Source organism: Vitis riparia, chromosome 4 (assembly GCF_004353265.1).
Source record: "Vitis riparia cultivar Riparia Gloire de Montpellier isolate 1030 chromosome 4, EGFV_Vit.rip_1.0, whole genome shotgun sequence".
NCBI lineage: Eukaryota > Viridiplantae > Streptophyta > Magnoliopsida > Vitales > Vitaceae > Vitis > Vitis riparia.
In genome coordinates, this window is record NC_048434.1 from 22321135 (window position 1) to 22390397 (window position 69263).

The 69263-nt window shown below is 31.0% G+C and overlaps 4 protein-coding genes and 1 pseudogene across 6 annotated transcripts; 4 read left to right on the forward strand and 1 right to left on the reverse strand.

Moving 5' to 3' along the window:
• Window positions 1–19156: 19156 nt before the first annotated feature.
• LOC117912998 lies at window positions 19157–23209 on the forward strand (annotated as a pseudogene).
• Window positions 23210–23858: 649 nt separating this feature from the next.
• Window positions 23859–28218, forward strand: LOC117912997 (WAT1-related protein At1g68170-like). Of its 2 annotated transcripts, none has more exons than XM_034827831.1 (8): window positions 23859–23893; window positions 24619–24681; window positions 25065–25181; window positions 26124–26376; window positions 26464–26622; window positions 26917–27068; window positions 27172–27381; window positions 27760–28217. In XM_034827831.1, the coding sequence occupies exons 1-8, from the start codon at window positions 23874–23876 to the stop codon at window positions 27830–27832; spliced, it is 1047 nt and encodes a 348-aa protein (XP_034683722.1). In that variant the 5' UTR covers window positions 23859–23873; the 3' UTR covers window positions 27833–28217. The 2 variants fall into 2 exon arrangements, with proteins under 2 accessions (XP_034683722.1, XP_034683721.1); XM_034827830.1 differs by lacking the exon at window positions 23859–23893 and adding an exon at window positions 24161–24556 and having other exon boundaries at window positions 27760–28218.
• LOC117913002 lies at window positions 27882–34151 on the forward strand. The gene is made up of 2 exons (XM_034827836.1): window positions 27882–28234; window positions 33983–34151. Exons 1-2 carry the CDS (start codon window positions 27895–27897, stop codon window positions 34117–34119), a joined length of 477 nt encoding a protein of 158 aa, XP_034683727.1. The 5' UTR covers window positions 27882–27894; the 3' UTR covers window positions 34120–34151.
• Window positions 34152–34619: 468 nt separating this feature from the next.
• On the forward strand, window positions 34620–37827 carry LOC117913000 (WAT1-related protein At1g68170-like). 2 transcript variants are annotated; one of them, XM_034827833.1, is made up of 7 exons: window positions 34620–35016; window positions 35078–35140; window positions 35451–35567; window positions 36557–36809; window positions 36899–37057; window positions 37383–37534; window positions 37633–37827. In XM_034827833.1, the coding sequence occupies exons 1-7, from the start codon at window positions 34868–34870 to the stop codon at window positions 37820–37822; spliced, it is 1083 nt and encodes a 360-aa protein (XP_034683724.1). In that variant the 5' UTR covers window positions 34620–34867; the 3' UTR covers window positions 37823–37827. The 2 variants fall into 2 exon arrangements, with proteins under 2 accessions (XP_034683724.1, XP_034683725.1); XM_034827834.1 differs by having other exon boundaries at window positions 34620–35013.
• Window positions 37828–37844: 17 nt separating this feature from the next.
• Window positions 37845–40717, reverse strand: LOC117913001 (neurofilament medium polypeptide-like). Its single transcript, XM_034827835.1, has 2 exons — window positions 40382–40717; window positions 37845–38620 (listed from the first exon to the last, which is right to left on the reverse strand). Exons 1-2 carry the CDS (start codon window positions 40652–40654, stop codon window positions 38162–38164), a joined length of 732 nt encoding a protein of 243 aa, XP_034683726.1. The 5' UTR covers window positions 40655–40717; the 3' UTR covers window positions 37845–38161.
• Window positions 40718–69263: the final 28546 nt, after the last annotated feature.

Here is a 69263-nt window from a genome sequence, read left to right on the forward strand (position 1 = left end):
TACATCTTTATTTTACCTTTTTACCTTATTTATCCTAACTATCACCTTGATTTCCCTTGTTACTCCTCAACCTCCTTTGTTATTCGATCTTCTTTACCTTAATTATAATTTATAAGGATCAATAAGTCAATTTGATAATTTAGAATAAGTTTTAAGTTAACTTCATCAAAACAATCTTAATGTTTAAAACAAGAACTAAAGAATAAGTTTTAAGTTAAGAATTTAAATATAATTTATATTAAAATCAATTTAAATCGTTAAATATTAAATTTTACCAAACATTCCACTTAAATCTTTTTATCTCTAAATCTTTAAACATTTAAATTTTATATCCTTCACCAACTAAGAAATGTATACTGTTTTCTTGTGGCTCCCACAGGCAAGGATGAGTAAGGTGTACCCACTATATTCTAGCACTTTTCTTATGTGTGCTTGTGCAGCAGTACAGTGTGCAGTCTATGCCATGTCTAGGGAGAGGGATTGGTCAGAGTGGAGGCTTGGTTGGAACATTAGACTTCTCACTGTTATTTATACGGTAATTGGAGTTTTATTTTTCAAATATTTTTCTATAGATATCTTTAACATGAATAATCCAATCATGAAAAACAAGATAAATTTGATATGCTTCTTCATCAACAATATTATTTCTATACTTATGATTCATATGGTATCATCTTTCTCTATCTGGGTTGTAACCAGTATTACTCATTGTTGAATTGCAGGCAGTTGTTGGCACTGGAGTAATGGTTTCACTAATGGCCTGGGTTTCAATGGTGAGAGGCCCAATATTTGTATCTTCATTCTTTCCATTAATGCCTATAATGGTTGCAGTAGCTTCATCGCTTTTACTCGATGAGAAGCTATATTTGGGAAGGTCTGAATCATCAAAATTAACTACTCCGTTTTACCTTCAAATTTCCCTTTTAATTATATTTTGATGCTAATATTTGCATGTAACAGCGTAATAGGAGCAGTACTAATCATAATTGGACTGTATGTTGTGCTATGGGGAAAAGGCAAGGAGATGAAGAAAACGGCCCAACTTGACGGCTCGAAAAGCTTCAGGGGTTCAGGACTAGGAGACGTAGACTTAGGAACCTCATCCAGAGATGGTAATCGTCTTTCTCCGGGAGCTATTGTGCCCACCCAGATTAAGTTGGTAAAGTAACTCGTGCGACTTGTGTAACACCCCAAAATTTACTCCAGGGGCAAAATAGTAAATTAAAAGTAATTAATTAATTAATTAATTAAACTCATTAAAGGTGAAAGAGTCCTTTTACAATTAATAATCCTAGGTATAAATTAGATTTTTCTTCTTGCCTCCTCTATTCAGAAAACCCTATCAACCAAAATTACAAAATTAGAGATCGTAGGGCTCAAGGATTAGAGGTTCAATGTTTGAAGTTCAGATTTTTTCAGGTAAGATTCCAACTCTAAATTAATATATTATATTCGTTAATCAGTTCTAAACATGCTAAATATTCTTTGAAAAATTTTAATTTAGATTAGGGTTATTTTTTAATTTGTTTTAATATCAAAATATTGGAAATTATGAATATAGGTTGTTCCATTGATGAAAATAGGGAAATTCAAAATTTTTTAGATGAATAGATCTAAGTAATGAAATTTCAAAAATTAAATGAGTAAATAAATATATGATTATGTGTGGCTTAAGGAATTGGAAAATATTATAAATAAAAAATTATAAGATTTCAATATATTGCGTGATTTCTAAAAGTGTTTAATAATAATAAACAAGTTTTGAGACAGTGTGCATAGTGGCCATAAAATTAAAAAAAAAAAAAAAATTGTGTGTGTATGGAAGAATGAAGGATAATGAAATAATAATATTAATAATAATAAAGAGATATGCACGTGAAGTATGTGAGTGTGTGAATGGTATATACATATTTATATATATTACATTGGTTTGTGTGAGTGTTATGGTAGTTGTGTTTGGAAAATATGAAAGTGGTAGAATAAACTATGTATAAATAAATAAGGTGAAATACAAATTAGTTAAATTTGTAGTATTATAATTAGATTAATGATAAATATTAAGTTAATTAAGTAGCATAAAATTTAATTAGTGAAATAAATTATAGTTTAATTAAATTATGTTGTGTCCCAAAAAACAAATTTAAAATAAAATTTAAATTTTATATGAATTAGAAATTTATTAATTTTTCTAAAATAATAATAGATTAAATTATCTTTCATAATTAAAAACATTAATTTGAATACCTAAATTTTAAGGATTGTCAAACCTATAATTTTAGATAAATGGTAATGGTTATTTCTCTTATACTTTGTTAGGTGAAGAGTATATTTTCTAGAATTATTTTTCTCCAAAGTTTTTGAGGACTTCTTTTGAGGTAAAGGAAATTATTACAAATTTTGCAAAAGAAAATAATTTTATATATATGTTGTTTGCAATGTGTAATTGTTAATTTTTCTTTTAAGCATGGATCAAATATATTTTTGTATGGAAAAAAAATGTGTTATAACATTTATTTTGTTTATATCGAAATACTTGGGGATTTCCTACTTTTGTAAGATAAAATAAATAAAATAAAGAATTTGACTCTAGTTTGTTTGGCCCTTGTCAACGGGATATAATAGTTGACTTTTTACCCCTTGTCAACAGTATATAATAGTTGACCTTTACATTTTCATGGTGGGAATGTCATTGATTTGAACCCCAGCCTCTAGGAGTTTGGTTAAAGGTTACTAGTATTAGTAGTGTTTGGTTCCGTCCAGCTTAAAAGGAACATGGAACATTTGAGGCTAGCCACCTATTTGTAAAGTCTCACTTAAATGGGTACTATTTGCTATTTGATAAGCAGAGTGAAAACAATTGAAATGTATTTGATTTGAAATAGATATGAAATGATTTTTATATATATGAAAATGTTTGTTGAATTGTTTAAATGCATTAGCATGTTTAATTCAAAAGTTTTATAAATAGAGTATATGTTATATCTCTTATTTGTAAGTATCCATGAAATAGTGTTAATATTCCTTATTAGGCTTTAAGTTCATCCCCCCTTTATTGATAACTTTTCAGGTACCCTCAGTTCGGGTGAGGAGTGACGGTTAGGAGGGGAAATTAGCTTGTTAGGAATTTTGTCAAAACTCTCTTTATTTTGAGCATTGTTTAGATTTTAAAATTTATTTTCCATTACAATTATTTGAGTTTGGAGTTATTTGGACAACAACACTTGGTTTAATGTGTTAGTTTCAAAAATTGTTATATGGAGATTTTAGAATTTTTGTTCTACTACTCTCCACAGGAATTTGGTAATTGGTAATTTTCCAGTTACAATACGAATGTTTGTGTCATTTCCACTTTGAGCCTCTAGGCTTGAGGTGTGAAATGACCATCATGCCCTTGGAGTGGGTTTTGGGGTGTGATAGAGTGGTATTAGAGCACTAGGTTATGATCTTGTTGGGAACTTGTTTTAGTTTACTTTGGGGATATATGAAGTTTTAGCTTCATCTTGCATAAACTATTTCTTCCTTATAAATCCAAATTGTCTACTTGGTTTCTTAGTGACTAATTTAGTTATACCTTATGTTTTATAGGAGATCATGCCACCAAGAAGAACAACATCCCCAAAACAGTCAGGTTAATGATGGTGTACCTCCTCCACTTGAGTGTTTGCCTCCCTTGAGTGCAGAATGGCTTATAGGTATCTCGGAACTTTAGTTGGTTTGGTTGAGCATCAAGCTAGAGCTGTTGAGACTAATGGTCAGGGACAATGCTCATCTTCTAGGGGTATCTCCTTTGATGACTATAAGAAACTAAGTCCTCCTTATTTTTCTAGCACTTCAGATCCAACAGAAGCAAAGGCTTGGATTCTTAAAATGGAGAAATTCTTTGATGTCATAGCTTGCTCTAAGGAGCAAAAGGCCTCTTATGCAGCATTTATGTTAGAAAAAGAAGCAGATCATTGGTAATGTATGACCAAAAGGCTTTTGGAGAATCAAGAAACTATAACTTGGAGGTAGTTTAGGAAGGCTTTCTACAAGAAGTACTTCCCTGACAATGTTAGGCAATAAAAGGTGGGAGAGTTTGTTCGTTTGGAACAAGGGGAGATGACTATGGCCCATTATGAGGCCAAATTTACAGAGTTGTCACGTTTTGTCCCACAGTTGATTGCTACGAATGAGGAAAAAACATTAAAGTTTCAAGATGGATTAAAGCCCTACATGAAGAACAAGATATATATTCTAAAACTTGGCATCTATTCAGAGATTGTGGACAGGGCCCTTATTGTATAATGAGAAGCTTCATCAGTATAGGCAACAACCAAGGAAGAGGAATAGGAGTGATGGTGCTCATGGTAACCAAGCACAAAAAAGGTTCGTCTCTACTAGAAATCAAAATAAAAGGAAGATAACACAAAATTCAGGTGTGATTTGTCCTACTTGTGGTAAGAAGCACGGGGTAGGCCATGCTAGAGAGATTGGAGCTTTCTTTGGTTGTGGGAAGCAATGACACATGGTTCGGCATTGTCCAAAGATTAAAAAGTTTATCATTAAGAAGCCTAAGGAGAAGAATAAAGAATATAAACATAAGCTTAGGGCCCAAGGGAGGGTGTTTTCTATGACTCATCAAGATGCTTAGACTACTTTTGATGTGGTGACAGGTACTATCTGAATCCACACTTTATTTGTTAGAGCCCTAATTGATTCAGACTCAATACACTCTTTTATTTCAATATCTTTTCCTGGTTTGTTGGGTATGTCTATTGCTAGCATGGACTTTGATTTGATTGTTGCTACTACTATGGAAGTTTTTGTTATGACCAGTAAAATGCTTAGAGATTGTTTTGTGATAATTAGTTATAGGGGAATGCTCGTTGACTTAGTACTCCTTGACCTTCAGGATTTTGATGTAATTTTAGGAATGGATTGGTTAGCTTCCAATCATGCTTCTGTTGATTGTTTTGGGAAAATGGTGATATTTAGCATCCCTAGTCAACCTGAGTTCAGTTTTGTGGGGAAGCATGTGGATAGACCACTCTCTATGATCTTCACTTTACGAGCTAGTTCTTTGCTTAGGAATGGTTGTCCAGGATTTTTGGCTTATGTGGTGAGTAATGAAAGTGATTTAAAGTTGGAGGACATACCCGTTGTAAGGGATTTCCCTGATGTTTTTCCAAACGATTTGTTTGGCTTGCCACCAGAAAGGGGGGTTGAATTTACCATTGATTTGGTACCAGGAACAGCTCTTGTCTCTAAGACTCCATATAGGATGGCACCTGTGGAACTTAAAGAGTTGAAGGTTCAACTTTAGGAGTTGTTGGATAAGGGTTTTATTGGACCTAGTGTTTCACCTTGGGGAGCTCCTGTTTTATTTGTGAAAAAAAAAATGGATCAATGAGGCTTTGCATTGATTATAGAGAGTTGAATAAAGTGACTGTGAGGAATAAGTATCATTTTCCTTGAATTGACAATTTGTTTTATCAGTTTTAGGGTCCTTGTGTATTCTCTAAGATTGATCTTCGGTCTAGATAACATCAGTTGAGGGTCAGAGGTGTGGATGTACCCAAAACTACTTTTCGAACTAGGTATGGGCACTATGAGTTTTTGGTTATGTCTTTTGGTTTGACTAATGCACCTGTTGTTTTTATGGATTTAATGAATAGAGTATTCAAACCCTATTTAGATTAGTTTGTGGTGGTTTTTATAGATGATATTTTGGTGTACTCAAGGAGTGGAGAAGAGCATGAGCACCATTTGAGTATTGTATTGCAAATTCTAAGAGATGAGCAATTGTATGCTAAATTGAAAAAATGTGAGTTTTGGTTAGATAAAGTCTCTTTTCTTGGGCATGTGGTAACTAAGGATGGCATCTCAGTTGACCCTGGAAAGGTAAATGCTATAGCAAATTGGAAGATACCTAGTATTGTGACTGAAATCCGAAGTTTCTTAGGACTTGTTGGCTACTATAAACGATTTATTGAGGGGTTCTCTAAAATCGCCCTACATTTGACTAAGTTCACATAGAAAGGGGTTAAGTTTGAGTGGTCTGATGACTATGAACATAGCTTTCAAGAGTTAAAGAATATATTAGTGGCAGCTCTTATTTTGACTATCCCTTCAAGTTCAGGAGGATTTGTAGTGTATAATGATGCCTCTCATCAGGGTTTGGGTTGTGTCCTTATGCAACATAGAAAAGTTGTGGCTTATGCTTCTAGACAGTTGAAGTCTTATGAGCGAAATTACCCCACTCATGATTTGGAGTTAGATGTAGTGATTTTTGCACTTAAGATTTGGAGACATTTTCTTTTTGGTGAAACTTATGAAATATTCACTGATCATAAGAGCTTGAAGTATTTGTTTTCCTAAAAGGAATTGAACATGAGACAGAGAAGATGGATAGAACTACTCAAGGACTATGATTGTATTATTCAGTATCATCTAGGGAAAGTGAATGTTGTAGCTAATGCCTTAAGCAGGAAATCAGTTGGTTCCCTAGCAGCTATTAAAGGTTGTCAAAGGCGATTAATAGAGGATTTGAGGAGTTTACATGTCCATATTAGAGTTTTGAACTCAGGAGCACTTGTGGCGAATTTCATAGTGCAACCAGACTTAGTTAAGAGAATTAAGGCCCTACAAAAGAACGATTTGAATTTAGTGCAACTTATGGATAAGGTTAAAAAAGACAGTAAGTCTGACTTTGTTTTATCAGATGATGGAATTTTGAGGTTTTGGACTAAACTTTGTGTCCCAAATGATAGAGACTTAAGGAGGAAGCTTTTGGAGGAAGCTCATTGTTCTAAGCTTACGATCCACCTAGGAAGGACAAAGATGTACAAAGATTTGAGACATAATTATTGGTGGTCAGGTATGAAGCGAGATATTACGCAATTTGTGGCTTAGTGTTTGGTGTGTCAACAAGTGAAACCTGAGCATCAACGACCAATAGGGTCTTTGCAACCACTTTCTATTCCCGAGTGGAAGTGAGAACATATTACTATAGATTTTGTGACAGGGTTACCAAGGACCTTAAGGGGCAATAATATGATTTGGGTGATTGTTGATCGATTGACAAAGTCTACTCACTTCTTGCCTATGAAATTCAACTTCTCTATGGACCGTCTAGCTTCTTTATATATCACGGAGATTGTGAGAATGCATGGTGTACCTGTTTCTATAGTATCTAATAGAGATCCTCGTTTTACTTCCAGATTTTGGCATGGTCTACAGAAAGCTTTGGGTACTAAGTTGAGTTTTAGTACTGCTTTCCATCCTCAGACTAATGGTCAATCAAAAAGAGTAATTCAAGTTTTGGAAGATTTGTTGAGAGCTTGCACTTTAGACTTAAAAGGTAATTGGGATGATTACTTACTTTTAGTAGAGTTTGCTTATAATAATAGCTTTCAAGCTAGCATTTGGATGACACCTTTTGAGGGGCTATATGGTAGGAAATGTCGATCTCCTGTTTGTTGGGATGATGTTGGAGAAAGGAAACTTTTGGAGCCTGAACTTATATAGTTGACAGTTGAAAAAAGTTGCCTTAATTAAAGAAATATTAAAGGCAACTCAAAGTAGATAGAAAAGTTATGCTGACAATCGTAGGTAGGATTTGGAGTTTGAGGTAGCTAATCATATTTTCTTAAAAGTATCACCTATGAAATCTGTGATGAGATTTGGGAGAAATGGAAAGCTCAGTCCTCAATTTATGCGTCCATTCGAAATATTAGAAATAGTAGGCACTTTGGCATATAAAGTGGTCTTGCCCCCAAGCTTGTCTAAGATTCATAATGTATTCCATGTTTTAAATTTGAGAAATATGTTTTTGACCCCTCTCATATTGTGGAGTTGGAGCCTATTCAGATTTCTGAAGACTTGACTTATGAAGAAGTACCAATTTAGATTGTGGATGTGATGGACAAGGTACTACATCACGTTGTTGTCAAGTTAGTAAAGATCCAATGGAGCAATCATAGTATTCAAGAAGCTACTTAGGAATTAGAAGAGGAGATGAGAGAAAAGCACCCACATCTTTTTCAAGACCCAGGATAGTCAAGTTTAGAGGACTAAACTTTTGTTAAAGATGAGAGGATGTAACACTCCAAAATTTACTATAGGGGCAAAATAGTAAATTACAAGTAATTAATTAATTAATTAAACTCATTAAGGGTGAAAGTGTCCTTTTACAATTAATAATCCTATGTATAAATTAGATTTTTCCTCTTGCCTCCTCTATTCAGAAAACCCTATCAACCAAAATTAGAGAATTGGATATTGTAGGGTTCAAGGGTTAGAGGTTCAGAGTTTGAAATTCAGATTTTTCAAGGTAAGATTCTAATCCTAAATTAATATATTATATTCGTTAGTCAATTCTGAACATGCTAAATATTCTTTGAAAAAATTTTAATTTAGATTAGGGTTAGTTTTTTTAAAAAAATTCGTTTTAACATCAAAATATTGGAAATTTAAGATTATGGGTTGATTCATTGTTGGAAATTGGGAAATCTTAAATTTTTAGATGAAAAAAAATATTCTTTGGAAGATTTCAATTTAGGCTAGGGTTAATCTATTTAATTTTTTTTAGGTCAAAATATTGAAATTATGAATATAGGTTGTTCCATTGATGAAAATAGGGAAATTCAAAATTTCTTAAACGAATAGATCTAAGTAATGAAATTTCAAAAATTAAATGAGTAAATAGATATATGATTATATGTGGCTTAAGGGATTGGAAAATATTAGGAAGAAAAAATTATAAGATTTCAATGTATTGAGTGATTTCTAAAAGTGTATAATAATAATAAACAGGTTTTGAGACAGCGTGCATAGTGGCCATCAAAATTTTTTTTTTTTTAAAAAAAAGTTGTTTGCATGTGGAAGAATGAAGGATGATGAAATAATAATATTAATAATAATAAAGAGGCATGCACATGGAGTGTGTGAGTGGGGGGATGGTATATACATATTTATATATATTACATTGGTTTGTGTGAATGTTATGGTAGTTGTGTTTGGAAAATATGAAAGTAGTGGAATAAACTATGTATAAATAAATAAGGTGAAGTACAAATTAGTTAAATTTATAGTATTATAATTAGATTAATGATAAATATTAAGTTAATAAGTAGCATAAAATTTAATTAGTGAATAAATTGTAGTTTAATTAAATTATGTTGTGTCCCAAGAAACATATTTAAAATAAAATTTAAATTTTATATGAATTAGGAATTTATTAATTTTTCTAAAATAGGAATAGATTAAATTATCTTTCATAATTAAAAACATTAATTTGAATACCTAAAATTTAAGGATTGTCAAACCTATAATTTTAGATAAATAGTAATGGTTATTTCTCTTATACTTTGTTAGGTGAAGAGTAGATTTTCTAGAATTATTTTTCTCCAAAGTTTTTAAGAACTTCTTTTGAGGTAAGGGAAATTAATACAGATTTTGCAAAAGAAAATAATTACATATATGTTGTTTGCAATGTGTAATTGTTAATTTTTCTTTTAAGCATGGATCAAATATATTTTTGTATGGAAAAAAAATGTGTTATAACATTTATTTTGTTTATATCAAAATACTTGGGGATTTTCTGCTTTTGTAAGTTGAAATAATAAAATAAAGAATTTGACTCTGGTTTATTTGGCCTTTGTCAACAGGATATTATATTTGACTTTTTGGCCCTTGTCAACGGGATATAATAGTTGACCTTCACATTTTCATTGTGGGAAATGTAATTTATTTGAACCCCAGCGTCTAGGGGTTTGGTTAGAGGTTACTAGTACTAGTAATGTTTGGTTCCGCCCACCTTAAAAAGAACATTTGAGGCTAGCCACCCATTTGTAAAGTCCCACTTAAATGGGCACTATTTGCTATTTGATAACTAGAGTGAAAACAATTGAAATGTATTTGATTTGAAATTGATATGAAATGATTCTTATATATATGAAAATGTTTGTTGAATTGTTTAAATGCATTAGTATGTTTAATTTAAAAGTTTTATAAATAGAGTATATGTTATATTTCCTATTTGTAAGTATAATTAAAAATATTTGATCCATGAAACTATGTTAATATTCCTTATTGGGCTTTGAGCTCTTCCTCCCTTTGTTGATAATTTTTCAGGTACCCTCAGTTCAAGTGAGGAATGACGGTTAGGAGGGGAAATTGGCTTGTTATGACTTTTTTCAAAACCCTCTTTATTTTGAGCATTGTTTAGATGTTAAAATTTATTTTCCATTAAAATTATTCGAGTTTAGAGTTATTTGGACAATAGAACTTGGTTTGATGTGTTAGTTTCAAAAATTGTTATGTGGAGATTTTAGAACTTTTGTTCTACTATTCTAAACAAGAATTTGGTAATTGGTAATTTTCTAGTTACAATACGAATGTTTATGTCATTTCCACTTTGAGTCTTTGGCCTTGAGGTGTGAAATGACTATCATGCCCTTAGAGTGGGTTTTGGGGCATGACACCTTGCATCTTCACATACTGATAGTCAGTTATATCTTCAATATATACATAATAGGCATTCTAAGCAAAAACTTAAAGAGAAATTTATTTTCCAAGAAGATATTATTATTATTAGATATATTGTTGGATTTTTAATTATAGGCTTATGGGACAAATTTTTATTGTATCTTACAAATATTGTACAATAATTCAGTTTCTTGTGCCAAAATTTTTTTTCATATTTTTACACTATCAAATTTCTAAGAGAGAATCATGCATTATTATAACGGCCTACACCCAACCGTGTGGATATTATCCACTTTGGGCCCAAAGGGACCCTCATAGCTTAAAAACATGTCAACATAATTAAAAAGAGTTCATACTTATATAGTGTCAAAAAATTTCTCCCATGTCCGATGTAAGATATTACAAACACCCCCCATGCCGACACAACATCCTCATTGTTTTCTAAAGGATTGCAAAGTCAAATAGACAAACCCCCCCCCCCCCCCCCCTCCCCCCCCCCCCTATGGGGACAAACAAACCCCCACACTAGGGTTGGGGATCGGCTCTAATAACATTTCTGTAACGACTCACACCCAACCATGTAGATATTGTCCTCTCTGTGCCCAAAAGGACCCTAACAACTTTAAAATGCATCTATAGGGTTAAGAAAAGCTTCTACATATATAGCACCAGGAACTTTCTCTTCTATTTGATATGGGACATCATAAACACTCCTCCATGCAGACACAACATCATCATTGTGTCACATGGGATTGCAGGGTCAAACAGTAAAACACCTCCTACTGAACCAAACAAACTCCCCATATCGGGGTTAGGGATCGACTCTAATATTATTTCTATAACAATCCACACCCAATGTTGTAGATATTGTCTACTCTAGGCCCAAAGGGGTCCTCACGGCTTTAAAACATATCTATATAATTAAGAAGAGCCCATACAAATGTGATGTCCCATATCGGATAGGGGAGAAAGTTCTCAGTGCTATATATGTATGAGCTCCTCTTAACCATGTAGACATGTTTTAAAGCCATAAGGGCCCTTTTGGGCCGAAAGTGGACAATATCATATGGGAACAAAAAGATCATGGGTTCCTAGCAAGCAACATCATATAGCTCCATTTCTAGCTCTAGATCACATAAGGCGCATGCATCTGTCCCTAAGGTTCTCTAGATCTATCATAGTGGAAACACATGACATCAAAAACCATGATAGAATAAAGATCAAGAAATAGAAAGGTCAAACCTACAATATTTTGGATGTTCGCAAATCGAATCCAATCAAAAGAAAGAGATGTAGGTGTTGCAGAATTCATCTACCTAATGATTTTCCACATGATCTCTCCCTTTATAGATCCTGACACAAGAGAATGGTGGTTTCTCTCTATTTTTCTAAGGTCCCTTTCTCTAAAACTTTAGAAAACTAAACAGGAAGAACGAAACCCTAACCCCTAAGAGGGGGTTTATATAAGCTTCCTTGTGAGCTTAAGTGACTCGAGCCCAAATTAGACTTGGGTCACCTAATCCAACCCACTTGGGTCCTAATAATTAATTAACTCTAATAGAATCCAATTAATTAATTAGCCCACTCCAAAAACTTAATTCATAAAATCCAGCACAACTTTTTATTTACCAAAACTCTTTTATGCATACTTATAAATTACATACCTAAAAATATCCTGAAAACATGTGCTACCATGAACTAACAACTTGAGTGAAGACCATTGTGACCCATAGAAAAATACCGGCTCCCTTAAAATTGAATTCTAAAGTTGATTCAACACTCTACTAAAGAGAGTCAATTGCACAGTATCTTATGAAATTACAATGAGACAAAGTTTAAGTCTTTGACTTACTATTCATTGTATACAAAGTCCCCATAAACTGGTGTTCATAATCTAATAATCTAATGTCATCAACCTATTAATATCACCTCTTTAATCCTTGAGTTATAAATCCATATATTATGTGATCAACTGAAATACTTTAACTCCAAGGAACATATGTCAAATTCTACTAAATGAATTGCTACGACCACATATTTCATGATCATATGTCCTTTGGATCACCGAAGAAGACATATCTCAATCCCATGAGATATCATGGTGCCTCTATTAAGAATATCTGTTACCACTAGTCTCCATCAGCAATGACCCAATCTATATGGATATATGACCATATTAAGGTCTTACCCATAGGTTAAAAGCCTCTTATTGATTTCAGCACATGTTCAATATCTTATCAAGGTTGAGAGTTTATATAAAATAGTAACCTAGTAAAGTGTGACAACATGATAGTTTTATATCATGATTCATTGTAGGTCTTGTTCAATCTATAATCATACACACTTGTGCACTCACCATGGAAAACATATCTCAATAGCCAAAATAAGTCATCTCTTTAATTAGAATGTAGTACACTACAAACTCTACTAGATTACTCAAATCTATAAACTGACTACGAATAACTTATCATCTTGTAGAGAACTCATAACTTATATCTTATGCTCAACTCCTAATGCACCCAAGTCATGTACAATGCAAGTGATATAGGTTGAATGCTCAAATCAATATCAATGTATAAAAGGGATAAAAAGGTGATCATAAAGTCTAACTTTGTTACATGTTTTTAGGGGCTCAATCCCAACAAAGTGAAGCACATGTATTTGAGATTAACACTTAGAGATAACCTCTAAGGATGCAAATATGGGGCATTTCATCCCCCCCCCCCCCCCCCCCCCCATTCCCACCATGATTGCTACCCTCTTAAGCCATGTGAGAAGGATTAGAAATTGGTGATGTGGGTCTAACTAAATAGCCTTGACCATCCTAGCCCAATTTACCATGCACAGCTTTGGTATTAATCCCAACAACCAATTCCAAACAAATGACTAAATAAAAAAATAATAATAAACAAAATCGAAGAAGGATTGAAGAAAGATTGAAGAAAGAATTTTCTATTATATCCATCTTTTATTCTTTGATTCTCTTCACTTCACCTACATTCCAAGATCCATTCCCTAAGGTTTGACACCGGACTTACCAAGTTCTTAAAGCTACAACCGCATCCTACACTTAGGGAATTGTCAATTCTTTATACACATTTGGATGTGGTCAAGTTTTTAGCGTCATTGCTAGGGAAAGCATATCCAAAAAAGTCCAGCAAATTTTGTGGGAGTTTATTAGGTTGTGATCATCGTCATAACTTGGCAAATTTTTTCTCTCTTATTTCTTTTATTTCATTTATTTGCATTATTCTTGTTTATTTTTATTTCTTTATTTAGTCATTTGTTTGGAACTAGTTATTGGAGGTGTTGTCAAAGTTGTTCATGGTAAATTGGACTAAGAATAGTCAAGGTCGTTTAGTTAGACCCACATCACCCATTCCTAATCCTACCAACATGACTGAAAAGGTAGGAATCATGATGACATTGAGGAGAATGAAATACCTCATATTCATGGCATTAGGCTATGTTTGGTTGGCAAGATAGAATATGATAGGATATACATACATATATATATATATATTAGGAAACGATAGGATATATATCTTAGGACATTATATTCCAAGAAATGCATATCTTAGGATATAATTTCCATAGGATATGATATATCTTCTTGGATATTAAATCCAATGAACATAATATCCTAAAGTAGCATATTCAATGGAATATGTTATGTTATACTTATATTTGGCTTGTAGAATGAATGAAATAAATAAGCAAATAAATAAATAAATATATTATTTTCAATGTTTAAAATAAAAATTATATTGTATTCCAATATTTTTAATTTAAAAAATATATGAAATTTCTTTTACATTTAATGATATTCATGATTAAAATATTTGAATTTTATAAATAACAAAAATTTAGCCTTAGAGACCATCTCCAATCACTCATGGCAAGTGCCCCTTTCATGCATAATTATTTCTTATAATGCTCAATCATTCCATGTTAGGCTAGCTATAGTTTAGCTACAACCTCAATTGTTGGGGATGGATGGAGAAAATCCTTTATCTCTTCCCGAACAACTCTATCCCCTCCATGACTAAAGAACTTATCACCAATTTTTTCAATTGCTTCCCACACGAGAACCAAAATGTAGGATTATCTAAAGATGTCGAACATTTTTTACTTGTTGCTCTATTTAAAATGTTTTTTTGACAATTACAAATATTAGAAGTATACAACCGATATCATGGGATTATAGCCCATCACATTTGGAAGTATGTATTACATTCTTAACTGTTTTACCCAAATATTGTCATATGTTTGGTTACTCGTCAGGGCATGTTTGATATGCGGGAATGAGGAGTGGGAATGAGTATCTCATTCTTTTCCCTCTTCATTATCATGTTTAGGTAACTTAAATGACAATAAGAATGGAATCAAAAGTGATTTCGATGGACACTTATAAGTAGGATTTCAATTCATTTTAAGTACGAGGTATTTTGATTTTTTAGTGCAAGGTATTTTTAAAAATACTTTTTAAATATTAAAAAACTAAAGACTTTTTAAAATAAGTTGCTTTTAAAAATAATTTTTTATTTTTATTTTGTAAAAAACATGTAAATTTAATTTATATAACTAAGTTTAATTCACGTTATATTAAAAATTAAAAACATTTTTTTAATTAGAAATAAATTAAAAATAAATAGTTTTAATAAAATAGGGCAATTAATAATATAATAAAATCATTTTTTTTTAATTATGAAACTTATTAATATATTCAATACAAAGTCTCGTTTGATTTAAAATTCATTTTCTCTAATGAAGAAAAATCAAAAGAACAGTTCTCTATTCTACTTTGTTTTGAAAAATTGTTTCTAAAGAGTAATACTAATAACTAAATAGTGGTATAATTTTTTTTTAAGAAAAATAATTTTTAAATCACATATCCAAATAGGTTTTCATTATTTAGCAAAAACAAAAAAAACTCTCAAGGATTTTTTTCAATAAAAGTAAAAAATTATTTTGTATAATATAATATTCTTTAAAAATAAAAATAAAAATTATTTTAAACCATATGTGCAAATATTGTTGACAATTTATTTCTTTTTTCATTTTTACTTAACATTGAAATATAAACAAATTATCATTTCACTTATATGCATACAAACATAAGAATTGAAATCACTAAGTTTATTAATATTCAAGAAAAAATAAGAATAGAAATAAAATATTCATTCTCATTTTTCATTCCCATACCTAACACTCTCTTAAAGTGAAAAGAAAAGCAATCCACTATCTCCTAAGTTCTTGGAGACCTTGAAAGAGGATATTTTTACTACTTACAACATAAATTTATTTTTAAACATTAAATAACATATACTATAATTTTATTAAAAATTTTACTGAATTCATATACCATTATAAGATATATAAGAAAAGACTACTTTTCTCTCAAAATCCAAATATATATATATATATATATAAAATTCATTTTCCTTTTCAATCATTTTCCCCAACTCAAAGAAAACACTAAAAGAAAGAATTCAAGTTCTAAATCCCATTAGACCATGGATAATCACCGTGTTAAAAAGGTTGAATAGTGATGATAAAAGTGACCCTAGCCACTTGGTGTATGTGAAAGAGGTTCTTTTTTTTATCAATCCTCAACCCCTCTCATGCAAGTATTTGTGGCACTCCTTGGTTCCATCACCATCAATGAGAAGTTGCATCCTGAAGCTCCCCCTTCCCTTCAATCTGCTTATTTCTTTCATACAAATTGATTTAAACAACTAATTTAGATTATAAATTTCTATATAAATAACATGTTCTCAACCATATAGATATTGTTTGTCTAAAAGGTCCAGTTTAGATATTATTTGCTCTAAGTTCAAAAGAACTCTCACATGTATTATTTGAAATCAAAAAGATCAAATAGCTAGTGTGGTAGCTCGATCGTCTCCATAGGGACTACTTATGAAGACCATTTTTCTTTCATTAGTCAATTGAATTTCAAATGAGAACTACTCTTTATATGCTATCTCAAAGTAATAAAATCTCAGATCTAGAGAAGTAAGGTTGAAATCATTACAAAGAAATGCACTCTATCTCCATCCTTGGATGCGTACGAATGATTCTCCATATATCAGCTAAAGTTAGCCTTGCATAGCACAATCTTCGCAAGTGAAAACCATGTTTGGAAGCCAAGAAAATCTTATAGAAAAGTGTCTCCAGAGAGAAAATTACTAAATTAATCCTAAACTAATAAAACCATATGACTAACTCCCTCCTTTAAAACTAAACTAACAAGTCATTTAATGCTAAAAACATGCATCTCACTTTCCACCCATTTTGGCTTCAATAAACCATGCAAGTTACATACAAATCATTGCGTACAAAGTAGAAAATTTAACTATTTTGTGTTCTTAAAAATATTTTTTTAATATTTTAAAATTTTGAGGAAGTTAAAATCTTTTAGTGCCTTAAATTTTAGAAAATGTTTTCAAATACATACTTAATATACCTATTTTTTGTATATAAATTCATATACTTTGTCTAGAAGTTTTTATTTTGAAAAATAGAAAAATAGAAAATATATTCAAGAACATAATTAATAAATTTGTACTAACATGGTATTTGTATTTGCGTGTAACAGTATTGTATGAGGGATGCTGATAATAATTGGATTGTATGCCATGTTGTGGGGAAAATGGGTGGAGATGAAGAGATTCGAGAGAGTAAACCTTCCAAACTCTTCGAAAGAGAGGCAGAAACAATTAATGTGAGCACAGCCCCAGCTAAAGATGATGCCAGTGATGTATCTACCACGGCTACCACCCACCATAGATAGTGATGGCCATTGCCTAGCAGCTTATGATTTTATGCCAAATCCGTAAAATATAAAATGAAAGTTCCGATTAATTAAAGATCTTAAAATTAAGGATATTTGATAAATCAACTTAATCATTTAAAGTCAGGAAGTGTTTGGTAAAACTTAAATTTATTAACTAATGCCTTAAATTGACTTTAAGTACTTAAATTATACTTAAATTATTAACTTAAAACTTATTACTTAATTCTTACTTTAAGTATTAAAATTATATGATAAAATTAACTTAAAACTTATTTTAAATCATCAAATTACCATTTTTATCCTCATAAATGATAATTAGGGCAAATGAAATTTAGTAACAGTGAAAGTTATGGAATAGTAAAAAAGATTGTGAAGGTAATTAAGACAAATGGTAGTTAAAAAAAAAAACAAGATAAAAATATGAACTTAAGAATAAGTTAATTGTTTTTACTTATTACTTAAAGCTGTTATTTTACTTTTAATCAATTAAATAATTTTATCATATTTAATTTACTTAATAATTTAAATTAAGTTATTAAATTACTTTAAGTTATTAATTTGATTTATCAAACACTCACTAATGTAATAACTTAATGACTTAATTTATATCAATCTCAAATTATTTTTGTAAATATGGTTTTAACTTAAGTAATAATAAATTAACTATTTTGACTTAATACTAAAAATCTTTCTAACTTTAAATTATGATATTAAGTTATTTTAACAAATATATTTAATCTATTCAATAACTTAAATTAATTTATTAATTCAATTTAAGTCATTAAGTTAACTTAACTATATACAATAATATGTTTTCGATATCTACATTTCCATATGAGGGATAGTATTAGCATTCTAGTTAACTATCTGATTATCTACCTCTCAGCATAGATTGCAACCCCATTTCACATTCATCAATTCGGAAGATGGTAAGCTTCAGAATCTGTATTTTAACATTTGACCTCCATGAAAAGCCATAGATAGTAAGTACTAAAACATTTAGGAAGTATTAATTTGTGCATAAAATAAAATATAATGAAAAAGATTTCTATTCGACGGTAATAAAATATAATGAAAAATATTTCTATTCAATGGTGATAAAATATTAGGTTATTTGATTAAACGGATCATAGGAAATGAAATCTAATCCTTCATCTTTTTTTTACCTGACAAAAATGTCTTTATTATTTTCTTATAAAAATAACTCTTTATTTTAAAATATATTATAAATTCTTGAAATAGTTAAGGACATTTATATTAAAAATTAGTTATTTTTCAGGTAAAAACATGATAAGGTATAAAAATTTTAATATGATGAAAATTTCATCATTTTTAATCGATTATTTCTATTATTTCTAAAATATTCGCACAAAAAATCATGAAAAAAAAATGCTTTTTGAAAAGTTGCATAGATTTTCGTAATTTCATCTCTTTAAAAAGAAACAATCACGTTTTTATATTTGGATAGATCGTAAGCTTACCATGGATGGATGTAAAGTGAATTTAAAGATTTAGAGGAATTCATGGTAGTATCATAATCGGATCAATTATGAATGGCTTTTGAGATGTGGACCATCCACATAAAGTCTGTTTGACGTTCCGCCTTTTCATCTCACGTTGAAAAGGAGCGTAATATTAAAATAAAAAATAAATAAATAATCCCACAAATACAAATCCTCTACGTCTGTAAGACCGTCACAACCTACCACAAAAAATTGAATGAGGGGCAGGTAACAAAGGAAAGGAAACACTGGAGGTCCAAAACATAGAAGTACGCCTTTGATGAAGCTGGACAGGAGTCCTCAATCCTTAATAGGGCTCCCTACTAAAGGAGAAACGCATCCCGTAAGCTCCTGCCCTTCTCTCTGGACAGATTATCATAGACCCTTTTTTTTTTCTTTGGGATTCTAATATCAACTTGATTCTTGGTTATGGGTGGGAAGCTCTGCAACATTGTTGATGGGGCGAAACCAGCCATAGTAATGGTGGCTGTGCAACTAGTCTCTGGAGGAGTTAATATTTTATACAAGTTGGCTATCAACGATGGAATGAACACCAGGGTTCTTGTAGCCTATAGATTCATCTTTGCCACAGCTTTTATATCTCCTCTTGCTTTCATCTTGGAAAGGTGATAATCTTCTTCTTCTTCTTCATTTTTTGGTTCTGAGCATCTCCTTTTGACAGGAAGAGCAGTCCAAGATTGATATGGATGATAGCTCTACAAGGGTTTCTATGCGGATTATTTGGGTATGAAAATTAAACGAAAATAATCACTTTACATACATTGGTTCATGTGATCTTCATAGATGCTCGCTTTTTCTACCATTTCTGAACTTGTTGCAGAAGCCAAAGCTTTGCATGAAGTAGACGGTGAAGGGTGACAGAAGATATGATACCAATATATGGGTTTCCATTTAATGCTCCTTCTCTTTATGGTCACATGAGGCTTCGTGTGACTCCTTGTGCTTTTTTCTGTTGGACCCTGCAAAAAGCTGTCAACGTCTTTAATTTCTCATCTTCCCATTTTGACACGCACTTTCATTCATGTCAACTCCTTTCTGAGAAGCATTTTGGTATGAATCATGAATCATTCAAGAGGGATGATCGTAATTTTGGCATTTTATGAGATTATTTATTGATGTTGAAATTGTGTTTCAGAGGAGCATTGGGTCAGAATTTGTACCTCGAAAGTTTGGCTCTAACATCTCCGACTTTTTCAGCAGCCATGGTTAACCTCATTCCGGCTATTACCTTCATCTTCGCCATTTCTTTAGGGTAAGATGACCGTATCCATCAATATTTTCCAATCATTTATTATTATTATAAATTTTTTTTATAAAGGTGGGAAAATTCATTTGAACTTATCACGTGAATATAGAAAGATAGTAGGCAAACCTAATTTTTGGTGAAGATTGGTTTGGACTTATCTTATGAACGTGAAGTTAGCATGAAATTTTGGTTTGAGCGAAATGCTTTAGCCCTCTTACTATGTGTGCCTAGGAAGTAAAGTTGGAAATATACTAAACATCCTACCTTTCAATCTTAAAAAAAAAAAAAAAAAAAAAAAAAACCCCTAATAATTTAAAGAATAAAATCTTTAGATAATTCTTAAAAAGAAACCCCTTTAAAGAATAAAATCTTTAGATAATTCTTTAAAAATAAAAATAAAAACAAAAAAATACAAAATTTAAAAGTCTATTTAATTTTCAAAATAATTTCATTTATTTTTCATCTTTTATATAAAAATTAAATAATTTAAAATTTTGTAAGATTGCAACTAATTTTAATTATATTTTCTAGATAAATCAAATATAAAGAAATTGTTTTGGGAAAAGTGGGTTTTCATTCACTAATTTAAAAAAAAATGGAAAAAAAAAAAAGATTTGTTTGATTTATTAATATCAATATATATAAACCCTCAAATTATTTAAATTAATATTATCTTCATCTATTTAAATTAAATTAGTATTATCCTCATTAAATAGATGAAGATAATACTAATTTAAAAAATTTAAGGTTCTTTTTTCCATATATTTTCATATTAGTGAATTTAAAAATTTTAAAATTAAATTAAATTTTCAAAAAACTTAAAACTAAAAATATAAAAATAAAATATTAATTTTTACTTCACTAAATCACATTAATAAAAAATATAAATATCAAGAAATGGCTAGAAATACAATGAAAGTCAAATATTTTCTTTTTTTCTTTTTAAGTTTTTGGTTTTAATTGTATTTAATTTTTATTTTTTTATTTTAATTGTATTAATAAAGTTGAACATAAATCATATTTACTTAATTTTAGTCTTAGATTGTTAATTTCATGGCATATTTTCTAAGATGATAATTTGACTATTTTAAAAGTCAGAATATTTTATGTATTGATGAATAAAATTTCTACTATCTCGTTTAAAGACTGGTATTAAAAGTTAATGATTTTAAAATTTATTTAAAAGTATTAAAGTATTAAAAAGATTTTATCATCTTGATTTTAAATTTTTTTTTAAGAATATAAAATAAATCCACGTAAAAGTGTTTTTATTTTTTATATTAAAATTATTCTTATGTTATGTTTTAAAATATTAAAAATAAAAAAAAAATAATAATAAAAGAAGAAGAACGTACAAAACTTCTTGTTTCCATGGTCATTAATTTTGACTTGTGTCTCTTAGCATACCATTTATGTTTATGCGAACTAAATCCTGAGCCTTGCATGAATAATGAATAGGTTGGAGAAGTTGGCGATTCGAACGTGGGCAGGGAAGGCTAAGGTGGCTGGCACCCTATTGGGCATAGGGGGAGCCATGGTCCTCACCTTCTACAAAGGACCACAGATCAACATTTGGTCAACCAAAGTTCACCTGTTAAAGCACAAAGACCAACACGTGGCAGCATCACACCGGATGATGGATAATCATGTGTTGGGCTCATTACTGGCTGTAGCAAGTTGTTTCTCCTATGCAATCTGGTTGATAATCCAGGTGATCCTGACTCCATATTTTCTCCAATGCACCCAAAGTACCCTCATATAAATTCATTGATCCTATGTCACCCCTTGAATGTGAACAGGCGAAGATGGGAGAGAGGTAACTGCTCTAATGTGTGCTGCTGCAACGGTCCAAGCAATTGTGTATGCCACGTGTATGGAAAGAAATTGGTCCACGTGGAAGCTCGGATGGAACATCAGACTTCTCACTGTTGCCTACACGGTAATGTGTATCAAATAATATTTCTTTTTTATCATTTTTTAATTAATTTATTTTTACAAAATTCTGTAAATTAACATTTCCTTCATAGAAGAGATCCGAAAATCTACTTGAATTAATTCATATTGTTGTTCTCTCAAAATCCAAGTCCATTTAGTGCATAATAGGTCCAATATTTGATTGGGTTGTTTCTGAATTGGGCCAGACCCCAAGCCCAATTTCTGAGGTTTTTTCCCAATGTAGAGAGTATTAACCCAAATGGGCATTCCACCTAATTCTTTGTCTTTTTCAATGGTTTGCCCAAACTCAAACAAAATGCCAAAAGAAAGAATTCAAGGGGTGCATAGTGGTGATGCAGGGATTTTTGGCGTCTGGATTTATGGTGACTCTAATCACCTGGTGTATACGCAAGAGGGGTCCTCTTTTTGTATCAATCTTCAACCCTCTCATGCTGGTATTTGTGGCCATCCTTGGTTCCTTAATCCTCGATGAGAAGTTGCATCTCGGAAGGTCCCCTCTCCGCTCTCCCTTCTATCTATAATTGCTTCATTCATATGAAGTTAATAACATGGCATCTGTATTTGTATTTGTATTTGCGTGTAGCAGTATAATAGGAGGGGTGTTGATAGTAATTGGGTTATACGCCATGTTGTGGGCAAAAGGGGTGGAGATGAAGAGCATGGCCAGACTCTCACATTCCAAAAACTCCAAAGAGGCAGAAATAATAAATGTGGGCACAGCCCCAACTGAAGATGACGATGTATCAGCTGCAGCTACCGCCAACCCCAGACAGTGATAAGTATCGAGTATGATCAGCATTACATTTGATTAACTGATTCATTCATTCGTTAATGGTCTCGTGGTGAATATCAAAATCAATATGTCGAAGAGTCTTATATGTTTACATGAACCCAATAAATATAGAACAAACTCAAATCTGACAGAGAAATGATATTTAACAAGCAAGAGAAACAACTCCCACCTCAAGTCTTCTTTTGTTAAACAATAAAAAATAAAAATAAAAAATATAGGAAAAGGAGGCAAACGTGCTTCTTCTTGACTGAGTAATCAACCTTAGAAGCCTTCATCTATCACACTTTGGCATTCCTAACTGAGCTTTATTTTCCTTCTTCTGTTTTCTTCTCCTCAGTTGTTTTGGGTTGTTCCACCTCTGCTGCCGCTGCTTCAATGTCTTATCTTTTTTTCACTGGATGAGACAGGGGCTTCTTCCTCTGGGGTTTCTGACTTCTCAACTTCTGGGAGTTTCTGTTCAGTAAATGAGACCGGGGATTCTTCCACTGGGGTTTTGGAATTTTCAACTTCTGGGAGTTTCTGTTCGGTAGATGAGACCGGGGGTTCTTCCACTGGGGTTTTGGATTTTTCAACTTCTGGGAGTTTCTGTTCGGTAGATGAGACCGGGGGTTCTTCCACTGGGATTTTGGATTTTTCTACTTCTGGGAGTGTCTGTTCAGTAGATGAGACCAGGGCTTCCTCAACAGGAGTTTCAGATTTTTCCACTTCTGGGAGTTTCTTTTCACATTCCTCAGTGGCCTTTTCAATAAGTGACCCTAGTTCTTGTTTTGTTACCTCAGATGCTGCCTTATCTTCTTCTTTATTTGAATCCTCCCCATCTTCATTCTGTGCACAAAGCAGTTCAAAATTCAAACACAAGAACAGAACAGAATGCCATTGAGAGATTGACAAAAAGACATCAATCATTCTACAATTCTTCATCATTAAATCAGTTGTACCAGATTGAACAATTCTCATGATCAGACTAATGAAATCTTACTCAATTATGTTCATAAACCAATATTTGACTAACCTTGATTCTACAGATACGGCCAAATGCATTAATCTGAGCCCAAGAATTGGAAGCTCCGTTTTCATTATAATCACACAATGCTCAACAAAGACAAAAGGTAAAATTCTAAACATGGAATCCTAATTTTTAATTTTTGATTGTGATGTATTTGAATTTTGAAAATTTATAATAAATTCATTTTTTAATGTTTTTAATGTTATTTATTTTCATTTATGTATTCTTTTAAGGGTGTCCAAAGGTTTAATGTATAATGCCAAATTCATCAATTAGGGAATGTTTGGTATGGTAGTGGATGCTTTTAAGGATGTTCATTACTACACTCTTGAACCACCTTAAGACCGTCACAACCTACCACAAAAAAATTTAATGAAGGCAGGTAACAAAGGAAAGGAAATACTGGAGGCCCAAAACATGGAAGCACGCCTGTGATGAAGGCTAAATCATCGACAGGGCTCCCTATAAAGGAGAAACGCATCCCGGAAGCTCCTGCCCTTTTCTCTGGATAGATTATTATAGACCCTTTTTTTTTCATTGAGGTTCTAATATCCACTTGATTCTTGGTTATGGGTGGGAAGCTCTGCAACATTGTTGATGGGGCGAAACCAGCCATAGTAATGGTGGTTGCGCAACTAGGCTTTGGAGGAGTTAATATTTTTTACAAGCTGGCTGTCAACGATGGCATGAACGTCAGGGTTCTTATAGCCTATAGATTCATCTTTGCCACAACTTTTATATGTCCTCTTGCTTTCATCTTGGAAAGGTGGTAATCTTCATCTTCTTCTTCTTCTTCATTTTTTGGTTCTGAACATCTCCTTTTGACAGGAAGAGCAGTCCAAGATTGACATGGATGATAGCTCTACAAGGGTTTCTATGCGGATTATTTGGGTATGAAAATTAAACGAAAATAATCACTTTATATTCATTGGTTCATGTGATCTTCATAGATGCTAGCTTTTTCTACCATTTCTGAACTTGTTGCAGTAGCGAAAGCTTTGCATGAAGAAGATGATAAATGCTGACATAAAGATATGATACCAATAACTGGTTTCAATTTAATGCTCCTTCTCTTAATGGTTATATAAGTCAAAGACTCTGCGTGACTCCTACCTTTTTCTGTTGGACCCTGAAAAAATTGTCAATAATTTCCTTCATGCCAACTCCTTTGTGAGAAGCATTTTGGTACGAATGATGAATCATTTCATTCAGAGGGATGATCATAATTTTGGCATTTTATGAGACTAATTATTAATGTTGAAATTGTGTTTCAGAGGAGCATTGGGTCAGAATTTGTACCTCGAAAGTTTGGCTCTAACATCTCCGACTTTTTCAGCGGCCATGGCTAACCTCATTCCGGCTGTTACGTTCATCTTCGCCCTTTTTTTAGGGTACGATAACCATATCAATCTTTATTTTCTAATAATTTATTATTATTATTATAAAATTTTTAATAGAGGTGGGAAAATTCATTTGAACTTATCACGTGAGTATAAAACTGATAGTAGGCAAACCTAATTTTTGGTAAAGATTAGTTCGGACTTATCTTGTGAATAGGAAGTATGGCATGAAAAGTTAGTTTGGAGCCAAGTCCTTTAGCCCTCTTTCAATCTTAAGAAGAAAAAACTCTTTAGATAATTCTTTTAAAATAAAATAAAATAAAATAAAATAAAACTACAAAATTTAAAAGTCTATTTAATTTTCAAAATAATTTTATTTATTTTTCATCTTTTATATAAAAATTAAATAATTTAAAATTTTATAAGGTTGCCATTCATTTTAATTATATTTTCATGATAAATTAAATATAAAAAATTATTTTCATTTAACTTTTTTTTAACATTTTCTTAAGATCAAATATAACCTTAATAAAATAGAACATAACTTATGTTTACTTAATTTTAGTCTTTGATATTTTATTTCATGACATATATTCTAAGATGATAATTTAACTATTTTAAAAATCAGAATATTTTATATAGATATATGGATAAACTCTCTACTTTCTCGATTAAAGACTTCTATTAAAAAGGTAATGATTTTAAATTTTATTTTAAAATATTCAAGTATTTAAAAAAACTTATCATCTTGATTTTAAAATTTTTAAAGAATATAAGGTAAATCCACGTAATAGAGTTTTTATTTTTTATATTAAAATTATAATTATTTTCTGTTTTAAATTTAAAAAATTGTAAAATAAAAATAAAAATAAAAAAGAGAGAAAAGTTACAACTTGTTGTTTCCATGGTCATGAATTTTGACTTGTGTGTACATTAACATAACATTTATGTTTATGTGAACTAAATCCCGAGCCTTGAATGAATAATGAACAGGTTGGAGAGGTTGGAGATTCGAACGTGGGCAGGGAAGGCTAAGGTGACTGGCACCCTATTGGGCATAGGTGGAGCCATGGTCCTCACCTTCTACAAAGGACCACAGATCAACATATGGTCAACCAAAGTTAACCTTTTAAAGCACAAAGACCAACACGTAGCAGCATCACACGGGGAGTTGGATAATCATGTGTTGGGCTCAATACTGGCCGTAGCCAGTTGTTTCTCGTATGCAATCTGGTTGATAATCCAGGTGATTCTGACTCCATATTTTTCTCCAATGCACCCAAAGTACCCTCATAAATTTATTAATCCTATCTCACCCCTAGAATGCGAACAGGCGAAGATGGGAGAGAGGTACCCATTTGACTACTCTTGCACTGCTCTAATGTGTGCTTCTGCAACGGTCCAAGCAATTGTGTATGCCATGTGTAAGGAAAAAAATTGGTCCGCGTGGAAGCTCGGATGGAACATCAGACTTCTCACTGTTGCCTACACGGTAATGTGTATCAAATAATATTTCTTTCTCTCAATTTTTTTATTAATTTATTTTTACAAAATTCAGTAAAGAATAGATCCGAAAGCTACTTGAATTAATTCATATTGTTCTTCTCTCAAAATCCAAGTCCACTTAGTGAATAATAGGACCTATATTTGAGTGGGGCGTTTCTGAATTGGGCCAGATCCAAAGCCCAATTTCTCGGGCTTTTTCCCGATGTAGAGAGTATCAACTCAAAACAAAATACCAAAAAGAAAGAAGAAAGAATTCAAGGGGTGCATAGTGGTGATGCAGGGATTTTTGGCGTCTGGATTTATGGTGGTCCTAGTCAGCTGGTGTGTACGCAAGAGGGGTCCTCTTTTTGTATCGATCTTCAACCCTCTCATGCTGGTATTTGTAGCCATCCTTGGTTCCTTAATCCTCGATGAGAAGTTGTATCTCGGAAGGTCCCCTCTCCGCTCTCCCTTCTATCTATAATTGCTTCATTCATATGAAGTTTAGTAATATGGCATCTGTATTTGTATTTGTATTTGTATTTGCGTGTAGCAGTATAATAGGAGGGGTGCTGATAGTAATTGGGTTATACGCCATGTTGTGGGCAAAAGGGGCGGAGATGAAGAGCATGGCCACACTCTCACATTCCAAAAGCTCCAAAGAGGCAGAAATAATAAATGTGGGCACAGCCCCAACTGAACATGATGAGGATGCTATTGCTAGTGATGTATCAGCTGCAGCTACCACCAACCCTAGACAGCAATAGTATGAGTATGATCAGCATTACAATCATATTATATTTGATTAATTGATTCATTCATTCGTTAATAGTCTCGTAGTGAATATCAAAATACACAAAAATAATCTATCGGCACAATATGTCTAAGAGTCTTATATGTTTACATGAACCCAATAAATATAGAACAAACTCAAATCGGACAGAGAAATGATATTTAACAAGCAAGAGAAACAACTCCCACCTCAAGTCTTCTTTTGTTAAACAATAAAAAATAAAAAAATATAGGAAAAGGAGGCAAATGTGCTTCTTCTTGACTGAGTAATCAACCTTAGAAGCCTTCATCTATTACACTTTGGCATTCCTAACTGAGCTTCAGTTTTCTTCTGTTGTTTTCTTCTCCTCAGTTGTTTTGGGTTGTTCCACCTCTGCTGCTGCTGCTGCTGCTGCTTCAATATCTATCTTTTCTTCACTGGATGAGACAGGGGCTTCTTCCACTGGGGTTTCTGACTTCTCAACTTCTGGGAGTTTCTGTTCGGTAGATGAGACTGGGTTTCTTCCAATTCTCCTCAGTTGTTTTGGGTTGTTCCACCTCTGCTGCTGCTGCTTCAATATCTATCTTTTCTTCACTGGATGAGACAGGGGTTTCTTCCACTGGGGCTTCTGACTTCTCAACTTCTGGGAGTTTCTGTTCGGTAGATGAGACTGGGGTTTCTTCCACTGGGATTTTGGATTTTTCCACTTCTGGGAGTGTCTGTTCGGTAGATGAGACCAGGGCTTCCTCAACAGCAGTTTCAGATTTTTCAACTTTGAGTTTCTTTTCACATTCCTTAGTGGGCTTTTTGACTCTTGTTCTTGTTTTGTTACCTCAGATGCTGCCTTATCTTCTGTTAACAATTAAAATCTTTTTACAGTTTATACTTTAAGTAAACATTAAATAAGTATGTAAATAAAATAAATGAAATTACAGAACTTACTTTAATTCTATGAATCCGAGCCCAGTGACAACACTGTTTCCTTAAGACAATTTTATTCCATCTCGGGTGCTCAAGGTAGTGAATAAATGTCTCCCAAGATAGAACGGATTTTCAGTTCTACAGAAGCAGCACTTCAATCTGTAGAACACCACGAACACAACTTGTGTTTTGTACTCGAACTGACAAAGGATGCAAAGAAGAGAGAGAGAAATATTCAGGAATTAATTTATATATATTTTTTAATGCCGGGGTAGAAAGTCTATTTATAGTCTTCCTGGTGTCTGTTTAGAATAGGTATAAACCTATTCGGAATAGACACGTACATGTTTGGAATAGTCATGAACCTGTTCGGTTTATACCAAGTTTCCTCAAATATACCATTTCAAGTGGGTGACTTTGGAGCCAATTTTCTCATTCAATACTTATTTCCAACAATCCCCCACATGAATGTAAAATTGGCTTTACAACATGCAAAATGAATATGCAGACACTAGTTCGAGTACATATGAAAAGTTACTGCTTCAGACTAAGTGACCATTGGTCTTGAACTTGCCCTAGTGAAGACTATCGGATTTACTTGGCCAGTCAATAGACGTTGTCTTTGAATTGCCAGCCGTTGGTGTAAACCAAGACAATAGAATCACGCAGTACCATTTCTAACACAGTTGGTTCTCACGTTTGTGTTCATTTTGGCCTTGAACACCTCTTGGTTCCGTGAGTATGTTAGAGAATTTAGCCTTTCATAATTCTCATAGAAGTGGCCCCCTTCTTACTCACGTAGGTGATTTCTATTAAGAATATCCTGCAATATCCCACTTATGACACAATTTCATAAGCTATAGAAATCATTAAAAGCGTATCTTATCCTGATTCTCGCGGCAGATATGCACTGTCTCATCATAGGAATGGTTTGGAGTAAGTATCTCCGCAGTGCGTTCTGAGTTCTACATAGTTCGGTTTGCCCTTTGAACCTAGATCTTGGGATCTCCAGTCAGCTAGGTTGGGTTGCCACTATGATGACCCTTGGTTTATTTCATAGGCTTTAGACCCATTCCCTTTGATGAACTTTCTACTTGCTCTCTAGTTAAACCTTTTGTAAGCGGATCCGCAATATTATCTTTTGACCTTACGTAGTCAATAGAGATAATTCCATTTGAGAGCAATTGTCTAACGGTATTATGTCGACGTCGTATGTGACGTGACTTACCGTTATAGTTATGACTCTGTGCTCTTCCAATTGCTGATTGGCTATCACAATGGATGCAAATAGCAGGCACAGGTTTTGACCAATTTGGAATATCCTCTAAGAAATTTCGTAGCCATTCGGCTTCTTCTCCAGCTTTATCTATTGCAATGAATTCTGATTCCATTGTAGATCGAGCTATACAAGTTTGTTTTGAGGATTTCCAAGACACTGCTGCACCTCCAAGTGTAAACACATATCCACTTGTGGATTTTGAGTCTTTTGAGTCAGATATCCAATTAGCATCGCTGTATCCTTCAAGTACAGCTAGATATCTTGTGAAATGTAGTCCATAATTTTGGGTATATTTAAGGTATCACAAAACTCGTATTATTGATTTCCAATGATTTTCTCCGGGATTACTCGTAAATCGACTTAGCTTACTAACAAAGTATGCTATATCAGGTCGAGTGCAGTTCATCACATACATTAGACTGCCAATTATACGAGAATATTCTAATTGAGATTTTCCTATGCCAGTATTCTTAAAAAGATGAAGATTTACATCCATAGGTGTCTTCTTTGGTCTTATATCGTACTTCTTGAATTTCTCAAGTATTTTCTCAATGTAATGAGATTGAGAAAGTATAAGACCATCATGAGTTTTTGAGACCTTAATTCCCAAAATTATATCTGCCACACCTAGATCTTTCATATCAAATCTACTGGATAGCATTTGTTTAGTCATTTTTATCATATTGGTATCACTACCAATAATTAACATGTCATCAACATATAGACATACAATGACATATCCTTTTTGAGTGTTTTTGACATAAACGCATTTATCACATTCATTAATTTTGAATCCATTTGATATCATTGCATTGTCAAATTTCTCATGCCATTGTTTAGGTGCTTGCTTTAATCCATATAAGGATTTAACAAGCTTACACACTTTCCTCTCTTGTCCAGGAGCTATAAACCCTTCAGGTTGATTCATATATATTTCTTCATCTAATTCACTGTTCAAAAATGTCGTTTTAACATCCATTTGATGTATTTCAAAATTGTTTATTGCTGCTATAGCAATTAACATACGAATAGAAGTTATTCGGCTAACTGGTGAATAAGTGTCAAAATAATCCAATCCTTCCCTTTGCTTGTACCCTTTGGCAACAAGTCTTGCTTTGTATTTATCAATTGAACCATTTGCCTTCATTTTCCTTTTGAAAATCCACTTACATCCCAATGTTTTGGTACCTGGTGGAAGATCCACTAGTTCCCAAGTATGGTTTTGCAGAATAGATTCAATTTCACTATTAATTGCTTCTTTCCAATATGAAGCTTCAGGGGAGGACATAGCTTCTTTGAACGTTTGAGGATCATTTTCTAACAAATATGTTAGAAAATCTGGGCCAAACGAAGTTGACTTTCTTGCCCTTTTTCCACGTCTAGGTTCTTCGTCAACTTGTTTTTCTTTTGATTCTTGATTTACTTCTAATTGATTATGAGTCCTCTTTTGTGTACTTGTTTCAGATGGCTTGTTATATGGAAAAATAGTTTCAAAGAATGCAGCATTCCTTGATTCTATAATTATATTAACATGCACATCAGGAATCTCGGACTTATAAACAAGAAAACGATATGCACTACTATTATTAGCATAACCAATGAATATACAATCAATGGTTTTAGGTCCTATTTTAACCTTTTTAGGTTTAGGAACCTCCACCTTTGCCAAACACCCCCACACTTTTAGATATTTATAGCAAGGCTTGTGACCTTTCCATAATTCATAAGGTGTTTTAAGTGTTTTCTTATGAGGCATTTTGTTAAGAATATAATTGGCGGAAAGCAAAGCTTCCCCCCACAAATTATGGGGTAAACCAGAACTTAACAACATAGCATTCATCATTTCTTTCAATGTTCTATTTTTGCGTTCAGCAATCCCATTAGATTGAGGAGAATATGGAGCGGTAGTTTGGTGAATGATTCCATGTTCTAAACAGAACTCCTCGAAAGGGGATTCATATTCACCACCTCTATCGCTTCTTATTGCCTTAATCTTTTTGCTAAGTTGATTCTCAACTTCATTTTTATAATGTTTAAACATTTCAATTGCCTCATCTTTGCTTTTAAGCAAATATACATAACAGTATCTAGTGCAATCATCGATAAAAGTAATAAAATACTTTTTCCCACCTCTCGTTTGCACAAACTTTAAATCACAAATATCACTGTGAATTAAGTCTAGAGGTTCAGTACTTCTTTCAACTGAATGAAAAGGTACTTTTGTTAATTTAGATTCTACACAAGTTTCACATTTATGATTAGGATCAATATTAAATTTAGGTAGATAATCTAAGTGAATTAATCTACGTAGAGTATCATAATTAACATGTCCTAATCTACCATGCCAAATATTAGAAGACTCAAGCAAGTAAGCAGAAGAATCAATCTTATTATTATTAATAGACTTAGGAACAACAGTCATTACATTCATCTTAAAGAGCCCATCACTAAGATAGCCCTTTCCTACAAACATCTCATTCTTTGTAAGTACAAACTTATCAGACACAAACACTAATTTGAAACCATTTTTGCTAAGCAAAGATCCAGAAACCAAGTTCTTGCGAATGTCTGGCACATGAAGCACATCATTTAAAGTGAGTTCTTTGCCAGAAGTCATTTTCAGAATCACCTTCCCACGGCCTTCAACTTTGGAACTAGAAGAGTTACCCATAAATAATTCTTCATTTTGCTCCACGGGTTTGTAAGTTGAAAACATCCACTTGTTGGAACATATGTGACGAGTAGCCCCAGTGTCCACCCACCATTCCTTGGTGTTTCCTACAATATTGCATTCGGATACAACAGCGGAAAGATTCATCTCGGAGACATCATTTGAAAGTTTATCAAATTCTGTCACATTAGCTTGAGGTTTCTTTTCCTTCTTTGGCTTACGGCAATCATTAGACTTGTGACCAGTTTTGCCACAATTATAACATTTGCCTTTGAATTTCTTCGCCGCATTTGATCCTTGATTCTGATTTTGATCACCATGCTTTCGTTTCTTGTTAGTTTTTGGTCCTTGTTCAATAACATTGGCTTTAGCCTCCATTGAATAATTTCCCTTCTTTTCAGATTTTCGGTTGTCCTCCTCAATCCTTAACCTCACAATTAATTCTTCAAGATTCATCTCTTTGCGTTTGTGCTTGAGATAATTCTTGAAGTCCTTCCATAGTGGTGGTAATTTTTCAATCACAGCAGCCACTTGAAATGAGTCACTAAGACTCATTCCTTCAGAATGGATTTCATGAAGAATTACTTGCAGTTCTTGAACTTGACTTATAACTGTTTTGGAATCGATCATTTTGAAATCAAGAAATTTGCCGACTATGAATTTCTTCATGCCATCCTCGGTTTTGTATTTCTTGTCAAGTGAATCCCATAGTTCCTTTGTTGTCTTGAGTGAACAATACACATTGTAAAGTGTGTTGTCTAAGCCATTAAGCACATAATTTCTGCATAAGAAATCAGAATGCTTCCATGCATCCACGGCAGCAACCTTTTCCTTGTTGGTTTCTCCTTCTGCAAGTATGGGACATTCTTCATGAAGGAACCTTGCCAAGTTCAATGTGGTGAGGTAGAAGAGCATCTTTTGTTGCCAACGTTTGAACTCATTCCCATTGAATTTCTCTGGTTTTCTCCATGAGTCAAATTCATTATAGGAATATTGCTTGAAGATGCCATTTGATTTCTGTTACAAAAACAGAAATGCAGAAAATTCAGAATACAAAATTCTGATTTAAAAAAAAATAATAGATGAATAGAATATTTAAGTTTCCAAATGTAGAAACACAATCTGATTTGAAACTTAAGAATATAATATTTACTGAAGTATAAACATTAAAAAGGTTAAAATAAAATAAAATTGTCTTAAGATTGTTAACAATTAAAATCTTTTTACAGTTTATACTTTAAGTAAACATTAAATAAGTATGTAAATAAAATAAATGAAATTACAGAACTTACTTTAATTCTATGAATCCGAGCCCAGTGACAACACTGTTTCCTTAAGACAATTTTATTCCCTCTCGGGTGCTCAAGGTAGTGAATAAATGTCTCCCAAGATAGAACGGATTTTCAGTTCTACAAAAGCAGCACTTCAATCTGTAGAACACCACGAACACAACTTGTGTTTTGTACTCGAACTGACAAAGGATGCAAAGAAGAGAGAGAGAAATATTCAGGAATTAATTCTATATATTTTTTAATGCCGGGGTAGAAAGTCTATTTATAGTCTTCCTGGTGTCTGTTTAGAATAGGTATAAACCTATTCGGAATAGACACGTACATGTTTGGAATAGTCATGAACCTGTTCGGTTTATACCAAGTTTCCTCAAATATACCATTTCAAGTGGGTGACTTTGGAGTCAATTTTCTCATTCAATACTTATTTCCAACATCTTCTTCTTTATTTGAATCCTCCCCATCTTCATTCTGTGCACAAAGCAGTTCAAAATTCAAACACAAGAACAGAACAGAGTGCCATTGAGAGATTGAAAAAAGACATCAATCATTCTACAATTCTTCATCATTAAATCAATTGTACCAGATTGAATAATTCTCATGATCAGACTAATGAAATCTTACTCAATTATGTTCATAAACCAATATTTGACTAACCTCGATTCTACAGATACGGCCAAATGCCATAAGCTGAGCCCAAGAATTGGAAGCTCCGTTTTCATTATAACCACACAATGCTCAACAAAGACAAAAGGTAAAAATATAAAGTTCAACAACCATCAGCAACCAATGTGAGAATCTCACTGAGAGAACCCATTGATGAAACCAGTTAAAACATTATGACCAGATGGTTCCAACAAGCAGTACAGAGAATCTACTGTCCCCTTATGTATCATAATCGGATCAATTATGAATGGCTTTTGAGACGTGGACCATCCACATAAAATCTGTTTGACGTCCTTTTCATCTTACGTTGAAAAGGAGCTTAATATTAAAATAAAAAATCTCACAAATACAAATCCTCTACGTCTGTAAGATTTAAATTTCACAAAAATGTAACGAAGGCAGGTAACAAAGGAAAGGAAATACTGGAGGTCCAAAACATTGAAGCACGCCTGTGATGAAACTGGACAGGAGTCCTCAATCCTTGATAGGGCTCCCTATAAAGGAGAAACGCATCCCGGAAGCTCCTGCCCTTCTCTCTGGATAGATTGTTATAGACCCTTTTTTTTTTCATTGAGATTCTAATATCGACTTGATTCTTGGTTTTTGGGTGGGAAGCTCTGCAACATTGTTGATGGGGCGAAACCAGCCATAGTAATGGTGGTTGCGCAACTAGCCTCTGGAGGAGTTCAAATTTTCTACAAGCTGGCTATCAACGATGGCATGAACACCAGGGTTCTTATAGCCTATAGATACATCTTTGCCACAGCTTTTATATCTTCTCTTGCTTTCATCTTGGAAAGGTGGTAATCTTCATCTTTTTCTTCTTCTTCTTCATTTTTGGTTCCGAACATCTCCTTTTGACAGGAAGAGCCGTCCAAGATTGACATGGATGATAGCTCTACAAGGGTTTCTATGCGGATTATTTGGGTATGAAAATTAAACGAAAATAATCACTTTGTATACATTGGTTCATGTGATCTTCATAGATGCTAGCTTTTTCTACCATTTCTGAACTTGTTGCAGTAGCGAAAGCTTTGCATGAAGAAGATGATAAATGCTGACATAAGATATGATACCAATAAATGGTTTCCATTTAATGCTCCTTCTCTTAATGGTTTCATTCATGTCAACTCCTCTGTGAGAAGCATTTTGGAATGAATGATGAATCATTTCAGAGGGATGATCATAATTTTGGCATTTTATGAGATTAATTATAAATGTTGAAATTGTGTTTCAGAGGAGCATTGGGTCAGAATTTGTACGTCGAAAGCATGGTTCTAACATCTCCGACTTTTTCAGCGGCCATGGCTAACCTCATTCCGGCTGTTACGTTCATCTTCGCCATTTTTTTAGGGTACAATAACCATATGGATCTTTATTTTCTAATCATTTATTATTATTATTATTATTATTAATTATTATTATTATTATTATTATTATAAATTTTTTAATAGAGATGGGAAAATTCATTTGAACTTATCACATGAGTATAGAACGATATTAGGCAAACCTAATTTCTGTTGAAGATTAGTTTGGACATATCTTGTGAATGGAAAGTATAGCATGAAATGTTAGTTTGGAGTCGAATCCTTTAGCCCTCGTACCAGGTATGGCTGGGAAGCAAAGTTGGAAATATACTAAACATCCCTGATTTCAATCTTAAGAAGAAACAACTCTTTAGATAATTGTTTTAAAAAAAAATATAAAGAATAAAAATAAAATAAAACTACAAATTTTAAAAGTCCATTTGATTTTCAAAATAATTTCATTTATTTTTCATCTTTTATATAAAAATTAAATAATTTAAAATTTTATAAGGTTTCCATTAATTTTAATTATATTTTCATGATAAATCAAATATAAAAAATTATTTTCATTTAACCTTTTTTTAATATTTTCTTAAAATCAAATATAACCTTAATAAAATAGAACATAACTCATGTTTACTTAATTTTAGTCTTTGATATTTTATTTCATGACATATATTCTAAGATAATAAATGAATAAACTCTCTACTTTCTCAATTAAAGACTTCTATTAAAAAGGTAATGATTTTAAATTTTATTTTAAAATATTAAAGTATTTAAAAAAACTTATCATCTTGATTTTAAAATTTTTTAAGAATATAAGGTAAATCCAGGTATTAGAGTTTTCATTTTTTATATTAAAATTATTATTATTTTCTGTTTTAAAATTTTAAAAATTAAAAAAAAAATAAAAGAGAGAGAGAGAAAAGTTACAACTTCTTGTTTCCATGGTCATGAATTTTGACTTGTGTGTACATTAATATAACATTTATGTATACGTGAACTAAATCCCGAGCCTTGAATGAATAATGAATAGGTTGGAGAAGTTGGCGATCCGAACGTGGGCAGGGAAGGCTAAGGTGACTGGCACCCTATTGGGCATAGGTGGAGCCATGGTCCTCACCTTCTACAGAGGACCACAGATCAACATATGGTCAACCAAAGTTCACCTATTAAAGCACAAAGATCAACACGTGGCAGCATCACACCGGGGGATGGATAATCGTGTGTTGGGCTCATTACTGGCTGTAGCAAGTTGTTTCTCCTATGCAACCTGGTATATAATCCAGGTGATTCTGACTCCATATTTTTCTCCAATGCACCCAAAGTACCCTCATATAAATTTATTAATCCTATCTCACCCCTTGAATGTGAATAGGCGAAGATGGGAGAGAGGTACCCATTTGACTACTCTAGCACTGCTCTAATGTGTGCTTCTGCATCGGTCCAAACAGTTGTGTATGCCATGTGTAAGGAAACAAATTGGTCCGCGTGGAAGCTCGGATGGAACATCAGACTTCTCACTGTTGCCTACACGGTAATGTGTATCAAATAATATTTCTCTCTCAATTTTTTTATTAATTTATTTTTACAAAATTCAGTAAATTAATTAATTCATATTGTTCTTCTCTCAAAATCCCAGTCCACTTAGTGAATAATAGGACCTATATTTGAGTGGGCCGTTTCTGAATTGGGCCAGATCCAAAGCCCAATTTCTCAGGCTTTTTCCCGATGTAGAGAGTATTAACCCAAATGGGCATTCCTCGTGACTCTTTTTCTTTTCCAACGGTTTGCCCAAAAACTCAAAACAAAATGCCAAAAGAAAGAAGAAAGAATTCAAGGGGTGCATAGTGGTGATGCAGGGATATTTGTCGTCTGGATTTATGGTGGTCCTTACCAACTGGTGTGTACGCAAGAGGGGTCCCCTTTTTGTATCGGTCTTCAACCCTCTCTTGCTGGTATTTGTAGCCATCCTTGATTCCTTACTCCTCGATGAGAAGTTGCATCTCGGAAGGTCCCCTCTCCGCTCTCCCTTCTATCTATAATTTGCTTCATTCATATGAAGTTTAGTAATATGGCATCTGTATTTGTATTTGTATTTGCGTGTAGCAGTATAATAGGAGGGGTGCTGATAGTAATTGGGTTATACGCCATGTTGTGGGCAAAAAGGGAGGAGATGAAGAGCAAGGCCAGACTCTCACATTCCAAAAGGTCCAAAGAGGCAGAAATAATAAATGTGGGCACAGCCCCAGCTGAAGATGACGATGTATCAGCTGCAGCTACCGCCAACCCCAGACAGTGATAAGTATCGAGTATGATCAGCATTACATTTGATTAACTGATTCATTCATTCGTTAATGGTCTCGGGGTGAATATCAAAATACACAAAAACAATCTATCGGCACAATATGTCGAAGAGTCTTATATGTTTACATGAACCCAATAAATATAGAACAAACTCAAATCTGACAGAGAAATGATATTTTAACAAGCAAGAGAAACAACTCCCACCTCAAGTCTTCTTTGTTAAACAATAAAAAATAAAAAAATATAGGAAAAGGGGGCAAATGTGCTTCTTCTTGACTGAGTAATCAACCTTAGAAGCCTTCATCTATCACACTTTGGCATTTCTAACTGAACTTCATTTTTCTTCTTCTGTTTTCTTCTCCTCGGTTGTTTTGGGTTGTTCCACCTCTGCTGCTGCTGCTGCTACTTCAATGTCTTTCTTTTTTTCACTGGATGAGACAGGGGCTTCTTCCACTGGGGTTTCTGACTTCTCAACTTCTGGGAGTTTCTGTTCAGTAAATGAGACCGGGGGTTCTTCCACTGGGGTTTTGGATTTTTCAACTTCTGGGAGTTTCTGTTCGGTAGATGAGACCGGGGGTTCTTCCACTGGGATTTTGGATTTTTCTACTTCTGGGAATGTCTGTTCAGTAGATGAGACCAGGGCTTCCTCAACAGCAGTTTCAGATTTTTCAACTTCAGGCAGTTTCTTTTCACATTCCTCAGTGGCCTTTTCAATAAGTGACTCTTGTTCTTGTTTTGTTACCTCAGATGCTGCCTTATCTTCTTCTTTATTTGAATCATCCCCCTCTTCATTCTGTGCACAAAGCAGTTCAAAATTCAAACACAAGAACAGAACAGAGTGCCATTGAGAGATTGAAAAAAAGACATCAATCATTCTACAATTCTTCATCATTAAATCAGTTGTACCTGATTGACCAATCCTCATGATCAGACTAATGAAATCTAACTCAATTATGTTCATAAACCAATATTTGACTAATCTCGACTCTGCAGATACAGCCAAATGCCATAATCTGAGCCCAAGAATTGGAAGCTCCCTTTTCATCATAAGCAAACAACACTCAACAAAGACAAAAGGTAAAAATCTAAAGTTCAACAACCATCAGCATCCAATGTGAGAATCTCACTGAGGGAATCAATTGATGAAACCAGTTAAAACATTATGACCAGATGGTTCCAACAAGCAGTACAGAGAATCCACTGGGGAAATTTTGGTCCCCTTATGTACCTAACTGATCAATCCAAGTAATACATGGTACCTACCAACCGGACATGTCCCGCTACTGTCTATACAACAGTCATTGTCTAAACAATCGAACCTCTAGATTTCTAGATTTAACTTCCAGGACCATCCCTCCAAGAGGTAAGGAGGTTAACCATACGCAGTCATTTTCACACAATCATAAAGAAAATTCATTTCTATCATAACCCGGTTTATCATCCATGCTATCATTTGAACCAATGTTTTTTTCATCAAATATAATACATAAATATTCTTAATTTTACAAACTATTACGCATCATATACCGGAAAATGAAGTTGAATGTAGCAATCATTTCATTTTAAATTTTAACATGTACAATTTTTTAAACACACTTGAGTTGGCCTACAACACATGCGCACTCTCCAATAATTCTGATAGAATTAATAATAAACCCAATTGTACAAACTCTCTGTACAATGTCCCTACCAATTCTACTTTTGTTGAAAACTATAGAGAATCCAATATAAAGATTAGTGATGCCGACCCGCCATGAACAAACATAAAACCATGGACCCCCTTACATAATGCTTATCAGAAATTAACATTTTTAAATATGTTTCGTTATAAATAATTTAATCAAAAAAATTTACATCACTAAATTCAAACATCGAATTCTTTGATTGGGAGGAAATATAAATGGGGAAGAAATTAACCTTTTTTGTGGGAAAAAATTGCTATAATATACTAGTGATTGTCTTTAATTACCCAAACTAACAAACTTCTAATCTTAGAAATTTTCTAAAAATGCCAATCAAACCGTTAGATTCTATGATTTAGATTTTGGAAGGAAAATGAATGAGATGTTCAGTTTGAAACTTTTGTCTATTTCAGTAAAAAAAAACTGAAACAGCCATTTTTTAGGGGTTAATGATTATAATAAATCACCCATTATAATTTAATTTAACAAATTAACTGCTTTGATCTGAAAATCTTTGAAAACACATATACAGAAATTTCAGAATTTAAAATCTTGACCTGGAGGAAAATCAACCAGTTCTTTAGGTTGAAAATTTTACCAATCAATTAGATTCTGGAAGATATTCTCGAAAATTTTGAAAAAACAAACAAATTCCTCTGGTTCGTTCAGTTTATATAAGTATGGAACAAATAAAAGTTATATTTTGAGTCTAGTTTTTATGACCAAAACAGGAAGCAACACAAAGCTCAAAAATTTCACCTCCTTTCCTTTTTCCTTCACTTTCTCGGTAACCAAGCGGAAGAAAGTGAATCAGAATTCAATCAACAAACAGAGAACAAAGAAAAAAGGGGGAAGGAAAGAAATTTCTTTACCTCCTTGAACAAGAGACTGAGAGATCGGCGCTTGGAGCCTTGGTCGTCAACCTTGTCATCGTCATGAATCTCTCTGTCCTTATCACCTTCCCTTTCTTTCACTTCACCTTCCTGGACCACCACCTTCTTCTCTTCTTCAACAACTTCGACAACCTCCTTCTTCGTCTCGGAGACCACCCCGGCCTCCTCCTTCGCCGGAGGCGCAGGTTCCGGAGCGGGAAGATCGCCGGCGTCGGCCTTCACGCCCTTGAGCTTTGTCGCACACCCACCCATCTTCCAATACGCGCTCTCTCTCTCTCCCCCTCCTAAAGGTTTAAACGTTTTAGTGAGAGACAGAGAGAGGAATAGGGTTTATATATAGAGAGAGGACTTAGCGGAGAAATACATAGGACGCGAGCTAAGGCGGTAAGAATTACAGGAAGACAGACAGGAAAGTATACAAAATTAGTATGAGACAGTGAGTCACAGGCTGTGAATTTCGATGACTGTTATTATTTTTAATTATTCTTTATTTTTTGTTTGGACAGCGAAGCATCGGAACCGTATGAGTTGGCATTTTAATGTAGGGTCTTCATTTTCTCTCGTTTTCTCCCCTTCCTTAACTTCAATTACCAAAACATTCTATTTTTGTTATATAATTTTACATTAAATTAGGAATATTTATACACACATTTAATATGACAGATAAGAAATTCCTGTATAAGAAAATGACATCATCATATCATATTTATATGACATGACATGGAATGATTAAATATTTTTTTCTAATTTAAAGAAAAATATCATGTGATAAAATTAATATTCACACATTTACCTTCTTTACATTCCTTAAGCCAAGGCTTTATTATAAAACAGATGTAGAGAATATTAACTTTTTAAAAGTTTGACATACTATATATATTAATGGGCTTTTGAAAAAGTAATTTGATGTATTTATTGGGATATAAAGCATTTTCAAATTTAAAATTAAAAAAAAAAAATCCGATTTGGGAATTGAAAAAGTAGAAAGTTTGGATGGATGAAGATACTGGAGACTAAACTAAAAAAGAGACGACACACATCCCACTAAGAATGGGGGAGAGAATCTTGGGAATGAAGCGGAATCTAAGAAGAGTTGTCTGGTGAGATCATCCCAGAGCACTCTGGAGTGTCGTGCCTCCCATTTCTCTCTTTTATGCCCTCAAGGCTCAAACCTATTCTCCCTTTGAATTTTATTTTTTTTTAAATAAATTTATGGGTTTTTTAATGGTAAGTCATAGAAACATCCCTGGAATTATAGACAAGAAAAGGACCCACTTAGGTTTGTGAGCTCCCTTGGTGCCTTGGAAGTGATGCCATGAATATTTTTTTAGATGCTCTTTGTAGTTGTTGTCACGTCCAGACTATATTTTATGACATACAAAAATTTACCCAATTGCTCCATTGAATACATCGATACACTAAATATTCTTGGCTTCGCCTAACATGTGTGTCATTACTCATTACAAAGAACCATTCCGGTTCACTCAAGCCTCGAATGGGGTCCCATGTCCTCAAATGGTCACCCATCATTTCAATTAAATAAAGAAAATAAGACCATAATTAAGTTGGCCAAAAGCATTGCCATTAGAAGGCAAAACTCTCCTTAGAAGGGCCCCAGATGGCCTAGGGCACACCACCATCCATTTTGTGGTATGGACTCCCAAGAAAAGCACACTTTCAATCGGGTGGGGGGGTGGGGGACCCTCTATGGGAAACAACAAATTCTTTACTAAAAGAAATGATCGAAACAAAAGCCAACAATGACAGAAATAGAAGAACTATGGTTCCTCGAAAATACTTAAGTAGTCTTCCTTATCACGCAAAAGTAGATGACACCAAAGTCTAGATAAGGTTGGCTTTTAGAACAAATGGAGAAATAAGAGAAAACCAGAAGACTTGGAAGAATTCAGATCTAGAAATTGGTCTTAGCAAAACAAATAAGTTGTTTTTCCCTCTTTGTGTACTAATATGAGCATCCAAATCAAATAAATCAACATGATGAAAACCCTTTAATATGGAGGGAAAAATCACAAACTGCAGTCCACTCAAATCTTCCACTGATAAAATTAATGACGCACTATTAGTTCTTCTCTAGCAACAAAAATTAGAGGCTATCATGGTGGATTTCAATAAATATCATTAAACTCAAAAGTTTGGGTCTCGCCAAAATATAAGCAATAGAAGAGAGGAAACAATGATCCAAACCAATAGAAACATAATTTAAACTATCACCAATAACTTATTGAAATTTCAAGATCGGAGTAAGATTCACCATTGGCTCTTACGTTCTTCATCTAGAAAAAAAAAAACCCATAAAACCTTGCTTTCTTTCCCCTTCTCTCTATCTTTTTCTCTCAAATAGCATAGTAAGGGACCACATCTAACAATCTCCTCCTCTTGACTCACGTGGAAGAAGGCTTCCCTATACCCACAACCTCTCTACAAACAAGAAGCTTTTCTTTAGGCAAAGCCTTGGTTATCATATTCAAAGGCGTTATCATTAGTACGGACTTTCTCAAGTTGTAGCAATTGCATCTCCAATACATCTCAAATCCAATAATATCTCATGTCTATATGCTTTAACCACAAGTGGAAAGTAGAGTGGTTGATTGCACTATGGTGATCATGCTATAAAACAATTTTTTCTTTCTTTTGATTCAATTCTTGTAGCAATATCTTCATCCATAAGACTTCTTTGGAAGCCTTAGTAATAATGATAAAGTAACAAATTCTATAGTTTTGATTGACAATAAACTACTCCGCCTATAAAAATAATTAACCCTGATGTGGACTTCTTATAACCAATGTCACCAACCATGTCTACATCTTTGAAGCCATCTAACACAAACTTATTATTTCCAAAGCATAATTGTACTCTAGAAATGCCTTTGAGATAATTGAGAACTCATTTCACTAGTATCCAATGTTCTTTTCTTAAATTAGAGAGGAACTAGCTCACAACCCCAATTGAATAAGCTATATCTTGCCTTATATATACCATATATAATATACATCAAACTACCAATTATAGATACATAAGTTGCTTTCTTCATTCTTCATTTTCTTTCTCATTTGTAAGACATTGCTTAGAATTAAGCTTAAAATGGCTTGCCAACGAGATACAATTGGTTTTGTCTTGCTTATGTTGAATTTGTTTAAAGCCTTTTCAATGTCATGTACATAAAGTAGAAGAATAACAAAATCCTCATCAAAAAATTATTTTGCAAACATGGAATGGTCAAAAGTCTTACTTTACCCATTAGCTTCCATAAAGGAGTTAAACTTTTTTGTACCACTGCATAGGTGTCTACTTATGCCCATATAAATTTTTTCCCAACCTACAAATTGTATGGAAAATTAGATTGCTTTGTTCTTGGCCTTGGATCATAGAGGATACACACAATCTATTCCTAGGGCTCTCTAGATGTAAGCACAATAGAAAACATGGATATAAAAACCATAATAACATAGATCTAGAGATGATAGAGGTCATAACTAACATTTAGACGTTCCTAGATCAATTCCAATCAAATAAAGTAACTATGATGGCATCGTAAATTTCATAGACCTAATGATCTTTTGCCTAATCACTCATTTCACGGATCTTGGAACAAAATAATGGTTTTCTTCTCTTTATAAGGGAGGTTATGGTTTTCTCTCTGGAGTTTGGAAGACAATACCTAAAAAAGTGAAACCTTCAACCCTTAAGGGGCTTTAGAGAGGCTTTTTGTGGGCTTAAGTAACTTGAGCCCAACTTGAACTTAGGTCATTTAATCTAACTCACTCGGGTCCAGTTAATTAGTTAGCCTTATTGAGCTCTAATTAATTAATTAGTTCAATCCAAAAATATCATTTATAAGATCCAATGTAACATTGTGTTTTTATCGAAACATCACACTTATGAATTACAAACCCATAATTCCCTCAAATAAATGTGCTACCATAAATTAGGAACTTGAATAAGGACCACTAGGACCCATAAGAAAATATTAACTCCCTCATAATCCAATTTTAAGGTGGATTTAACAATTCAGTACTATAGAGAGTCAACTACATTCAATATCCTATTATATTAAAATAAGACAAAACTCGAGTTTGTGACCTACTATCCACTACATGCAAACCCTCCATGAGCTAGTGTTTATAATCTAACAAGGTAGGTATTATCATCTTCTCAAGACTAACTCTTCAATCATTAAGTTACAAATCCTCCTATTATATGATCAACTAACATACTTTATCTCCCAAAGAACATATGTCAAATTCCATTTAATGAATTAATATGACCATAGTTTTCCTAATCGCATGTCCTTAAGACCACCTATGATATATGTTGTCTCAATCTCATGAGATATCGTGATGTCTCTAACAAGAATACATGTTATCATCAGCCCCCATCAATAGTGACCCTTGTAAAGAATACTAGATTACTTTGTTTTCTATCTTAAAATCAAGTTAGGTCCATGCAAAACTCCCTAAACTTATCTAAATTTTATGTGCAGCGGAAAACATGCATTCAAAAACAATTCTAAGATTTAAATAATAAGATTAAAATGCTTACTAATGATTTGGATGTTCTCAAATCTTTTCCTTGCAATGAAGAACGAATTTGATGTTATTGGAAATCTCGTGCACCAACAATCTTTTGCTCGATAACTCTTCCTTAATGCTAGGCACTCAAATGGTGGGAGTTTGGGGGATGGAGGCTAGGGTTATCTCTTTCTCTCTATGGAATGTAGAGAATGAAATAAGCTTGAAACCTTAATCTGTAAGAGGGTATTTATAAAGTTCATATTGGGTTTAAGTGACTTGAGTCTACCATAGGCGTGATCACTTAATCTAACCTAAAAAGTGTCCTAAGTAATTAATTAACCCAACAAGGTTGTCTAATTAATAAATTAGTTGAATCAAAAAATAATGTTCACTAACCCCTATGCAATCTTATAAAATTCACACCATGCTATCAAGGTATATGAATTTGAACAAAGACCATCGAGACCCATAAAATAGTATTTCTTCTATTTTCCTTATTCAACATGTTTTCTTTCACCATTTTCAAAGTGAATATACTATTTAGAATAGAATTAATAAGAAAAACAACAAAAGTATCCCAACTATTAAGCAACAAACCAATCAAATATAAAGTATAAATCTCATCATCCATTTTCATTTCCATTACAACTAACTAGTTTAATATACCTTGAAAAACATTTAAGTGCTCAACAACAATAGTTTCATCCTTATATCTCATATACATAAGCTTTCTAAAAAGAAAAGCTTTGTTCTATGCATTTTCCTTTTCACTCAACTCATGCAAAGTATTTCATACCTTATAAGCATTACTTTCATTTGCAATATATTGATGCACATCATTGTCAATCCATTTTCTAATCTTTCCAAATGCCTTTCTATTTAGTTTTTCTCAATCTTTATCAAACAATTTCTTTGGTTTGCTACTATCATCCAAAAAAGCATGTTCATAACCAAAACAACAAACCAAATATTTCATTCACAACTTCCATATTGGATAATTTATAGCCATGATCTTGGTGTTATCGTTGTTATCTATATTCTTTATTCAATATCACTTATTAGGAAAAAAACCAAAATGCCTAAAACAATTTAGATACAAAAATAGAATCCAATGAAATAGATAATTTTTTTTTTCTCTCTCTCTTTGTGCAATCAAAGGGGCATGCAAACTAAGTAATATTAAGCAAATAAAATAGGGAAAATGAACCAAAGTAATTCACAAAGATTATGACACCAATTTTATGTAGAAACCCCTCTAATATGAAAGGAAGAACCATAAGGTGTATTTTACTCAACTCTCCCACTAACAAAATTAATAGGTTACAACTAGCTCTTCTCTAGCGTACAATTAAACTAGAAATCATTAGCCAACTACTTACCCAAAGGTGGATTTCAACAAATACCATCAAACTCAAAAGTTTAAGTCTTGCCAAAATACAACAATAAGAGGAATGAAACAATAATCCAAATAGGTAAAAACGTAGCTTAGACCATTATCAACAACATATTGAAATTTTTGGTGGATTGAAATAAGATTCATCATTGGATCTTACATTTTTCACATGAGAAAACCCACAAAACCACCATTTTCTTTCCTTTTTTTTTTTCTCTCTATCTTTTTCTCTTAAGAACAACATAATTGTAATATCACACATCAAACAGGGAAAAAAGTTTTTAGTGCTATATATATAGAGACTCCTCTTAATTTTGCAAATATATTTAAAGTTGTAAGAGTCCATTAAGCTTATAATTAACAATATCTACATGATTGGGAGTAGGTTGTTATGAATGGTATCAAAGTTGATCTTTGATCCTAGTGTGGGAGCTATTTATTTAACCCTATAAAGGGTTTTTATCAGTTTGACCTTACAATCTCATCGGACATAACGAGGACGTTATGGTTGCATAGGAGAGAGAGAAAGAAAGAGAGATGAAGGGGGATTGTGATATCCCACATCAAATAGGAAAAAAGTTTCTAGCGTTATATATGTAGGAATTCCTCTTAACCTTATAAATACGTTTTAAAGTATAAAAAAAAAAAAAAAAAAAACTTCATTGGGTTTAAAGTAAACAATATCTACATGATTGGGAACAAGCCGTTACAACAACTTTTTTTTTCAAGTTGGTCCTACCACCTCCATGTGGGAAGGGACCACATTCAACACAATTACAACTAATCAATGTCTGAGACAATAAATAAATAAAATAACAACCAGAGATCACATTCTTTATTAAGTTTGTTAAAAATTGCAAGTCAAACTCAAACAACATGCCATCTCTCTCAACAAAAGAAGTAATGGAAGCCTAAGCCAAACATTAAAGAAGCTTGTGTATAAAAAGAATTTGTTAGGAGCAATGCTCCTTCATTTTAGATTTACCTACTCATAATCAACAAAGGGAAAGCTAATTAATACAAGGACACCATATTATATCCTAAAGTCCTCTTTAGACCATGCATTCTTTAGCATATGAGGACCCATTTATCCATCTCAAAGTAAAAATTAGCACCCACGTGATGATGACCAAATCATCAAATCAAAAAATTGTCTAGACTCTATAAAATTGTTAACAACAAGCTAAGGCTTGAGACGCTAGTTAACAAATATAGGCAAACCATGATCAAACATGTGTTGTCATCAAGAATCATTTTAAGATGGTCTACTTTAGTTCGAACACTACATCACCGTATAATTTATATCATTATTGCAAGTCATACCCAAATAACATGTTATCTCCCTTAACAAAGGAAGTAGGAAAAGCTTGAGCCAAACATTAAAAAGCATTTGTACAAAAACAATTTGCTAGGATCAAAGCTCCATCCTTTTATATTAAACTCCTCATATTCAAAACTCCATATTTTATCCTAAAGTCCTCTTTAGACCATGCATTCTTTGATGTATAAGGACCCATTTAGCCATCCCAAAGCAAAAATTGGCAACTACAACATGATCACCAAATCATCAAATCAAGAAATTATCTAGACTTCATAAAACTATTTAATGAGAAGCTGAGGTCTAAGATATTAGTTTTATGAAAATTAGGCAAACAATGATCAGACATGAGTTGTCATCAAGAACCATTATATGATAGTACTTTGGCTTCAAATCGAACAATGCTTCATCATATAATTTATATCATTATTGGAAGGAAATCAAACCCAAATAACATGTTATCTCCTTTAACAAAGAAAATAAAAAGAAGCCTGAGTCAAATATTAAAAAGCCTTTTTATAAAAACAATTTGTTAGGATCAAAGCTCCTTCTTTTTGGATTAAACTCCTGATGTTCAACAAAAGGAAGGTTAATTAATCCAAGGGCACCATATTTTGTCCTAAAGCCCCCTTTAGACTACATTCTTTGATGTACAAGGACCCATCTACCATTCCCAAGAGCACAAATTGGCACCTACACCATAATGACCTAATCATTGAATCAAGAAATTGTCTAGACTCCATAAAACTATTAATGAGAAGCTAAGGTGTAAGGAGATAGTTACATAAAAACTAGGTGAACCTTGGTCAAACATGCGTTATTATCAATAATCACTTGAAGGCACTCTAGCTTCAAATTGAATACTACATCACCACATAATCAATATCATTTCAACTAAATAAAGAAGATAAAATAAGAAGATAAAATTATCATTAAGTCTACTAAAACCATTGCCTCTAGAAGATACAAGCCTATTTTGGTAATAGTTTCAAAAATGGTTCTCAAAAAATTACTTTTGAAAACAATTTTTAAAGTTTTCAATTGGTTTTAGGATCAAAATTCTATTCAAAAACTCAAATATGAAAATAGTTTTCTCAACTTGTTCACTATGAAGGTATAATGTATCTATACACAATGCAAAAGTTTTAAACTATTCCCTATATTTTCAATTATTACTTAGAATATTCTATTAAAAATAACTAAAAATATTTAAGATTTCTTCTAAAAAAATAATTTATATTTAGTATAAATTTTCAAAAAAAATTGTTCTCTATGGAAAGTTTGTCAAAAGTGTTTTCTAATTTAAAATTTTTATTTTAAAAAATAAAAAATTATTTACCAAAAACACCTAAGACTCCATTGGAGGACTAAGATGATTGCGGAGACTTTGTTCGACCTTGGACCACCATCAATTCAAGTGACATGCACGAGGCCAATTCTATAATGCAACTTCAACATCAATTATCAATTTCAAGGGCCTACAGTATACTGTGGAAAGGTTTATAATTGTTAGTCAAACTCCTCGAGAAAAACACCTCTTTTTCTTGGAAAAAAAAAAGGGAAAGAGGAAAAAACAAAAACCAAACAACAGAAAGAGAGGCCTTCGCTTCCTACAAATCATAAAATCAAAGATAAAAAAATTTAAAGAAAAGGTCACGCATAAGGTCTTCAGCCTCTTTCAAACACAAATCCTTCTGTCACAACATAAAGAAAGTAAGAAAAGGAAGGAAAAATAAAACAAAAAAATCCACAAACAATAACAAATATGAAAAAGAAAAAAAAAACACTCAGTGAATTCAAAAATCAAGCTTTGATTGAGCGCATAAAGAATGACTTGAAGGATTTGAAAGGGAAAATAAATAATAAATTTTACATGTTATAGAGTGACATCCAGATAAATTTTTCACTAGAGATAGTGAAATGAAGTGTCTCCCCTCCAATACAAGGGAGACTAGGGTAAGAGGACAAATGGCGAATTATCAAATCAATGGTTAAAGGAATCTCGTCCTTCTATATATCCACAAAATGCCACTTTCATGAAGACAAGTCTTGGTTTAATTTTTTTCTTTCCTATTGAAAAAGAAAACATAGTTTATCATCTCATCTTCAATATCACCATTAAAGAAATTGCGGAAAGGTCTAGTTATAGTATTAAAATGTTCTTTTTCAATGCCCATCATAAAAGACACGTACATATTTTTAAGTCTCATCATCTGTAATCTCATCATCTGTAACTTAGTCGATATATATTTCTCACCACATATATTGAACGGTTAGAATTCCTTATTCTGTTGGAACCAATACGTTATCATAGCATTTTCCGAAAGTTTCTGTGAAAAGTTGCAGAGTCATCCTCTCCAACAGCATCACTGTGGGTGGTACTGATAATCTCATCATTCACAAAGCGTCCCTCATTGCACCAAATCTTTTCACCAGGAAGTAGTAGCACTACACATTACTTTGGACTGGAATTTCACCACTCAGAGTCACAGTTTTGTCATTCGTGTTGAGATATTATTTTCCAGGAAAATTATGTTTTGAAGCTCCATTTAAGAATTTTTCATATTTCCCATTGATTTTGAAAATAATTCCTTCCATCTGTCAACAAAGACTTACCTATTGTATCAAAAGTAATTTTCACACCCACTTTATAAACCTTTTTTTTTTTTTTTAATCTTTTATAAAAGGTTTCTCAAATTGCCACATTCTTAAGTACATATTTAAATTATATTATTTGGTAAAAATGAACATTAACATTTTAAAACTTTAACTATGAATTATAATATTTTAAAATCTCATATAAATTTTACTTTGATTTAAGATAAATAGTAAATGATAAGAAATAAATACAAAATAAATGGATAATAATTTTAAATGAATAATTAATGTAATGATAAAAATTTTACAAATGGTGACATTGATAATAAAAACACTAATGATGTTTTTTTTTTAAAGGGATAACAAAATTTAACTAGAAATTATAAAATATGGATATTAATATTTTGATAATAATTTTTTTTAAATAAATAATAATATTTAATAGAAATTATAATACGAATATTAATATTTTAATAAAGGTATAAATTTGTATATGTTAAAAAAAATAACTATATTTTATAAAATAGTAATCATTAATAACATTTTATTTAAAATAAATTATAAAATTGAGAATAATTCATAATAATCCAACCCATCAAGTTTTATTTAATTTGGTACTCAAAAAATTTGGACATTTATCTATACTACTTATAAAAGTACGAGTTGTTTTTTACTTTTTTATTTTTTGAAATACCTTTATCAATACTAATAATCAACTTAAATAATAATTTAATCTTTTCAAAATAATTTAATCTTTTATTTTTGTTACGGTTTTAATTATTTGACATAAGGCAAACCATTCTTAAAATTACCATCATAAACCTAGAGATAATTCAAAATTTAATATTTTTCATACTCATAATCAACTTAAATGAGAATTTAATCTTTTCATTTTCTTAGGGTTAACATAAGTCATTCTTGAAATTGGTCTCACAAACCTAAAGGTAATGAAAATTTTGAGAATTTAATCTTTTCATTTTCTCAAGGTTAACATAAATTATTCCTGAAATTAACATCACAAACCTAAAAGGTAAAGGAAAATTTTATCTTTTCATTTGCCTCTAATTTCTATTTCATCAACTATTTTAATAGGAATTTAATTTAAGATTTTAATTACTTGACACAATGGAAATCTATATGTTCATAACTTTATTTTGATTATATATTCAAATTCAATCCTAAAAACTGCTCTCAAGAAACTATATAAAAAAAAGTTAATATTTATGGGAAACCTCTCAAACTAGGCATTCATCTACTTGACAAAGTGCCCCATGAACCACCAATATGATGTTTATTAGTTTCAACCATTGATTACAATTTATTTATGATATGTATGTAGAAAATTTTAGTTATAGTAGGAGATCATTGCATAGTGTTTTTCGATTTTGGATTTAGAATTCAGATGAAAGACAATTAAGGTTTATTTGAAACTTTCTCATAAATCAGGGTTTGTTTTCCTTAATAACAAATTTGTAGTATTTTAAATCATATTGGAGTGTATTTTAAGAAAATAAATAAAACGTATTTAATACTTATATTTTTTTTTTCTTATCCTAACCTATCTTTCATTTTTTTTTCAATGAAATAAATTATTTTTTAAAAAAAATATTACATGAAACTTTTTACTTTTTATAATCGTAATAATGATTTCCATTCATTTTGAGATATTTATTTTTTTTTAAATTTTATATTAAATTAAATAATAGTGGATTAATAACAACACTTATATTATAGATAATTATTGAATAAAAAGTTTCATTACTCATTTACCAAAATGAAGAAAATTTTTCTATTGAGATTTTAATTCGTTTGATTTTTTTAAATATTTTTAGAATAAAAACTTATTTTTCCTTTATATATTTTTCGTTTGATTGAATAAATTGATATACCATGTATTTTTCTTTGAGATGAAATTATTTTATTTAATTTGCTGATATGAAATTATTTAATCTAATCTGGTTCTATTTTCTATATTTGCAGACAAAAAATAATAATAAGTTGTACAAAATATATAATGGTTTTTAAAAACGAATTAAAAATATAATTTTTAACAACATAATATAAGTCAATGATTTTTTCATATGAATTTTTAAATTTAACATAAATTTTTTTTTTCTTTAAAAGAAAGTTTATTGAAAACCAATCATTAATTTTTTATTTACTTTTCACTTTTTTCATTCCAAAAATGTCTTAAAAGTTATAAATTTCATTCTCTTTAAAATTACACTATTAATATAATCAATGCTATAAAAATTTATCATTAAAAGTTTGAAAACTTTTCAAATTTCTTGTGACCATTTCATTTTTCAACTTTAAAATTTGAAATTTTTTCTCTTTTTTTTTTCATTCTCTATTCTTTTCAAATATTTCTCTTCAAATCTTTTAGGTATGCTATCCATTTTTTTTTTTTTTAAGATTTTTCTTCTTTTTTTTTAATCCACAAATTTCTTGCTCAAATTAAGTCATTTTTGTTTTAATTTTTATTTAAAAACTTTGATATAAAAGAAAAAAAAAAGTATTTAAACTATATATAAAATAATTAACTCAAAAAAATTTACAAATTTAGTGTAAAAGAAATAAATGATGTGTTTAAATTAAGATTGGTAAATGTTATGACCAAGGACCAAGGTGGCATTTTTTTTTTTTAATATTAGAAAATTGGTTAAAAAATAATTTTATTAGGTCAAAAAGTATGATCTTATTTATATCTAATCCCATTTATTTATTTTTTAATTTGGTTTCATGTTTAATTCAATTATTTGATTGCAAATCTCTACTTGATTTCTGTATATAAGTCTTGAAATAATAAATTCACATACTAATTTTTTTGTTGGACTTTTTTCATATTCCCTCACATACTTGCACGTGTACACTTACTAGTAATTGTAAAAAGAGGATATATGGTCTAATTGTATGAAGAAGAGAATTGACATAATTATTATCATTCTAGACTTGTTTTGGGGAAATAGTTATGACATTAATATATATATATATAAAAACTATTAGTATTGGTGAATGAGAAAATTCAAGAAAATTAGAAGACCCATTAAGGGAGTTGTAGGTTTTTTGTCAATAGTCAAAGTATTACAATACAAACTTAAATGGGTAGTATCATGGTTTTAAAAATTGAATTGGACAGGCTGATCCAACTGGTCACCGTTCCGGTTTTGTTCGATCATTTGAACTGCCCAGGGGTTGAACCAACCTCAAACCGAATGAACTAGCGGTCGAACCGATGAACTGGTCGAATCGATCAGTTTTTCTTAAATCAAACGGTTCACAATTTTTATTTGTTTTGATGCATCTAGCATCAAAATAACGTCGTTTTGGTATGTATATAAACCCTTTTTTTAACCTTTCCCTCTCTCCCAGCAACCCTAGTCCTTCCCCCTGTTTGCTCTCTCTCCACCCAGCACACCATGTCGGGGTTGTTGTCATCGTCGGAGTTGCTACCTCTCACGTTGGCGAGGACCCACTACATTCCAAATCTAAAATCTCCAACTTTGGAATCTTGCAATTTTTCTTTTTAATATTTAATATTTTATAATTTTATTCCATATTGAATTATTGAATTAGAATCTCAATATTCATTGAAATTTCATTTAAATAATTGAATCATTTGTTTAGATTTTATATATTTGTTTACTTTATTAGTTTATTTTATTTTATTTTATTTTATTTTATTTTGATTTCTAAAATATCTTATTTGAGTTTAAATAAATTAATAAAATCATTAAAGCATTAGAAAATAAAATAAATTTTTGGAATGAATCAATAAATCAAACATTGAGTTCCCGTTTTTAAATAATTTTAAATCAATTTAAAATTTCTGATTTTTAAATATTAAATAAATTTTTTATTTCAAAGTAAATTTCTGAAAGAAATTTCTATAATAAATTTCAGGCTTGATTCTTTAAATTAATATGGTGGTTGATGATATGTTTTTTTTATTGATGAACAATGATTAAAATTGTTATTTTTGTTTACAATTTGATAGAAAATTTAGGTAGAATTTATTGTTTTTATTTTTAATTTTTTATAATTTTAACAATATATAACATATATGTCTATGATGTTACCAGTTTGATCACGATTCAACTATCGGTCTGACCAATGAATCATAAACTAGTAACTTTTCCGATTCAATTATCGGTCTAACTATGAAAACATTGAGTAGTACATACTTCAATAGAAAGTAGTACATATGTGCATCGACTCATACACAAATTCTAAAAAATTTAACTTGTCTATCTTGAATTTTCCCATGAGGCAAAACGCAAAATTTGAAGGCTTGATGCCTTGGATTTATTAATGGATTTAGTAAATTTTTAAAATGTTTTAGAATTCAAAAATTAAGGCGTCATTCGGATATATTTTTTATTTTTTATTTTTTATTTTTTATTTTTTAAAATAGAAGCTCTTATCCAAAAAGTAAAAAATTTGTCATATATTTTTAAAAACTCTTTTCAAATTTTCAAAAATGTGAAAACCTTTTAATTCCTTAAATTTTAAAAAGTGTTTTCAAGTATGCTGCATATCTACATAAATTTTGCATAAAAATTCTAATATTTTATGTAAGACTTTCTATTTCAAATAAAAAATAAGAACTGTGTATAAGCATGCACTAAATTTCTTAAATTAAAATTGGTATAGAATAATTATGTTGGATTCTTCTTTACCCGTAATTATATTTTTTTGGAGTTCTCTCTAGATAAACTAAATGCATTGGTTTTTCCTTTATACACAATTAAATTTGTGAACAAATCCAGCACTTTAAGTCTCTCTTAATTTGGAGTTTGTGCACTTAATGAAAAAAATTAAAAATTATAGTTGTGAGGAAAAGGAAAAACAATATAGTTAATCTAAACAAATTTTGGTCCGAAAAGTTTTAATACTAATCTAGTCTACTTTTGAGTTTCAAACTATTTTTAAAAATTACCAGGCTTACTATTGAATCCATTACATGAGGTTTTGTCTAAGTTCATTCGTCTAATAAAAAATTTGAAGATTTAAGTAAAATTCATTTTATATGTAGGTACATGTAAGTGCATATAAGTATGACGGCCTATCCTTTGTTCATGCATGTTCTATCCCTTGTTCAAGTATATACTACCCATATTTAGATATATACTACTTCGATCATCTTTAGATATTCAATTTACAAATTCTTGTTTAGGACAAGATATCTATCATTAAAGTTCCTTAAAAAAGGGGATGAAGAAATTGATAAGGTGAATCTAGAGTTTCTCGATTGGGAATAAGAGGATCAACTTCTAATTTTGTGGCTTCTTTCATCATTGTTGGATAGCAGCCACACTCGCATGGTAAATTGCAAAACTTCAGCTAGAAATGGCAAACTTTGGAGGTATACTTTTTTAATCAAATTAAGGTTAAAGTCTCTCAATTTAAGATTCAATTCCAAAATACTAACAAGGCAATGAATGATTATCTATTGAAAATTCAAACACCTGTTGATCTTTTAGGGTTGCATTTGTGGATTTAATCTTTGAAGGTCTACTATTGAGTATGATACATTTGTCACTACAATTAATTCACACACAAATAGTTATTTAGTAGATGAGATTGAATTGCTTTTGCTTACTCTAGAAACATATATAAAGAAGCACTCTAAAATTCTGTCTACTCAACACATCTCCTATTCATAGATCTATGTCTGCCTTTATACAATTAGATGCAAAATTATTTATTTTTGAAATATAAATTAAAGTAGTGAATCTTTTAACGAGGTTTTGGTTAATACAATAATAACTACTTACTTATGTTATGATACAATCAAATATCTGTAACTAATTCCTTTCTCCCTCTTCTTTTTGTTTCTTTTTTAGAATTTTATAAGAGAGGAGGAATAAGAGAAAGAATAAAAGTGAATTAAATTTTGATGAAACTCAAGTTCAAGTGCCAATGGGGCAATGTCCAGCCTAAACTCTCAACAAGGGAAAAAGAAATTTCTTAATTTTTAATTCCCTAATTTTCATCAAAATTTTAACCTTAGTAATTGAAACTACAATCCCAACTTCTCTCAGAATTTTTTTAGTCAAGGCAACATTGATGGTGGAAATTTTTGGAACAAAAGTGGTTTTAGGTCTTTTGGCCAAAGTAGAGGCAAAAACAACTTCTTTGATTAACAAGGTCGTTGGAACTCAAACAACCCTCAATGCTAACTGTGTGGGAGGTTTAGCCATTTGATTATGATCAGTCTTTTCAAGGATTTATAGGGAACTCTTAGGAACAATAGCAACAATAAGGATCTCGGATGATTGCCATGATTGCAATGCCTAAAATAATTAGTTATACCAATTGGTATCTTGATTCTAGATAATTTAATCACATTATGATAAATGCTACAAATCTTATTACAAAAGATGATTATTTTAGGCTAGATCATGTGCATGTTGGAAATGGTATGGATCTTATTATTAAACATATTAGTCAAATCTAGTTTTTTCTCTCCTTTTTTTCTAAAAATACCATCTTTTAAATATTTGCTTCATGTTCCTGAAATAACAAACAATTCACTCAATGTCAGGTTTCCAAAATTGTGCTATTAGAAGTGAGACTTGAGAATGGTCTCTATGTCTTTGACCAATCCGAGCTAGATCTCTTCAAACAAGGGTAGTCTTGTTCTTCTATTTCTACTGCTCTCTCATGTAAATGCATTTGCTACTTCTGATTCTAAGATGTCCAAACCAATAGCTTGTAGTTCTAGTGCTTTTGCTCATTTCTCTTCTTCCTTATATGAATTGCATCATAATCGGCTAGTCCATCCCTCAAAAATAATTGTAAAAGTTGTTCTCTGCAAATGTAATATACCTAATATCAATAAAGTTCAACCTTCCATTTGTCCCACTTGTTGTCTTGGTAAAACCTGTAAATTATCTTTTTCTACATCAAATGCAAAATATGCTACTTCCTTACAATTAGTACATTCTAATCTTTGAGGACCCTCTCCAATGCAATCTTTAAGTGGTTTATAAATACTACATCAGATTCGTCGATACATTTTCTCATTTCACATGAATCTATCTATTAAGAATAATTTGGATGTTATTCAACCTTTGTTAACTTAAAAACTCAAATAGAACTTCAACTTTATTATAAAATCAAGGCCATTCAAACCAATAGGGTGGTGAGAATAGGGCTTTTATTTATTTTCTTGTGAGAAACAGATAGTTCATAGAACTTCCTATCCTCATACTCATGAGTAGAACAGTGTGGTTGAAAGGAAGCATTGTCACATTTTTTAAAATGGTCTCACTCTTCTAGTTAAATCATCTATACCTTTGAAATTTTGAGATGGGGCTTATATATCAGATTATTTTTTTTATCTAGTTAATAGGTTTCCTACACTAGTTATATATGCACAATAAATCTCCTTTGGAGTTGTTATTCAACACTAAACTTGATTACTCCATCTTTGAATCTTCGACTATGTTCGTCATCCAACTATTAGGCCTTACAAAAGACACACATTAGCTTTTCACTAGGACTAGTGAAAAGTTGCTATGATAGAAGAATTCTTAGCCTTAATGAGGAATGGAACCTAGTATCCTATACCTTTACCAATTAGGGAGAAATTAAATCAATTAAAAATGGGTATTTAAAATAAAAGAATACTTTGATGGCACCATCAACAAGTACAAGGCTTGTAATTAAAACTTTTCAATATTTCACTATTGCTATACTCGAGATTTCTTCATATGTGAACAAGGTCTATTAATTTACGTAAAACCCATTAAAAGCACATTGACAAACTATGAAGAGAATTTAAAGGTACTTAAGAGACTCTCTTGATTACAGACTTCATCTTAGAAAATTTGCATCTTTGGATTTGGTAAGCTTTTGTGATGCAAATTGGGCCACAAACCTAAATGATAGAAGATCTACCTTAGGGATTGTGTTTACTTAAGTTCTAATGAGGTGTCTTGGTATTCTAAGAAACAACGTACAATTTTAAGGTCCTCTATAAAAGTTGAATGTAGAAATTTGACAAACATTGGGGCTAAAATAGCATTATTGTTCTCATTGTTAAGAGAATTAAATGGAGATATTCACAAAACTCTAGTTGTTTGGTATGACAACTTGAGTACAATCATGTTGGCAGCCAATCTAGATCTTCATGCCAAAACAAAGCATATTAAATTGGATTTGTATTTGGTAAGAGAAAAGGTTTTGCATAAAAGAATTAAAATCCTCCATTTACCTTCATTACATCAAACTACTTATGTGGTCACAAAGCCTATTTCAAACTCTCGGTTTCCACTATTTAGGTTCAAACTCAAAAGTAGAACTCCTCACTCTAAGTTTGAGAGGGGCTCTTGAAGAAAATCATTAGCTATAAGCTTAATATATTCTTATTAGTTGTTTCAGATATTGGTTTGAGTTGTAATTTTGTTAGAAGTTGGTTTTGTAGTAATAGTTATTTAAGGCCTTGATGTAACTCATTTTGATTACCTATGAAATCGAATTACTCATAATATTCTTTTTTTCAAGATCTCTATAAGTTAAGACTATTTAATACATAAAATTGCCCCTAAGTTAATGGGGTTATGAATCCTATTCTTTGTAGGCTTGAGTCACTCCCAATTGTCATCTTCTCAACAAGTTTTTAGTTTTCCAAGTACAAGAACAACACATGAATCCTAGTAAAAGGAGCAACCACCATAATTTAAGAAATGGTTATTTAATCTAGCTCATTACATGATTTCTATCAACCTTATAATCCAATTTTTAATGGTTTTTTTTTTTAATGGAAGGATGATGATGTGTCCAATTCCAAACGTATTACATTAATAAAAAAAATGTTAATAATCAAAAACTAAATTAGTAACTTCAGTTTTCATTAATTTGAGCCAATAAAATAACCAAATATTTAAATTGATTTTTTCATTTTCATATATTTGATGAATTTTATAAGCACTAAGCACGAAGTAAGTGTGGCCCACCTTTCAACTAAAATTATAAATTTGATCTTTTTTTATTACATATGATAATAGGACGGATTTTTGTTGAGATTTTGATCTTTCTTCTATAGGAATACTAATAAGACAAATTTTTTTAATACCCGTTTCCTCTCATTCCTAATAGGACAAATTTAGAAAAAACCTACGGGTATGTTTGGTTTCTGTTTTTAAAAACTATTCTTCGTTCTTGAAAACAAAAAATACAAAAAACTTGTTTGGGAAAGGGGGCATATTTTTGTTTTTTGTATTTTCCGTATTCTCAAAAACCACTGTTTTTAAAACAATAAAAAGATATTTTCATTGTTTTTTTACTGTTCAAAGAATATATTGTTTTTCATGTTTTCTCTTCCTTCTTTTTGTGTTTTCCTAGTTGTTTTTAATGTTTCCATAAATGTGAGCTCCACCCAACCACCGCACCCCCATCCGCAAGCCCTTTCTTCTTCCTTAAATTATTAAAATTAAAACATACTTACACATAGTTACAAAGTCATCCTTTGTTTAAGAAAATTATAACCGGTGTATAATTTTCAAAATATAATAATTTTTTTAATTTAAATAAATTGTGCATATAGAAATTATTTATATATTTATAATATCAATTTAATGGAAGAAAACACTTTATTAATTAAAAAAAAATAACTTTCAAACATATCTTTTGTTTTACTTATTTTTAAAAACTCTTTTATTAACTTAAATAAACTTTTTTTCTTGTTTTTTATAACAAAAGCTGTTGTCTAGAATTCAATTCTCAAACATAATTTTTTTTTTTTAAAACACAAAAAACTGTTCTTAAAAGTTGTTCTTAAAAACTGTTTTCCATAACAGTTTTTAAAAACAACAACCAAACATGTTATAAATGTTTTAAGGGTTAAATCTAAGAATTCTTTTTCTAACCCAAATCGGATTAAGGGAATTTCACATAATGGTTTCTTATCCGATTAGGTATACAAATAAATAAATAAATAAATAAATATATATATATATATATATATATATATATATATATATATATATATATATATATATATATATATATATATATATATATATTCATATTTTTATTTTTTTAACACATAAATTTTTTTTAAAAAAAGTTACTTATCACAAAAATAAGATATAAAATATAAAAATTTATGATATTTACATTTATTTTTAATGTAATAAGAAAAATTAAACTAAACGAATGGGGTGGGGTGGGTTAGAAGATTGTTTGTTACACCCAATTTAAATTTTTTATTGGAAAAAAAAAAGAATTAATTTAAGTAATAGAGGTGGGGCTGGGATTGGTAAGCGGACTTTTGTCACCCCTACTATTCATGAATTAAATCCCTGACCTAAAATTGGGGTGAAAACTTGCCCGCTAATATCCTTTTTAAAAAAGCAAAAGGTATTTAAGAAAGTTTGAACTCTAATTCGTTCTTTTATTTATTTTTTCTTCCTTTCTCCGAGTTGATTTGAGTGGTTTGTTTTGGGTCTTTGCCAAGATGGATAAGTTTGGGTATGATGTGAGTGCACAATCTTCATAGTCAGATTTGGTTTCAATAATTCAGGAGAGTTTTCTAGCAAATGGCCTTTTATAAATGTTGTTTTGTTTCATACTAGAATTTTGACCCAAAATTGGAAGAAAATCCAGCCAAGTTGTAAGATTAGGTAAGAGGATGGATAAAAATTTTGGAGAAAAAACAAAGGGCCTTCATAAAATTTGACAAATTCAGATGAGCAAAGAATTTTCAAATGATAAAATGAAAGAAAAACATTGAAACCCATCATTACCACCTAGAGAACAATGCAATAGACAAACTATGATAAAGGTTATGAGTATGAAGTGGAAATTAATGTTACTTAAAATTATTCTTTATTTTTACTTAAAATGTAATTTCCAAGCATAGAGTTTCAACCATATGATAATAGAAAAGTTTTGTTTCAAATAGCAATTAATTTTTTTGTTTAATAGTAGAAAAAGTAAAAGTAGATATAATTATTATTGTGTTGTGACTGAATTTTATATTTGATTATAGTATTTTAAAAATTATTTTATTAAAAATAATAGTAAGTTTGACAATTTAAAAAAATAATTCAATAAAAATATATTTTCTAACCTAAGTCTTACTACTTCTCCAAAATTTAATTAATAATAATTTTCGCATGGAAAAATATACATCTTTAACAAAGTATAAGGTTAAAATTAAGAGCTATTACTTAATACTTTTAAACATTACATTTAATGGAATTTTGCTTTGTGATAATAATTGAAGCTTTAATGTAAACATGTTACTTTATGAATATAAAAATAAAATAATTAACACATAAAAATATATAAGTTTTTAACTTGATTCAATCAAATATCCATATATTTACAGATAAGAAAAAATCATTTCACTTCTTATAAAAGAGAAATCATATATAACTACTAGGTTTTCACAATATCTCATATTTTCTCGGTTTTTATATTTACATTTTAAACCACAGAGTTTTCTCACTTTATTAGGTGTCTCATTTTTCGTCACATTTATATTCACCTCATATAGTTTTTACAAGTTCATCTTCACCTCATAACCTTTCTCATTATAACCTAAAATATCTATTGTTATATTTTTATTTCATAAAAAAGAATATCGCAAATAACATGTGAATATTTTATACAATATTCCTTCCAAGATGGAATCTATACCAAGAGGAATTTTACACTTTTCAACACTTTTGTTATTTGAAGTGTTGTCCCAAAGGAAGTCCTACCCCCTTTGTTAGAGCCCTTGGAGATGGTTTACATTAATATATAATAAAAAATGGCATTATAATAGGGAGTCTTAGTAAAGCCCAATCTAACTTTATAATGATTTGCCTTATATGTTGTGATTTGATAAAGATGCAATTTAATCCTTTGTAAAGTAGTATAAAGATGGTTAGATAATTCAAAAACTACTTTAATTTGTATTTTTTGAAAGGGGTCAATGACATGGTGTTAGAACTAAAAATATTCAAAATAAAATAAAATAAAATAATTTTTAAAAAATGATGTTTATTTCTAAATCATGCTCGTATGTTTTATAATCCTTTGCCTTTTATATTGTTTGTGTAGGTACCGATGACTTTGAAATTTTATTTATTGAAAATTATCAAATAAAATGGTTGGAGCTATATAGAGACGACTTTAACATTGTTCATCTTTAAACATTCCTAATAAAACCGTGGCAAAGCTTCATGAAGTTCGTATACTGTCCGAACACCGATGGCTAATATTTCGATCTTCATTATCATAAGACTTCATAAGTTATGTTAAAAGTTTTACCCTATAGTTAGTCATCTTCTCTTAGAAGTTACAAATATATATAAAAAAATATGAATTATTATGATATAGAAGTCAAATCAAATATCAATTTGAATTCACAAGCCCAATAGGTTTTTTTTTATAAAAATAATTTAAGTAATTTCAATGCATCGAGTGAATGATATTAATACACTTATAACGCGTTAATACTGATACCAATGGGCTATAAAACGTTGTCTTTAACATTGATACTTTTATTATAAAGTTCAATTATGACAAATGCATTACACTTGGAATGCTAATATACTAACATTCTAGTATATTATGGCATTGACCAAATTTAAAAATTTATAAATATTTTTGTGAAATTGACAGTTATGGGTTATCATGTCATATTCCTTAGCATATCTTGTGTTATAAGCCAAATAAAGTACCAAGTTGAATCATTATTCAATTCCAAATGACAATTTAATTACAATAGCAAGGACATTAAAAAAAATTATGAAATGAAATGAAATTTAGTAGGAAATATCGGTTTTAATATCAACAAAATCAAGCATTTGTGGTTTAGAAAAACATTGAAAATGGTGGATTATTATTGAAATCAAATTTGACTCGGAAGATTGTGGGCTCACATCGTATCCTAAGTTCCCAAGCATCTCGGAATCAATTATTGAACAATGGGCCCAGCCCAGCCCAGCCCAGTTTGTAATTGGAGGACTAGAAAAGCACAGAACTGCAAAGCGAAAGGAAGGCAAGCTATAAAGGCCCATGAAGTAGCTGGACAGTTGCAAGCTATCAAATTCCATCCATGCGTCTCCTAAAAGAGGCTATATGAATTTCGAAATTAAAAAAGGTACTCATGGATCCTACTTGCAAGCTATAAAATTTTACCCCACCCGTTTATATTGGGTTTAGGAAACTACTGTGGAAAGAAAAAAAATATTAAAAAAATGATTTTTTATGTCATTATAAAAAAATATGAAAAAAAAAATCAAATACAATTAGGTTTTATTTGTCTTACGAAAGATTTGAGAAAAAAAATACTAGAAAAAATGATAAATAGAAAAGCAACAAAAACTAAATAAAAAAATAGATTTAAAGTTCATATATTATTTTTATATGATATTTCAAACTCGTTTAACTTATTTTAATTTTTTTGTATAAAGATTAAATAATTTATAAATTTGTAACACAACCCCCTTTTTGCTCTAATTTGTAAGCACATCTATGAATCATATGTGATACAAGATTTCTCATAGAAATCTAACATTGGCTGTAACAAAACTTAAGTCTCCTATTATAAATTAATGCAATAACATTTTCTTAACCAATTTGGTAGTCTCATACTAGATTTGTATTTGAGAGATTTGCATTTTATATATATGTATTTGTATTTTAGAGATTTGCATTTTATATATATGTATATTTAAAAATCCCAAAATGATTTTAAATGCCCAAAGCAAATGAATCCAAATCTTGTAGCATGGCCTCAATTCAACCGCAACAATCCCTATATAAACTAAAGTAATCTAAACATTTGTGGTACAATTGCCTTAATAATTATTTGTTAAAAAGACCCAAATAATCCCATTTGCTCCTTTTTTTTTTTAAGAAATAAGAAATCAAATTTACACTTATTGTAGTATATGCAGACGGTTTGAAACTTGTTGAGAGAATAAAATTTTATCTCGTTTTATAAATTGAGTATTTTCGAAGTGATGTGTTAGTTTATCAATCGACATATAAAAAGAAAATCAAATGCTTTTATAACCAATCACACCTACTTAGTTTCTTTTATAGTTGTTTGTGTTTTTGCCATGTATAGTGAGACAAGTTGTAATATTTGTAATGTAATATATGATTCCTATACAATTGTGAGTTTCTTATAAATAAATACTATTGTTCACAATAGTTCATGAAATTGGTTGGTTAGTAGTGTTATGGTGTGATACTTTTTTATGTAGGTGGGATGACTATCTTGATTATTAGAGTTTCTAAAGTAGTATGCTAGTATATATGGTTACACAATGAACAAAATCTACAAAGGACATGTTTATTGCTATCTAAGTGGCATGTGTTCTCCTAGCTACCATCTGGTAGGAGTACTTAACCTCAAGAGGTACTCAAACTAATGTATGGGTTAGCGATCACTTTCAGTCACATATGAGTGAGACCCATAAAGGTACTCAGACTAATGTCTTTGTATGAAAGATTCGAGATTTATTGTTGTAAGGAAAGATTGGAGATTCATTACAATATGGAAAGATGGGAAATTCGCTATTGAAAATTTGGAAGTATCATCCATATTGAGAATATTTTTTATTGTTTTACTATTTAGAATATTTTATTATTTGAATTATTTCTTGTAAATAAGTTATCCTTTAAATGGATTTAGACCATTTTATTCATAAATATGATTGTATGTATATGTTGCAATATGAATAAGAAATTCATTCTCAATTTATCTTTGTGTTTATGGTATCAAGGTTGCCTTAAACCCTTGGATGGACTTTTGAGTGTTTTTTGGTTGATCACTCACCAAAAAAAAAATCCAAATTTATCTCGTCTTCTACCATTTTTTTTCTATTTCCTCAATATGGTTCGTATTCCAAATTTATCTGGTCTTCCACCAATTTTTTTTTTCTTTTCTCAATCTCTTAAAATGGTCAAATTTCATCAACTAAGGTTATTGAAAGTCCAATCTTGCAAATCACTACTCATTAACTAAATGGACAAAATTTATTGCAATGGTCACAATCCATGAAGTTGTTCATTAGAGGAAAGGGCAAGATCAATTATTTGAATGATATAAAACAAACAAGGCCCAAAATATGATCCTATATATCATGTCTAGGATGCAGAGAATTCTATGATTTTATCATGGATTGTTAACTTTATTGCAACCAAAGATCGACCAAACATATATGTATCTCAACACTACTAAACAATTATGGAATGACCAAACATATATGTATCTCAACACTACTAAACAATTATGGAATGCAGTAAGTGACACGTACTCAAATTTGGGCAATTCCTTACAAGTTTATGAGTTGAAAACGATGGTCAAACATACAACACAAGGAAATATATCTATAACAAGTTATTACAATATGTTGAAAAGTTTGTGGCAAGAACTTGACTTGGTCTATGACCTTGAATGGTCATGTGCTAAAGACAATACTCATTATCAAAAGACCGTGGAGAAGGACCATGTTATGGAATTTTTAGCAAGACTAAAAGTGGATTTGGATGAAGTGAGAGTTCGTGTTCTTGGAAAAGAGCCACTACCCTCGATCAGTAAAAGCATTCTCTGAAGTTAGACAAAAAGAAAGTCGTAGAGGAGTGACGATGAGAAAAAAAAACCAATAGATAAAATTCTACATTTAATGTTATTGCACCAACCAATAAAACTATTACAATAGCATACAATCAAAGAATTGCAATCTAGGCTTTGAATGGATTTCCAAACTTTTATGGCTGAAAATGTTAATTGAAGACCTCAATGTGACAAGTTCTATACCTATAAAGTAGTGATCAGTATAACATATAAACCAGTTCAATATGATAGAACCAAACACGTAGAGGTTGATTCTTACAATCAAACAATTGGCAAATGTTTTACTAAGGGTTACACAAAGGACAATTCAATAGCATAAGTTGCAAGTTGGGAATGAAAGATTTTTTTGAGTCAACTTGAGGGGGAGTATAGAAAGATTAAAGATCACTATTGTTAAGGAAAATTGGAGATTCATTGTTGTATGGAAAGATCGGAGATTCATTACTGTATGAAAAGATTGGAGTTTCAATGCTGAAAATTTGGACGTAACATCCATATTAAGAATATTTTATTCTTTGAATTATCTCATGTAAAGAGGTTATTCCCTTAAATAGATTTAGACCATACTATCTATAAATATGATAGTATCTACATAGTAGCAATATGAATCAGAAATTCATTTTCAATTCATCTTTGTGTTCACTTTGTGTACCTAAGATGGGCACCATAATATCCCACTAAGGACAATGTATTCCTTTCTAGTGATTCTAAGGTACATTATCAAGGTAAATCCTTAGTTAGGGCAATTCCATTTGTTTAGTAAAATTGATGTTTTATCCTTCTAGGATATGACAATATTAGTTGATTATGGTAAAGATGAATTTGTAACTCAAAGGTAGAGATGTAATTTATTGGTGGATGACACATACCAACTAAATTATAGATTAATGTCCATGGGAAACAAATACAAGGATTAGTAGGTCATGGGATAACTATTAGCTTCATGTAGTTAGATTTGATTACTGAAGTGCAACTTTAGTGGAGTGACCAATTGACTATGAAATTATATTTGATTAACTATTTTATTGGTCCCCAATCAAACCACCTTTGTAGGGATATTTTTTGTGCATGAAATTTAAGACTCTGTGGGACTCAATATGAAGATTGGATTTGTTTTCTAATAGGGTAAGACATTTTGGTTTTTTATTTCCTTAGTGTATCAGGGAGCATGGAAATATCGAAGTATGAGATTCCTCTTATTTTCACCTTCAGAATTATTAGAAACCAAAACCAGAGAGTTTCATCTAAGAGTGAGTCCAACTCAAATCTTGTAAAGCATCATCACCTACTCAACAATACACTATGGAAGGATCTATCGAAAGATCATGGGTATTGAAGTTATAATTCATTCTACATTAAAAACAACGAATGAAGAATTTGGGTTTGCTCAAACCTAAGTAATAATTTCGTTCCTCTCAGTTATTTTGTTGCAAAAGCATACTAGGTTAGCCACATGCTATGGTAGAATTTTTTTATTACCTACCTGCCCTATATATCTTCCATTGTGAGAGCTAAACAAGAGGATCAAATTAATGCAATAATTAGTTCACTTGAAATAAATAATGATCCATTTCGTTATAAAGAAGAAATAAAAAGGTGTTTGGTACAAAAGTAACATATTTAGGTACAATTGACTAACTATGTACCTTATAAATTATATATAATCAAACATAACATTCCCAATCAATTTGCTAACAAAATATAGTTATGTATAAACTTGATTGAAATAATGTCAAACATATATTGCCGAATCTTCATAGAACAATTGACATGAGATTATTTTACTTCAAATGATTAAAATAACTAGTTTTTGGATATGCAAATGTTAGTTATCTTTCAATTCTTGAAAAAGTTATATTGATATGTATTTGCAAAATAAAGTAATAATATTACACAAAGATAATATTGCTTGTATTACACAAATTAAATGATGATATATAAAATGTGACAAAACTAATCATATATATCTTTTTTTTATTATTTTTATTCATAAGCTTCAAAAGAATGATGAAATTGATATTCAACAAGTATGATTATATAATAATTTATCAAATTTATTCACGAAGGCATTATCATCTACTACAAGAAGTTAAGACACAAAATTAAAATATTGAGTGCCTATTTGGTAATTGATTTAGAAAACAATTTTGAAAAATAATTTTTGAGAACAGTTTTTTTATTTTTATAGAACCTAAGTTTGTTTGAAAATATAAAATGTTTTTAATATTTTTAAAAATAATTTTTATATGAAGTATTTTATTTTTAATCATTTTACATGTTTGTATAATTATTTCTTAAAACAGTCCTAAAAAAACAAGTGAAAACAACTAAAATATAATTTATAAAAACATTCTATTTTTTGTTTTAAAAACATAAAATAGTTTTTGGTTATCAAATATGTTTTCTATGTATTTTTGTTCTAAAGAACACAAATATATTCTAGAGAATAGAAATCTATTTTAAAAAACAGTTTCGAAACATACCCTAAAATTCAAAGACTTTTTAGTTGATGTATTTGACATGATGAGAGCATATCAATGTAAATGTCAATACATGAACTCTTTTTCCTTTCATCCCAGGTTTGTCTCACTAAGCTTATAATCTAAATTGTTAACAAGATAGTCCTAATCATTCAAATCATTTAGATAATATTATACTTATTTTCTTTCACCAGAGTTTTTCATATAAAGTTTTAATGGGACATATTCTAGGAATGGTTGACACCCAAGAGAAATATTGTAAATAGGCGAAGAGTTAATTTATGGATACCACAATTTGCCATGTTAAGCATTTTAGTTACACATCTAATAGATATGGTTTTTGTAAAAGAAAGTATTCTAATTGTTAATTGTAACCGTAACACAATAACATGTATCATAAATATGTGAAGAAATTAATTTGTAGATATCATTGTTTCCATGGTAAACCTTTCACCTTTCACATCTCTAGTTTTCATAAAAACACATTATAAACCTTTAAATAAAGTTATGAAAATTTATAACTTTAGAATTAGTCATTTTTTTCCTGAATTTCTTCCCACAAATTTTCTTTCCTTTATTTTATTTTATTTTATTTTTATTATTTATTTACGAGGGAAGAGTTTAAAATGAAAACCAAACATTATTAATATAATTAATAAATATAAAATTGATAAAGATAAATTATTAAAATTTATATAAAAATAATAAAAGATATAATTATTAACTAACCCAAAAACTTAAATAATCAAATAATAAGTTAACTAAGTATATAAAACTTGTAATAATCAAATTTTAATGCCTCTGTCATCTTTTACAAGGAAAATTGAAAGCTAGAGATTCTTATTAATATTGTGTATGAGATTAAATGCAAAAGTTAGGTCATATTTGGTAATTATTTTTAAAAATAATTTTATGTTTTCAAAAAAAGAAAAGAAAAAGAAAATATG

Bases quoted from the DNA above. Each gene is read 5' to 3' on its own strand.
- LOC117912997 (XM_034827830.1), top strand. From the start codon at position 24,360: ATGGGTGGGAAGCTCTGCAACATTGTTGATGGGGCGAAACCAGCCATA. The intron at 25,182-26,123 runs GTACGATAACCA...AATAATGAACAG, and splicing joins ATCTTCGCCCTTTTTTTAGG to GTTGGAGAGGTTGGAGATTC. The intron at 26,377-26,463 runs GTGATTCTGACT...GAATGCGAACAG, and splicing joins CAATCTGGTTGATAATCCAG to GCGAAGATGGGAGAGAGGTA.
- LOC117913002 (XM_034827836.1), top strand. From the start codon at position 27,895: ATGAGACTGGGTTTCTTCCAATTCTCCTCAGTTGTTTTGGGTTGTTCC. The intron at 28,235-33,982 runs ATCTTCTGTTAA...CTTATTTCCAAC, and splicing joins GTTACCTCAGATGCTGCCTT to ATCTTCTTCTTTATTTGAAT.
- LOC117913000 (XM_034827833.1), top strand. From the start codon at position 34,868: ATGGTGGTTGCGCAACTAGCCTCTGGAGGAGTTCAAATTTTCTACAAG. The intron at 35,141-35,450 runs GTATGAAAATTA...ATTGTGTTTCAG, and splicing joins TTTCTATGCGGATTATTTGG to AGGAGCATTGGGTCAGAATT. The intron at 37,535-37,632 runs GTCCCCTCTCCG...TGCGTGTAGCAG, and splicing joins GAGAAGTTGCATCTCGGAAG to TATAATAGGAGGGGTGCTGA.
- LOC117913001 (XM_034827835.1), bottom strand. From the start codon at position 40,654: ATGGGTGGGTGTGCGACAAAGCTCAAGGGCGTGAAGGCCGACGCCGGC. The intron at 38,621-40,381 runs GTAAAGAAATTT...CTTTGTGCACAG, and splicing joins TCAGTCTCTTGTTCAAGGAG to AATGAAGAGGGGGATGATTC.